Source organism: Notothenia rossii, assembly GCF_949606895.1.
Source record: "Notothenia rossii genome assembly, chromosome: 1".
NCBI lineage: Eukaryota > Metazoa > Chordata > Actinopteri > Perciformes > Nototheniidae > Notothenia > Notothenia rossii.
In genome coordinates, this window is record NC_136912.1 from 29,822,585 (window position 1) to 29,882,424 (window position 59,840).

At 41.0% G+C, this 59,840-nt stretch overlaps 4 protein-coding genes across 6 annotated transcripts in view; 2 read left to right on the forward strand and 2 right to left on the reverse strand.

The window, feature by feature from the left end:
* The window catches only part of LOC307018931 (transcription factor 7-like 1-A), a gene marked incomplete at its 3' end in the record, with an annotated part of 3,108 nt that extends 69 nt beyond the window's left edge, over nt 1-3,039 (forward strand). The window contains exons 1-8 of the mRNA XM_079649440.1: nt 1-646; nt 874-951; nt 1,395-1,456; nt 1,575-1,673; nt 1,909-2,071; nt 2,330-2,437; nt 2,529-2,574; nt 2,915-3,039. The exon at nt 1-646 is cut by the window's left edge and continues 69 nt beyond it. Of these exons, the coding sequence (XP_079505566.1) occupies nt 497-646; nt 874-951; nt 1,395-1,456; nt 1,575-1,673; nt 1,909-2,071; nt 2,330-2,437; nt 2,529-2,574; nt 2,915-3,039 (831 nt within the window). The 5' untranslated portion in view covers nt 1-496. The remainder of the gene's footprint in view (nt 647-873; nt 952-1,394; nt 1,457-1,574; nt 1,674-1,908; nt 2,072-2,329; nt 2,438-2,528; nt 2,575-2,914) is intronic.
* A 1,994-nt stretch (nt 3,040-5,033) lies between these two features.
* aspscr1 (ASPSCR1 tether for SLC2A4, UBX domain containing) lies at nt 5,034-23,995 on the reverse strand. 2 transcript variants are annotated; one of them, XM_079670900.1, is made up of 17 exons: nt 23,822-23,992; nt 23,547-23,602; nt 22,897-23,011; nt 21,309-21,409; nt 19,666-19,714; nt 19,017-19,090; nt 18,365-18,923; nt 17,559-17,615; nt 17,166-17,302; nt 16,309-16,390; nt 16,145-16,211; nt 15,785-15,847; nt 14,834-14,886; nt 10,276-10,327; nt 10,085-10,154; nt 7,927-8,111; nt 5,034-5,327 (listed from the first exon to the last, which is right to left on the reverse strand). In XM_079670900.1, exons 1-17 carry the CDS (start codon nt 23,909-23,911, stop codon nt 5,317-5,319), a joined length of 1,821 nt encoding a protein of 606 aa, XP_079527026.1. In that variant the 5' UTR covers nt 23,912-23,992; the 3' UTR covers nt 5,034-5,316. The 2 variants fall into 2 exon arrangements, with proteins under 2 accessions (XP_079527026.1, XP_079527027.1); XM_079670901.1 differs by lacking the exon at nt 10,085-10,154 and having other exon boundaries at nt 23,822-23,995.
* Nucleotides 23,996-27,056: 3,061 nt separating this feature from the next.
* On the forward strand, nt 27,057-36,358 carry notum1b (notum, palmitoleoyl-protein carboxylesterase b). Its single transcript, XM_079670970.1, has 11 exons — nt 27,057-27,778; nt 29,493-29,545; nt 29,628-29,723; nt 30,451-30,511; nt 31,096-31,154; nt 31,834-31,936; nt 32,260-32,451; nt 33,098-33,195; nt 33,295-33,442; nt 33,624-33,671; nt 35,377-36,358. The coding sequence occupies exons 1-11, from the start codon at nt 27,456-27,458 to the stop codon at nt 35,708-35,710; spliced, it is 1,515 nt and encodes a 504-aa protein (XP_079527096.1). The 5' UTR covers nt 27,057-27,455; the 3' UTR covers nt 35,711-36,358.
* A 417-nt stretch (nt 36,359-36,775) lies between these two features.
* Nucleotides 36,776-58,310, reverse strand: tmc6b (transmembrane channel-like 6b). Of its 2 annotated transcripts, none has more exons than XM_079670841.1 (21): nt 58,234-58,310; nt 52,778-52,958; nt 51,893-52,029; nt 51,398-51,568; nt 47,268-47,423; nt 47,069-47,177; nt 46,900-46,981; nt 45,340-45,597; nt 44,288-44,502; nt 43,908-44,052; nt 43,637-43,792; nt 41,586-41,770; nt 41,408-41,498; nt 41,224-41,321; nt 41,044-41,139; nt 40,877-40,952; nt 40,324-40,457; nt 38,346-38,522; nt 38,148-38,226; nt 37,956-38,042; nt 36,776-37,338 (listed from the first exon to the last, which is right to left on the reverse strand). In XM_079670841.1, exons 2-21 carry the CDS (start codon nt 52,831-52,833, stop codon nt 37,324-37,326), a joined length of 2,523 nt encoding a protein of 840 aa, XP_079526967.1. In that variant the 5' UTR covers nt 52,834-52,958; nt 58,234-58,310; the 3' UTR covers nt 36,776-37,323. The 2 variants fall into 2 exon arrangements, with proteins under 2 accessions (XP_079526967.1, XP_079526968.1); XM_079670842.1 differs by lacking the exon at nt 58,234-58,310 and adding an exon at nt 57,108-57,133.
* Between the last annotated feature and the right edge of the window lie 1,530 nt (nt 58,311-59,840).

A 59,840-nucleotide genomic window follows, 5' to 3' on the forward strand; every position in this document is an offset into this window, starting at 1 on the left:
AGCTGTGATGATTAGCTTACATTCACACGGCTAGCGTTAGCTAAATATTTCTCTAAAGCCTGTTTGCTGTTTACACAACAATGTAGATCAATTTGAAAGTAGTTAAAGTTAAAAAAACACAAATCCGAAAAGTGCTTTTAAATGTAGGAGGTTTATCAGTAAAACTTGCCAAAAGTACACAAAGTAGAAGTAATCACAGTGCTGCTTGTTGTCCCAGTCATATGATATTTGGTACTGGTGCATAAAGTTGACAGCAGCATATAAATGTTGGAGCTGGTCATATTATAGTTAATATTACTCACTTCCTTTTCAAATTCAACTGTTTAAGTTGTGTGTGTAGAATTTTAATCTGCAACATAAATAGTTACAGAGCTTTTGTTGTAGAAATCCATATCTGCAAAGTAACTCAAACTGTAACACAAATGTGGTGAAGAAAACACTAAAACCCCAAAAGAGTTAGTATAATATAACGTGTTTCTTTGACAGTGTCTCCATCATGGAACATTTGACCAAGCTGGAGGAACTAGTAGCAGGGATGAGTCCAGATGAGTTCCTCTCTACTCTCCTCGGGGCACTGCAAGCCTGTGTTGGCGAGGTCCTGAACCCCCTGCCTCCTCCTGCCCCTGCTCCTGCTGCTCCACAGCTGGTAAGACCCTGCTTACCACGCTTTAAATGAAATTGGAAAAATTCCAATTAGTCAGAAAGGTTCATTCGAATATTTATCACTGTCAGTCAATCTATTCAGACTGGCAGATTAATAGACAGGCAGATAAATAGATAATACAAATCTTTAATTTTAGTTGCAGCTTTGTCAATACAGACTAAAATAGAGAAAGTATTATGGCTGCGTAACCTCCCTCTCTGTCTCCACAGAACATTCAGTATATGTGGCCTGCTAACAATGCTCAGGTCCTGACGGCTGTCAGAGAACCTGCTGCTGCTCCACAGCAAGTAAGACCCTGTAACACACTCTGAACATATTCACTGTTTGGTTTCAGCACACAGCACATTTAGTAGCATGGATGTAGGAGAAGGAAATGCTGAAACAGTAACAGCTGGACAGGACAAACACAAGTGCATTTTCTTCCAATTAAAACTTCACTAGAACTTTTTTGAATCAAAGAAGAATTAGATCAGTAAAACTACAAAATGAAGGAGAATATGTCATAGTGGAGTGACTGGATATGAAACTATTCTGATAGAAGTGTTTGAAGGGTTTATCCTTCCACTTAGTGGGCTGACAACACCATTGAAGCTTGTCTCATCTTTCTTGTGTGTGTGTGTGTGTGTGTGTGTGTGTGTGTGTGTGTGTGTCTGTGTGTCTGTGTGTGTGTGTGTGTGTGTGTGTGTGTGTGTGTGTGTGTGTGTGTGTGTATGTGTGTCTATGACCCCAGATCCTTGATGTGCCGATGGTGAACCTCCCTGAAGGCCAGCACTTGTGCTATGTCGGGATGATGCAAGTAACACACACAATAATACTAACAACAACAGTGCCAATGACAGTCTGCTTGTATCATCATCAAACACTCTTTCTATTATCTAATGTGTGTGTCCATCCTCCTTTATTTGTGTAGTAATGGACAGGAGTTGTACCAGGTGCTATATACAGAGGTCCCTCCTCCCTACTTCCAGTTTCCCGTCCCTGCTGCTCCTTCACTGAACTACAACTCAAAGTAAGTTTACTCTCTTTTTAAACTGTTGTGATCTGTAGCCATACATGAGCCATACTCGTTATCAACCAGAATCCTCTATCTGTTTGATTTAAGGAGTCATTTATCTAGGAAATGCCTAAATCAACATAATTATAATACATGTATTTTGAAGGGGTTTAATGTAACAACACAGTACCCATATGTTCTATATTTATACTAACATTTCTTTCTTATTTTTCTATTTTTTTCCCCGTAGAAAGAGATGGCATAACAAACAGCAGGACAACAACCGCCCGTACGTCCGGAAGCCCCTGAATGCTTTCATGCTGTACATGAAGGAGCAGCGAGCCTTCGTGAAGGCGGAGGTTGTCTCTGAGAGGCGAGGCACAGCGGCTGAGAATGAAATCCTGGGCCAGAGGGTAAGTGTGTTTGGTCCGGATGTTTAAGTCGGATAAATATAAATATTTTTAACAGGCCAGCGTTTCAAAAGTCTTCTAACTGTAACTCACACATTTTTACAGAGACTTTCATTTGTTGTCTCATCACCAAAAATGTAGAGCTTTGTGTGTGCTGATGTTTTTATGCTTGTGTTTGTGCCTGTACACTATCTGTAGAAGTGTCAGTGTGTGTGTGTGTGTGTTAGTGTGTCCTAACAGTGAGTTTTTATGTGTCCACAGTGGAAGGCAATGACTGAGGAGGACAAGGAAAAGTACTTCAGTCAGTCACAAGAGGAGAAACGGCTCCACACCCAGCAGAATCCTCACTGGTCCAATAGGGACAATTATGTAAGTACACACCTCCAACATGTTTCTGTCAATAACAAAAGCTTATGAAACACTGCAAATACTTCATTTTTATTTATTTTGTTGTGTGTAGGGCCGAAAGATCAGGAAGAGAAGACATGCTCGCTCCAGTGAGAAAGGTAAGACGATATTTTCATGAGATAAAAACAAGATGACATGGTACCACACCGGACCATGTGACTAGATTAGATCACTGATTCCTAAATCACTTTGCTTTTCTACACATACACAGATTTATTCATTTATCAAGTTGAATTAAATATGCACTTCTGAATTGGACATTTCCATGAGTACACAATATTCTGGCGCGAGGGTTTAACTAAAGACTGAATTGTGTTATGTTACAAAATAAATCCCAGAAAACTCTTTGGATTGACTGTATTTACTAAAGTGCTGTTTAATGCAGGTTTAAGAACTTGTTTTCAAAGTGTTTTAGAAGACTGTGTTTTTTGGTTACAGCGTATACACCTGCAAAGAAGCAGTGTGTGACAGCACTTTCCTGCTCAGAGGCAGCCAGTGCCCCACTCACCCACTCACAGGGGACGGTGACCATGTCTCTCATCACCATGGAGCGGCTGATCTAAACTGCCTCCTCCAGCCATAATCAGGATGCTGCGTTTACTAGTCAATAAAATTGCTAACAGCACTTTTAATGTGTAAGAAAATAATTGTGGAAGATTTAAAAGCAGTCATGATGTTGGTTAAATTCAGGGAACCAGAATCAACATCAGACAGGTTTAGTGAAGCTAATGAACTGGCAGCTGAGTGAATAACAAATTAATAATAATTACTGTGAGTCCTCCTAGCTCAGATATTGGGGGTGATTTTGTGTTGCCTCATTACCGTGTGAAAGTGTTTATACTGTGTACAGTATCTTCTCAATTTAATATCATTAAGTATTATTGATGTATTTATTACCATGTGTATATCCTTTAATATTTTTAAGACAATTCTGTGACACTCCAGGGGTTGGTGAAACTATTTTAATTTAAATGATCATGATATTTAGATTTTTGTATGAAATACTTTCTAGTTTATTATTTCTGAAGTGGCTTTTTCTTTCCATGTGCCTTTGGTATTTTGATATGACAGTGTTACTCTCACATTGATTTATGGGAATTCTGTGATGAGATGGTTCAAAATAAAAAAGGTCTGATGTATTTAAGACATTTGTCTGGTCTTGTTCTTTTACATAAACTATAGCAGTGTTCAAGAATAAGCATGTCAGGTTGTTCCAGTAAAGGAATGTTTGAATAGGTTCAAGTTCAAGGCTTTTATTAGTCATACGTACATAGCTACAGTGTAGTTATGACGATGAAAATCTTAGGTCACAGGCTTTATGATTTATTTTGTGATTGATATCACAAGTGATATAAATAAAGTTTGATTTGGTAAGGGTCCTTGGCTATGGCCCTGCTGTGACCCTCTTCTAATGTCAGCTGGAGGGGCTCCAGCACCCTGTGAAGCAGCGCTCACAGAGAATGGATGATGCTCACATATCTTCATCTCTCTTCTCAACAAGGCAGCTGTGCTCTTGACCTGCTACAGCTGCCACTAGGGGGCGCTACTGCAGCACCTAGAGGCTCCGTGTGCTGACCCCTCAGCCCTTCATTACAACCTTGAGATATCTTTGTCGGTTTAATAAGCAACGTTACATTTTTCAAGGGTATTTATATAGGCCAAAGTTGAGTTTTTAAGGAGAATTGGAGAATGTTGTGTTCAAACTGTGACACACACAAAACACACATTCCATTATGAGCCTCTGTTAGTGTCACTTATTTGGCATCAAAGTCTCCAGGGGACAGTTGGAAGTAATTCATCTGTACCAGGGAGACAGAGTGTACGTCTGTGTGTGTGAGACAAGTGGAGGAAATGTACTCCTCTCACTCTCCAACAAACTCAAACAAAAACACACAGTCATGTGTTTAGCCTCTTGCGTGCATGTGTGCGTGTGTGTGTGTGTGTGTTGCTGACTAAATGTAAAATGATGGTTGCATGCTGGTTGTTTACCATTAGCTGTGAACGGGGGTCAGAGGCTGCGTTCATCATGATGTCTGTACTGTTGGATCAAAGGTGTGGTCTCCATGGGCACAGGGAGGAATCTGAAAGTGATTGATCTGCTCTTTAAAGAGGCCATTTTAACAAATTTCTAGTTTTGTACATCTACATCTTTAAGCGGTTGACTAATCACAACAGAGCCGGCCAGCTAACCAATATAAGCAGACTGGGTTCTGGTCAGAAAAACCTTTCTGAACATTTAAGCATGTTTAAATATCAACCCAAAAATGAGCATGATTGGCCCTTTTAACACCATTCCCTTACTTACAAACTCAAACCAATACAGACAGTGCCTCTGTGACAAAGACACACATCTCAGTCCACTTGTACCAGTTCATCTCATCACATCTTCTTATTCCCTAATTGAAACAGATTAAAACAGATTCAGCAGATCTGATGTAGGTCATTAAAAAGACGAGGTAAAACCTTCATGTAGGGCTTTGTGTACAATACATTTAATAAATTGACCCTGTTTTACTGGGAGCAACTGTCATTTGAACTTCAAGACAATGCAAGACAGTGTAAGTACAACAATCTTTATTCACTTTGCACAACACCTTCGGCACTCTGCTCAGAGATCAACTGGAATGAAACACAACAATCCTCTGCAATGAAAAACACCTTTCACTAATTGATCTCATTATTTGACTGCTTAAAAACCTAGGCATGTGCAGGCTTCTTCCACAAGGGATGTGTGGATACAAAGTCGAGCCTTTATCAAAGCGCAGCAAAAAGGTTTTAAGTGCTCTCTTCAGTCTGCACGCAGCTCCAGAGACGTCCTCCTTCAACACACAGCAGCCGTCTCATTTCTTACCTGTGCAGGGAACAAGGAGACCCTGATCAAGAGCTCTGCAAGTCAAAAAAACAAAACATGCCAACACAGCACAGTACCTTGCTGTCATTTTCATAATCGGATTAGATTCTACAACAAAATGTGTAGAAATGGTCATTTAAAAAAAAAAGTGACAAGGTGTCTTTAAAATAAAGATGTCTTAAATGTTTTGTCAATCCTAAACCCAGAGATGTTCATTTTAATATGAAATACACTTGACGAACAGAGAAGGAATCCATATTTTAGAGGCTGAAAATTACTCTCATGATGAATGGATAATCAGGTGGTGATTATTTAACCATTGATCAATCATTTATTCAATTAGTTAGTAGACTACACTATAGCTCTACAGTACAGTTGAACAAAAGCACTGGAAAAGCTTTTAAATTCTCAACCAAAACATTTCATTATTTTCAACAAAGAAGAATTGAATTGTACAATACAACATTTAGTTGTTCTAGGTGAGATTGAATTGGTTTAAACGATATTAAAACATGATATAGTGTTATTAGCATCTTTCCATGAAACTCAGCATGAAAGCAATTTTTCCAAATGTTCAACTATTGAAAAGTGATTTGATGACTTGGATAACCACTTCTGAATTTGGAATGCTGCCACTGGATGTGCATTGAAATTGTAATAAAAACAAGTACCGTATCATACAGATTTCCAAATACCCAATACGACATGTGAAGTGTGATGAACTAAATATGAATTGCATGATGCAGGAAGTCTCGAGACGGCTGAAGATTGGATGTGTCAGGTTTAATCTCAATGTGTGCCAATACTCTGTAAATGTAGTAATCTGAATTAACTACCAAACATTTTGAATGATGGACAAACAGTTTGAGGAGAGTCTGTGTGTGTTTAAGTGTCCTTTAAACCGTGGGGTTCCACATATGGAGCCCATCATTCCCGATCCAGATCCCCTCCCCTTTTTCTTTTAACTTTCCTCATGAAAGAGAAAGCAGCCACAACTGTCTTTAAAGACGCACATGGAAACACACAGAGATCAGCCTGAAACGAAATGTGCACATAAGAGAGCAAATAAAGGGCAGCATTATTCTTAACCAAAACATCAAAACACCACAACAGAACAACAGAAGAGCTCCGTGCTGGGACGCACAACAGGGGCTCCCGCTGTGTGATGTGGCCCAGCAGCAGGCTCTCTCTCTGGGCATCGAGTGTCTGAAGTGGTCTGAAGGGGGGGTGGGGAGGGACCATCCCGAACAAATTGGTTCACCCTCAAATGCATCCTTATCTTCTGAGTCATGAGGAATTCTGCTTAGAAAAAGGCTGCTTCCTATTGACTGTGGTTTTGGGGTTTGTGTGTGTTCCCTTCTGTTCTTTCGTGACAGATAAAAAAGGATGTGATCTCTCAGGAGAAGAATGGCTGGAGGGGCTGTTTTGGGGGTGTAAAGAGACTTTGTTTGGGATGCGTGAAGGCTTTCAACAGAACTTTGTTGCAGAGAAATTAACCAGACCGAGACCACCTGGAGCGTTGCGCCTCCAAGATGGACTCTGGAACAAGATTATGCACTCTGAACTACAATTAAAGCAACTTTTTGATAATTTCCTGGAAAATATGTTTTAAAAAAGGGGGTTCTTATTATATGTAAGGACAAAACATTTATATACAAACAACAAAAGCAATATGGGATGTTTGAGGACTAAAGTGTTGTCCGGCTAGCAAGTGTTTATAAGTCTGTACATTGACTTGTGGTTAAGTCATATCAGTGTTTATGACTGAGTAGTTCTCGATGGATTGTGTAACATGTTCTGCTGCTACGGTGGAAATAAATTCCTGAAGAGCAAAAAACATTTCCCACGTATTCTGCACAACGGGACCCTTCCAAAGAGCCACATTTGACACAGCATGTCATGATGAGATGTTCAAAAAGAAAGCCTGAGAATATTACTCAAACCCTCCCAAAGAAGAGGATATTCATAGGTAACAGAATCTAAGCTCACTCACATGAGAGCTGACATGACTGCATAAAAAACGATTGGTTATTGCCATTATTATTTATTCTCTTTGACCTATTACTGTATTGAAATTACAATTGCATTTTTATCCTTATTTTACAAATAATTACTTTAATGTTTTAGCATGAACCGGACTGTACTTCAACACTACGAGTTCAATACCGCTAAGACAGCAGCTCGCTTGGCGTTCACTTTCGGACAAAGTAACTTCGCTTCAGAACTATTTAAGTAATCTTTTAATCTTTTGAAGTCCTGTGCTTCACACTTTTTGTTTATGCATTTTTCTACTTTATTTTCCCAACTTTTCAGCCCTCAGCCCTGCAGTCTCATGCCCTTTCATGTGGAGTTGCGAGGCTATAACCTGCTATTTCTGTACAAGGGTACAAACAATAGTGTGGTTTAAGAACACGCCAAGAATGTGACATTTCTTAGGACCTTTATGGTGAACAGATTTTTTTAAAAAGGTGGAAAAAATATTGGTGAATGAGACCCATTGTATTGATGTCTTCTTTGGGACTGACCAAACAAACCAAACTGCAGATGTGAAGGAAATGATTGTGAGAGTGACCTAGTGCGTGTGCTGTACATCTCTCACCTGGAAGCTTGAGCCACTTAGGCATTGTTCCCGGGTCAGACCTGGCAGGTTTAGCAGGCGGGGGGTTTTCAGACGAGGCTCCAGTGTTCCGAGTGTCTCCGCTGGGGTCGGCCCTCGGCTCCGGAGCAGGCGGCTCCTCCGGGCCCTCAGAGCTGCCGGAGGCTGTCGGGGACCGCAGCATACAGCTGGGGGGGGGGGGGGAGGTCGGATAAGAAGAAGAACATTTTTATTGTACCATGATATCGTCAGATCAAGTCAGGTATTATTCTAGCATCCCAGCAGCTCCATTTTCAACATCAATGAGGACAAATGTGTAGGACAATAAAATATCATCCCAATCACTGACGACAATATTTCAAGGCCTACTGTAGACTAGAGAAATATTTGAACGTATATTTGACCTGGGATTAAACCCTGTATTTAATTATAGGTTTGACTGGAGCCTTAAAGAGTGCTTCAGTCTTAATACTTAGGGGACCCCACATGTCCTATGGATGTTTAAAGAGAACTATTGTCTACCAGTTTCGATTTAACCACGACCACTTCCGAATGAACGTAGTACTGCGTCGTGGACGTATAAAGGGAAAGTCGGCGTCCCCATGTTAACAACGCTATAGTAATATCATGTTGTAGATAAAAATAGCGCTTTCTTAAAGGTTGGGTAGGTAATTTTGGAGAAACCAGCTCGAGTGTGCTAGAATTTGAAAATACACAGCCGGAAAAAATCTGCCACTCCCTTACAGAGCCCCTCCTCCAACACACACGAACGCACACATGACCAATGAGGGCACGAGATAAGTTTGTGCACAGATGGAAGGCTGACAGGCAGGTAGGCCATCTAGTTATTTTAGCCGGGCCAGCTCAGATGATTGGTCGTGCTTTTTACAGCGCTACGGCTTCCACAGATGACGTCTTTTTATGGATTTTTTGTCAAAGCACTTCAGGTATTCATTGCTATCGGGATGTTAAGAGCATTCCATGGAATATAACAAAAAGTGTATCTCCAGCCGGTTTCTCAAACTTACCTCACCTTTGATATGAAAGAACATCAAAGTTATGCATAGTTGAGTTAATGTGTTTTATTTTGAATTTTAATTCACCAAGGATATCAAAATAATAAACTGGAAACCAAAGCCGGCATGTAGCTTAATAGCTAATTTTTTGTTTTGTCACGTTTTTGAACACGAGTACAGTATTTGAGTAAATGTACTTTATTTAGGATAACAAATATTCCTCTCGCTGCAGACCGCTGTAACGTTTTTCACTTGAACTGACTGATAAACAGCCCTTATAGTTTTTTTACCAAGCTAGAGAAGACGTGATATTACCTCAGCGTTACCATGGGGATGATGACGTTCTCTCTGCAGTCACGCAGAGCTACGTTAATGCAGAAGTGGCCGTGGTTAAATCTAAACTAAGTTGGAAAACGATAAGAGGCGCTCAGGACATGGTCGGGTCAGAGATTATGTTGTTGGCAAGCCTCGATGTGTTATTATATGTCTAAAGTACTTGTAAAAGGTCTCCTCAGAAAAGAGGCTCTGAAGAAGACTTGTTGTTCCTGTATTTATTTAGGAAGCATTGTTTTGCATGTGGAGAGAAGTTATGGAACTGTGAGATCAAGGAGAGAAGTGACAACCTTGTAAAAGGACAACAGGTGGGGGTCACATTTGGGAGCGGGCAGTATCTTTAGAAGGACTGGAAAGTGGTTTATGTGTGTGTGTTTATGTGTGTGTGGAGGAAATGAGGGTGCACCTGCTGTTTAGGCTGAACCTCAAAGGGATTCCTATGATCACAGCTTTGTTAAAAAAGGCTGGTTGCCGCGGGATATAAGTGCGTACACATGCCCTAATGCATGCACGTCCAGACACACACACACACACACACACACACGGACACACGGACACACACACACACACACACACACACACACACACACACACACACACACACACACACACACACACACACACACACACACACACACACACACACACACACACACACACACACACACACACACACACACACACACACACACACACACACACACACACACACACACACACACACACACACACACACACACACACACACACACACACACACACACACACACACACACACGGACACACGGACACACGGACACACGGACACATACCTTGCAATGGACTCGTTTGCTTGCAAAGCCGACACAGAGGAGTCAACCAGTTCCTTTTTCATGTAAATGTCTGTGGAAAACATACACAGTCAAACAATGTAAATTATTGTTTTGTTATGTTACATTCCTCAGTAATGCACCAGTATCCAAATCCAAATCAGCATGAGAAAGGGAAAAAAGAAGAAAAAAACCTCTGTTATCATCTGAGCCGAAGTACACCAGCGCACCAGGAAACAGGTCGGCCTGCAGACAGAGAGACAGAGGAGGAGAAGTAAACAGAAGCAATCAAAAGTGTTTTTTACACCATTCAATCTGCAAAACCATGGACAAATATAAACAAAACCGCCTCCTTTCTACATGCAAAATGATCGCTCCCACCACATTAGCGGCCAGAGTTGAGTTCATTTCTGAAGATGATTCATAGCTCGGGGATCTGAACCAGTCACTCTTTGAAGCAGACCTCAAAATGAGCAATAATCAAAACACTTTCACCCCCGAAGCACAACACACCTCTCCGGTGAACGTCTTAATGGTTATGATGGACCATTCGCAGACAGATATTACCAAGCGTACAATTACAGAGTTAGAAACGCAGACAGGCAGACAGACAGGGCACGCGTCTGTGACTCTAATGGAGAGTAGACAAACAAGAAAGTAGTTTAAAATAAACAGTCTTCTGCTTCTGGTCTCATGAACAAACACTATGGGGAGCATCTGAGCAGAAGTACACAGTTGAGTTGTTTTAATAATTAGTGATGTGCTGTTAAAATTGTAATTGGTTAACACAAAGAGTACAGTTAGTAGATCCCAGTAAATTTGTCTTCAGACTCAAATTTGAAAATGTGTATTTTAGGGCTCTAACGAATGACAGTTTGACATTCAGTCTTAATGAAGTACTGCTTAGCAGGTCTCTTCTGAAGAGATAAAGAAATTAGGCTAAGCCAGTGGCGAACCGTCAGGGCCTTCAAGGTATTCAGAGAATACCCTTGAACACTCAGATAAAACAAACAAAAAATCGATTTAATTATATAAATAAAATGTATATAAAATGAATAAATGAGAATCGTATCTGTGTTGTTGATCTGTAATATTACAGTGTTACGTTGATTTGTTTGTCCTTCTCGGACCATGCACTACGCATTTCAGTGGTTTAGTGTTAGAAAAGAAAGCAAACCAATCAGATCTTGTTCTGGGTCTCTTCTAGAATATCCTTCAACCAAGGTATTCTACATCCTTGATCGAATGACCTGGCCGTTGCACTGAATGTGAGCGTACGTTTGGACTGACAGTTTCATCAACCAAACATATATTGATTTGTAGCCAATGGGCATATTCTTTCAGAGTTTCCCTTGGTTCCAGGGTACTCTAGAAGGCCCGCTAGTTAACTGGCTCGAGACAGAGGATCTAGATGAATGCGGCGAAGCAATTCATGCCGTTTTATTGTTTTTAACGTTGAAATGGCAAGTGCAACAGGTGAAGATTAAGTTTTTGCGGAATTTTTTGCGAGTACCCTTTTCAAGACGACAATTCAGTGAAAAGACGGACATTATAACGCCGGGGGGGGGGGGGGGGGGGGGGGTGGGGGTGTGTCTACAGAAGGTCCAGTTGTGATAGACACAGTTCGCCACTGGGCTAAACTAATATTATCCAGTTGTGTCTGCATTACATTTCTTGACTCTTGTGATCAAAACATTAACTATTTTAGAGTCCAAAAGTCCGAATTTATGGAAAGAAAGAGAGAAATCCTGGGTGGAGCGGGTTAGTGAGTTTGGGCCAATAATGATTATTTCCGATCTGTCACAGTTTAGTTTCAGAAAGTTATTTTGCATCAATGTTTTGATTTCAGTGAGGCAGTTGATAAGTTGGGAGTGGGTGGCTGCAGAAATAGTTTTTGTAGAGAGGTAGAGTTGGGTGTCGTCGGCGTAACCGGAGTTGGTGTTGACAGAGGATCTGTCCAAGTGGGAGGATGTAAATGATGAAAAGCAGGGGACCAAGTACAGAGCCCTGGGGGACGCCACGAGTGACTGAAGCGGTGAGGGATTTGCAGTTGTTGTTGGAAATTAATTGTTTTCTTCCAGAGAGATATGATTTCAGCGAGGCCACTGCGCCACAGCCACCCCAAGAACAAAGTGTTCAGCTTCAATCCTATAATGTTGGGGTTTCAGAAATATCATTTTTAAATGATATCTACCTGCTTTAAAAAATATCTTTCTGGATGTCCATAGACACTCCACAGAAAAGGCTTATTCCCGTGTCAGCTTGAAACAATAAAACGTTAGCCTTTGGTTTTCAACTCCTGCCTAATAACATAATAACATTAACATTAAAGAGCTACAGGTAATACATTCTGCTGGCATCCTTTTTTTTTAAATGAGAAGCAGCTTTTGTTGCTCTGAGATCTAAATAAAACAGAAAACACTTTGAACTTAATGGTAGATCTGCTACTTTCATCATTGATAGCTGCATGTGAGCATCGTGTGCCACGCAAGAACAACATTTTTGACAGCTGTGGCAACAATAATTAAGGGAGGCTTTCCAAAGACAGACTGCTCGTCATCTGCAGGGAAACCGTTTCCATGTAGCTCAGCCCGTAACTGTTTCACATAAAAAGAGAAGAAAGCATGTCTGTTGCTGGGATTAGTTGGGTTGACCCTCTACTACAACCTGTCTCACACACGCTGTTTGTCTCTCTCTGCCCCCCCCCCATCACTATCTGGTGGCTAAATTGGGACGCTCTGGCCTAATTGCTATTATGGCAGCGCTGTGAGCAGGAAACAATGTGTTACAGTGAAACAACACACATTCCAGCCATCCTGCTCCCCTGGCAGCATCACTGGGACAGGGCGACGGGACAAGACGTGTGTGTGTGTGTGTGTGTGTGTGTGTGTGTGTGTGTGTGTGTGTGTGTGTGTGTGTGTGTGTGTGTGTGTGTGTGTGTGTGAGTGTGTGTGTGTGTAAAAACATATAAGAGAGACAGCGAGGAATGGAGGCAGGCAGACCGGACCCTGATGGAAGACAGAGGGAGAGACGGATGAGGGAGGGGACGCCTGGTATCAAAGGGTTTCTGGGTTGGGAAACATTCCTTTCCTGACATGACACAAAGTGATTAAAGTATTTGTGTGTGTGTGTGTGTGTGTGTGTGTGTGTGTGTGTGTGTGTGTGTGTGTGTGTGTGTGTGTGTGTGTGTGTGTGTGTGTGTGTGTGTGTGAGAGAGAGAGATATGCGCTCATGCCTATGCTATACAACAACGAAAAGGATTAAAGATCCAGTGTGTGTAAGTCAAAGACTGATGTATAGAAACGGAGACAGACTGTGTGTGTATGTGAGTGTGTGTGTGTGTGTGTGTGTGTGTGTGTGTGTGAGAGAGACATATGTGCTCATGTCTTTGCGACATGACAAAAAAAGATGAAAGATTTCTCGTGTGTGTGTACCAATGATTGATGTATAGACACTGAAACGGAGAGAGACTGTGTGTGTGTGTGTGTGTGTGTGTGTGTGTGTGTGTGTGTGTGTGTGTGTGATGACAACAAGGGGAATAAAGATTTTGTTTTTGAGCACTGTAACGCTTTTAAGTCCCTAATGGATAGAGACACGAGAAGGAGGGGGGGGATGGTTAGGGTTAGGAGAGCGGGACAACAGTGTTGGTGGATAAGGGGGGAGAAAAGAGACACATTTGGGGTTGGGGTACAGCAGAGGGACGTGTGGTGATGATCAGACAGGGTGAGTTCAGGAAGGGAAGCAAAGAGGAGAAAACAAAGAGAGACGGGCCACTTCAATCAGAGGGATCAAAAAGGACACACACACACACACACACACACACACACACACACACACACACACACACACACACACACACACACACACACACACACACACACACACACACACACACACACACACACACACACACACACACACACACACACACACACACACACACACACACACACACACACACACACACACACACACACACACACACACACACACACACACACACACACACACACACACACACACACACACACACGCTTTTGAGGATCTTTATCTGTTGTAGCAGTCCCTCTGAAGTGCTACTACTTGCTCACCATCCCAAAACAATTTCTCAAATCTCTCTTCCTCCCCTTCGGCCCTTCACTGCCTCTATTTAAGATTGAGTGAAAGTGTCAGAGGAAAATAAAAAAACAGGAGGCACTGATGATGAAAATGTTCTAAAATAATACATAAAAAAATAAATAAAAATGAGAGTTTGTGAGGGCATCGGAATATAAACTGATGAACTGTGCAAGAGGACATCTTTCTGACTTGTATTTCGCTCTCTTTTAGTGTGGAAATAGCTCTGAGTGAAGCTTCAGGGCTGCCCATTTCTGTGTGTGTGTGTGTCAAGATCAAAGCGAGGCCTGTATTAACCCCATGTGCCAGTCTGGGAAAAATCAAGCCCAGCTGGGGTCAAGGACAGTGGAGGGGGAGAACAAGTGTGAGAGAGTGTGGGGGGGGAGAACGGGAATGTGGTGAGGCTTTGAGGAGGAGAGAGGGACCAGCCGATACATTTTACAGTGTGTGTGTGTGTGTGTGTGTGTGTGTGTGTGTGTGTGTGTGTGTGTGTGTGTGTGTGTGTGTGAGTTTTGTAGTTGTTGTTTTCTGCAGTTTGACTGTGATGTGGTTTGTTTGAGTCTAATTGCACTGTTTATTGCTTTGGTTTAAAGAAAGTGTTGCGTAAAGACAAACTGTGTGTTTGAGGCATCTTACCTGAAACAGAGTCGCTGAGGGGTCGTCCAGGATGGTTTTTGGGGGGGTTATGACTGACAGAAAGCAAAAGACAAAAAGGCACTTAGAGGTAAGTACGAACAGCTATTGTGTGAAAACATGTCAACGTAGTCATTCACCAAAATAAATCCAGTGTCAATGTGACCTTTCCTGGCCACTGTTTGTACTCTGCCTTTGTGTTATTGTAACATGTAGAAAAAAATGGTGTTGTATATTTTACAACTTGAATCTCAATCATTTCTGAGGGTTTTTCTCAGGATATCTTTTGATTTGATTATGTTGTGATAAATTAGTGGGAACTATAATGCATTTAGGGGTCAGTCTTAATTTAGGGGTACATATTCCAGCCCTTAACTTTCACATTTCTGTAACATTTGTTAGTTCACTTTTAAAAGTTTGCAGACCAATACTACCGATTCAGGGTATGAACATCCTCACAAAAATATCCATTGTGAAAGGGGCCGTGTTATGCTTTTGATGTTTTCCCTTTCCTCTCGACGTCATCTAGGTTTTTGTGCATGTAAATGGTCTGCAAAGGCTAAAATCCCAAAGTTCCCTCCAGAGAGTTTCTCCCTCTCTGCCTGAAACGCCTCCATTGGACTCCTTTGTTTACTTCCACCACATAATGACATCACTATGTAACACTCGCGCTCCTATAGGCTAGCGTTCCAACATATTGTATGTGATAGGATAAGAGGTGGGAAATCTCTAAGCAGTTGACCAATCACAACAGAGCCGGCCAGCTAACCAATCAGAGCACACTGGGCTCTGGTTTCAGACAGAGGGTGAAAAGAGTTGCTGCAGCACAGGCAGTATGAGAACAATAAAGAGCTTTTTGAACATTAAAGCATGAAGACATGTCACAGCAGAGACACAACATACAAATATGAACCTGAAAAAGAGCATAATATGTGCTCTTTAAATGACACTTACACAGGTAGAAGCTGAGCTCAGGATCTTCCAGGTGACTGCTCACAAACTGCCTCACAGCACCAACTGGGCAAAAACACAAACACAGAAACAAATCAACGAGCTGATCCATCAGCACCTCGTTCAGGTAATGTGTGTTTTTCACATGGAATTCCCCTTGGATTTATTGTTCTGCTGCTTGTCGTGTTGCTGTTGGGGATGAGGTGCATCTAATCCCTGGAATTACAGACCTGTCTCATTATTTCTGTCTCTGTCACTCTGGTGTGGCTACAGTAATACATGTGGTGAGAGAGCTTTAACATTGCAGCCATACCTGTGGCTAGCCAGCTGAAATGAACACTGCAAACACACACGCACACACACCTGTTTCCAGTGGCCTGAAGAAACCTTGTAGAACATGTCTGTCTGGAAACTGGACCCTCAGGACCACCTGGAGACAAACAGAGGTATTCAAATGTTGTATATTTCATGCAAACGCGCACATTTAAAAGCAGGATTGTTATTCTGTGTCTGTCACTCGTGCTCACTTTGGGATATCGTTCCATCTTCTCTCTCATCTGTGATTCTCTCAGAGCTTTAGTCATCAGCGGAGCCTCCTCCAGGTGTCTCCTGTAGGAAGGATGGAGAAAGAGTTGTAATGAAACAAGCTTGGAAATAAAAATGGCCCACTGTGGAATCAACAAGATGGGTAGAAAAATGGTTCATCTTCCACCCTTATTCTTGTGTGGCCGTGTATGTGTGTGTGCGTGACAGGCAGAGACGAATTGCTGTGGTGGGTTTAATTCCCCCTTTGGTAATTGCAGTCATTGACACGGTGGTAGCGCAGCCATGAGGCAGCCAGCTAAGTCAATGTAGACAGAGATGAAAGGACGTGCGCGCTGAGGTCTCAATCTGACGGTGTTTGGTCGAGGGCTGAAGGATAAACACAAAACAGCCTTCCTAATTGCTCCCTGTGTGCCATATTTAGAAGCTGTTGTAGAGTGCGTGGTGTCTTATAAATGAGAAAATGTTTGCAAAACACACACGGTGTCTCAGCAGCTGTGGTGTGCTGCGGCCACATCCAGAGAGTAAACGTGTCTGCATCTGTTTCGAAGAAGCGCTCATAAATAAATAAAAACTTCAAACTCATAATATAAAAAAATTAAAACTTCAAAAACGCACGCAGCGATGCCCTGCATTCTCCCTGCCTGTGGCCTCTCCTCATTGCCATGGTATTTTGCAATTATACATCGACAAAACACCACAGGACCAAATGCCAAACTGACTAATTATGCGTTACAAACACATCTGATCCAGACGCGTTTCTGCAGCAACAAGGTATTTATACCAAATATCACACACCATCCTCTGACCCAAAGCCACCCAAACGACTTCCTCCTCCCACCTCTGGCTCTTCAGCTGGGCGAAGCGCTTGCGCACATCATCCATCGTCACCTCGAAGAACTCGTCGGGCAGATCCCTGTGGTCGGAGTGACGGGACACGGCGTCCAGGTGGTAGATGAGGAGCTCCCTCTCTGCGGGCTGCAGAAAGGGAGGGAGCGAGTGAAAGGATGAAGACATGATAACACTGATGTTCAACTAAAGAAAGGGTTTTCAAACTGTGAGGCAATTGTTGTATGAAGGGTTAGGGCTCGAAACATAATAGAAAGAAATGTTTCTGTTAATAAACCCTTTCACAGTTACATAATTATATTGTGTGGAAAGCCTTTTTTTTAAGTAAACGGCTTTAAAAAGGCAAGACATCATGAAGTTCTGACCGGAAATCATTGTGTCTTACCGCCGAGAACTCCCCTAGATCCATGTCCTCGTCTGGCTGATTCGCAGTGGATTGACCCTGTTAAAGGAAGGAAAATGGCTCATAGTTATACTCAAATACTTGTGGAAAGATTGTTTGTCCTGTTTTGCTTACAGGTTAAAAACATACATTTATTCTCAATTACAATGTTGTGCTTTTTGCTTGTCCATCCACTTTGAATGGAGATATATAATCCCTCCACCTGGTCTGACCCTCAGTCTACTATGGCCCTAACTCCCACCTGGTCGTGCCTGGACCACCAAGGGGCCAGGTGGCCTCCTAACTAGGGGCCTGTACCACCTCAACTGGCTGAAGGAGCAGCGGCTCTACTCCCAAGTGTCTCCTGGATGACTGAACTTCTCACCTTATCCCTAAGGGAGATTCCAGCGACCGTACGGAGGAAAGCCATTTCAGCCGTTTGTATTCTTATTTACTTGTACCAAAACAGAAAGTATATACCAATGCATTGGGAGGCATGAATCCTGCTGCTACTTAACTAGAAGGCTGTATGGCAGACAGACAGAGGTTCAAACCAACTAGATACATTGGATCAACTTAACATTTTTGCAAAGTTCTGTAGTTCTTTTTGGAGCTTTCAGTCACTTTCATGCTAACATGGAAAAGAAGTCCAGAGTACTCATAATATTTAAACAATTCCGTTATAAGGTGTAACTGCGGTAAATATTTTTAAATTGTTCCCTAAAAAAAAAAATCATTATCTCAAAATGCAAACCTAAACTATATATTGAATACACCTTCATTAAGATATCAGTACTCATATGGCTCACCTTGATGCTCGAACCGTGGCTGCTTTTTAGTTTCTTGGCTTTAGGTGAATCAACGGCTACAGTCAGAGCTGAGGATGATGATGATGAAGATAACGGGCGTCCCACTGCGCCCCCCTGAGGACCCCCGAGGCGCTGCCCGCCTCCAGTGAAGGGAATGAAAGGAGACGAGGGAGCAGCAAACGAGGAGGAGGAAGAAGAAGAAAATGGGTGAGAGTTCAGTCCTGAAGGCCCCGCTTCCTCGCCGTCCTCCTCTGGCGTTACTCTCTCCACAGGAGGGACCTTTGGCCAAACTGCATCCTGGGAGATTAGAATTTCCTCCTTCTGAACAGGAAGTGACCTGCTTGGGGCAGAGGCGGGAGTTGGAGCAACAACTGGCTGTTGGGGGGTTACATGTTTAATTGGCATCTCTGTTTTGGACATCTCTGGAGGTGACGGAGCAGGGTCTGGCAGAGATGATGGGCTAGGTGTGGTTTTCTTGGCAACAAGCATGGTTGGCATAGCAGCCGCTTCAGTGGCTTCCCCAGTATCTCCCTCTGCTTTGTTCTTCTTGAGTAAAAACCTGAAGCAGAAAGAGGGAAAAAATGGCTTTATTGTAACGTGTCACATTAATGTTGTTTCTGCACAGCATGCCGTTTCTTCATCACCAGCGTACCTGACAATGGCATTTCCTCCCGTCAGACCCAGAGACCTGAGAGTGGTCTTCTTCAGCGCTTCTTCCCCATTCACCTACACACAGACACAACAGCAGCTTTGTTACCATAAAAGCCCCTTTCCTTTGAAATAGGGATACTTAAAGGTCCCCTATTATACTCTTTTTCATCAACATATTATAGGTCTCAGATATATATATAAAAACATGTCTCTGAAGTGTTTGGCTCGATATACCAAACAGATCATGCATCGTAGCATCCCATAATCCCCTCTGTTTCAGCCCTGTTTCTAAAGTCTTTTACTTTAGATGAAAATAAGGAGCCACTCCCCTCAGAGATATTTGGTTAAAAGGAGATAAGGTGATAAGGTGGGGGGGGGGGGGGGGGGGTGCGGGGGGGGGTTTACCCTGGTTGGTGATTGGCTAATGGTTACACAGCGTTATGACATCATAAAGTGGCCAAAATCTGATCAGCTCATTTTTTTTTATATAAATGGATCAGGACAAAAAGAGTGAGAATATTTTTTCCTGAAACTTTCAGAATCTCTTAACACAGAGGAGACACATGTTTATGTATAAAAGACATGAAAAAGTGGATATATAATAATATACATGTTGCATAATAGGTGACCTTTAAAATAACATTGCTTACCTCGTCTCTCATGTAGACGCACACAGGGGTGGATTCTGTCTCCGAAACACTGGATTTGGAAAGTGATGATACAGTAGGAGAAAACAGAGATTGAAATGATGGCCGACTGATTTTTATTAGCTTCAACAGTGACAAAACAAAACACAGAAGTGACTTCCCCTTGTTCAGGGAAATCAGCCCTGTGATTTTACAATAAAGCCTCACGCGATGCGGGGAACTCTGTCTGCAGCATGTGTAAACCATGTGTGCACAATCCCGTGTAGAAACTAATTGAACCATAAATGTTTTACTATTGTTCTCCTCAGTTCTGAAAAGCATTCCCCTCTGCTTCGCAACAGTCACAGAGCTTTTTATGCTGATGTGGAGCTAATATGCATTTCATGGAAGCGTAAATTCCCTGGAAAAGGATCAAGATACGGAGTGATGTAATTTAATAGAGATGAGATGAGGGCTGGACGGATGCGTGAGCACCTGGGACCGCACAGCTGGAACTACTGAACAACAGCTGTGTGTGCATGTTGCGTGTGTGTGTGCGTGTGGTAATGTGTGGGAAAGTTTAAACTTCAGTCGAGGAATGGTGAAAGATGTTATCTAACACCGTGCTGCTGGCCTCCGTTCATTCCAACACAATGATCACCTTTACTTTCGCCTTGAGAAAAGTCAAACACATACTGTATACATGTTGTCCATACTTGCGAGGACCAACCCAAGCACCTTATTATAGCTGTGCCGATATGACAATATATATAACTTAAGTTATCTAACCAACTTCCATAAAATGAACTGTTCCTTGGTTATGCATTACCAGTGTCATGACTAATGTTGTTAGTTGTAGTTTTGAATTACAGCATCTTTCATTTGGACAAATTCATTTTTTAATTGGTATGGACAGAACGATTACATACTATCATCTCTTTACACATATATTGAATAGAGTTGCAGAAAAGGAGGAAATATAACAGGTGCCATACACACATAGGCCTAAAATACAAACACACACACACACACACACACACACACGCACAAACAGAACCTAACATGCACTAATGAAGAGGTGTCAGAGCGAAGGGGCTGCGAGTGCTCCGGCACCCGAGAGCAGCTGGGGACTCGATGCCTTGCTCAAGGACACCTTAGCTCTTTAGCTACTCTGTATTTTGGTCCAGTCGGGTCTTGAACCAGCAAGCCTTTAGTTCCTTTTAGACTAAGCTAATGTTGACACTTTTAAGTGATTGTTTAAAGAAACCTTTCAAACTGTCATTAAAACATCTGGAAAATGCTTGAGACAACCATGAGGCCCTCCAACTTTAACCTCTGTGTTTAACCTAAACCCTACATTCTCAACCATGTGTAGAAGTTAGAAATGGGAGGGAGAAACACACACACACACACACACACACACACACACACACACACACACACACACACACACACACACACACACACACACACACACACACACACACACACACACACACACACACACACACACACACACACACACACACACACACACACACACACACACACACACACACACACACACACACACACACACACACACACACACACACACACACACACACACACACACACACACACACACACACACACACACACACACACACACACACACACACACACACCTGATCTGGGGGAAAAGTGTGAGCAGTTCCCACAGAGTCTGTCCGCAGGAGAAGGAACCCTGGTGTCGAGAGCCGTCCTCCATCTGGAACGCTATCCGCACCTGAAGGCACACACAATTGTAGTTTAAACATATTTCAGAAACCAATAACACTGAACACACGAACCGGTGTCCTCGATCTGTCACAACAGGTGAAACTGATCAACAACCATGAGCACTTGTGTCTCTATGTTTGGCAGCCTTCATTATGATAAGAGATCATGATTAAAGACCCTTACTGAACTTGCTTGGAAGAAAAATGACAGATAAAACTTATTTTTTTCCTAATGAAATACTAGTTAAATTTAAATCAAGAACACTTTTAAATTAAACCATTTAAAAATAGAAAGAATTGTAATAAAAAAAGGGAATGGTGGTACTAAAACTAAAGATGCATATTAAACACTTTCAAGCGTCCGTACACTTTTATTTGACTTTAGACAATGAAATACAATTTATATACAATATAGAATATATTAAAGTGACAACATGTTACCTTAATTGCAGGATGGAAATTCATTATATTACATATAAAAATCCTCCTATGTGGTCATGTGCAGGTTGTTGGCTCTTCAGTCTCGAGCTATTTTGTAGGAAGTGGATTCTTTGATAATAGAACTTGATTAAGCTGCACATGTGGGCCGACCTCAGTGTGGAAATGAGTAACACCAGGCACGAGTGTGAGTCTCTTGTTTTTTTCTCTCTCTCTGAGTCACTCTACAAGTTATTTATGTTTACACAACAACCATGTTGTCCGGCACAAGACACACGCTGCACATCGGCACACCGGGAGAGATGAAAGAGTTCTTTGGCTGTCAGCCTCAGCCAACAGCAAGCTCTCTCACACACAACCAGTCTGGCTTAGGGTGGGAGAGCCTGTGTGTGTGCACGTGTGGTATGAGTATATAAAATCTGTGAGGTATCAACAGTCAACCATCCATCAAATGAACAAGAACAACAGATCAAACCCAGCCGTGATTTTACTGCTTAGATTACGATGTCATAGGAAACTACAGCTCAGCTACAACAAAGTGTTTTTTGTGTTGTTTTTGGACATAGATCAGAGTGAAAGCAGGAACTCAGGCAGGGATTAAAAAAAATGTCTAGTAACTGCGAACAAAAACCAACAGCTGACGTCAATACCAAATAAAAAAAACGGAATATTGCAAGGCTTAACTTTAAATATGTATGGGTGGACAAATTAATCAATGTGATACAAATACTAATACTCTGGTAATAGCATCATACTTTTCATCCTTATTTCTCATTCTGTGATATGCAAAGGACATTCAAATAAAAATAAATAAATGAGTGGAAAAATCAACTAAAAATGTGTTTCCATACAGGAAAAAGGGGTCGCTGAAAGACTTGATAAAATGATGTGAATGTAATGCTATGGCATTCACAGTCATGAGATATTCATGTAAGCGAACACCTATAGCGGTTATTGGCTAACATGTTGTGACGGACAGTGTTCTGTTGATATTATGCGTCATAAAAAATTGTATATCTAATTATTAGCATAATGTCAAGAATATCATAAAACTAACCTGGCTGTCGGCTACCGCCTGTTTCCGTGTATCTGTTACCATTTCCAGCTTTGCATTGTTAGGCAGGTTGGCAAACCTCCATGGCAGCGTGAGGTCAACAGCAGTCCTCTGAAACCTGTCAAAAGTTGATGACAAGGCAACATTACATTTGAGAAAAATATCTCTCCTCCTGTCATTCAAAATTGAGAAAAAATAGTATGACCCTTTAATGAATTGAAATGATTTACATCAACTGGAGACAGCTTTGTAGGTTACATATTTTTACCTGCCCTGAGGAAATTAAATAAAAGAGTTGATACGGTAGCCACACAACTATGGAAGTTATTGTAATTTATTTTTTCTTCTCTATGGGTCACAGTCATTGATTGAATTTAACGGCTCAAAAACTCAGCTAAATAAATTGGGAGGTACCACTCCTGCTTCGAATGTAATAACTGGTTGTCCATCAGCCATTACTGTTCACTACTGTTCACTGTTCATCTCACACTAAACATAGTAAAACCAATGCTGTACACACATAGGATTTCATTACGTATCAAAGTATAATTCGATGCTCAGGGAAAAAAGGGAAATACCAGGATATTAGAGCTAACATTAATTTAGCCTTATTATCAGTACTGACAGCTAGCATCATCAAAACTGATACTCACTTTAAACCATGATCGTCGGGGTTAAATCCGTGCTTTTTGCAGACATCCTCCAGCACCTGGGGCGGACAAATATAAAGTTAGTAAAATAGTTACCACTTAATAATCAAAATAGTTTGATTTCATCCGCACGAACACAGAAACTGATCAGTCACTGGCTAACTGCTGTTAGCCAAACGAGCTAACAGGAGGAGAATAGTTCGCTCTCTGGAACCAAAGGATGAGACAAAGCGTCCACGTCAGAAAACATAAACCGAGTTAAAAAAAAAACAAGTAACCTGTAATAACGGCGTGTTTGGAGACACTTTGACTGCTTGTCTTCTCCCATTAGGAGTCAGAACCGTCACAGCTGAACTGCTGGCTGCCATTGTTGTGTCGTGACGTCGTAATGTTTATTTGAATAAACTTTATTGACACATAACCGGCAGGGATTCAAGGGTCCATTCACCCACACAAAGACATTTTCGTATTACGGAGCCCCTAAAGGGACATGGAAAAAAAAAAATGGAGAGAGAAAAAAAATAAAGTCAGGAAAACGGATTCGTTTCTCGTGCGCACGAGAAAGTATCTCGTGCGCACGAGATACTAACCCGTTATCCTGACTTTTTTTTTTCTCTCTCTGTTTTTTTTTTTTTTTTTTCATGTCCCTTTAGGGGCTCCGTACATTTTATATGGGAGTGAATGTTTTTTTTTTGTGGTGCTCACAACATTGAAAGTTCATATGTTAAAAAAAAGTAAATATGTTTATCTCTTTATATGAAGCATTGTATTTATTTATTTTTAAATGTGTTTTTCATAGAAACCATGTTTTACTAAAAATAATCCCATATAAACCACTATTGTAGATTATGCTAATTTCCAAAGCATTTTTAAATCAAGACAATAAATTACACTTCTTGTATCATTGTTATTTGTAATATAGAACACAATAGACACAAACAGAAATGTGGGTAAATGTTAAATGTAGTCTAATGTTTGCAAGTGCAGGTGTACTGCATGATACAATGTGCATTCATATTCCCATGAAGACATTCTGACGGATCAGATTAGAAAAAAAAAAGTTTAAATAATTAAATTAATACGGTAAATTACATGCAACCAGGTCCAGGGCTTTATGGTTGTGCATGGCTCACTCTTTGGGACATTTCAATCTCATTGCCATACTTAATTATATTTATTAAACATGTGCCTTTCCTTCTGCAACAATTCAAAGAATCTGCTTTAAAAAATGTCCATGCTTCCATCTGCCGGGCACAAGGAAAGATGAAAGTGATGTGAATCATATGCTTCAAAACACATGGGAGATTTTTTAACAATTCTTTTAGCAAATTGTTAGTAGTATTCTCCACATATTTCGTTGGTATGGTACGCATACACCATATCAACAGAATGTGGAAGGCAGAGAAAGGCCCCTTTGTAAAGGGAATCACTTGTTATGTTTACTTTTGTATTAGTCACATCCTGGGTCAACATGTACATCTACAATATCCACATTAAAAAAATATATTCAAGCTGATAAACCCATAATTTCTTTATTTTATTCATTCATTCATTCATTCATTTAGGACAAGCAAAGTTAGTCTCATAGATATGAACACAATTCAAATTTATTTTGATTGTGAACAAACATGTATTTTGAGTCTGAAATGGGAAAATAGAAGGTTCCGTGTCCATATAACAAATGGATGCTGCCACAACAAGAATAACTAAAGAACCCCCAACAAAAGGGAATTGTAAAAAATAAATATATAACTTGGAAAAGCTAACTTTCTCCCTGAATCTATGTATGTACAAATGTACTAATAATTGGAGTAAATGGAAAATTCATTTTGATATGTGTAAGAAGACGAGGATGTATGTGTAAGCGCATGTGTATTTGTCTAAGTAAATATGTGTCTGTGCATGTATACATAAGCACAACGGCCCTCTCCAACGAGCATCGAGGATACCAACAAACTGGATATTGAACAGTTTCAGACTTTTGACTGATATGCACTCTCAATGCTCACTGTACAAGAGGAACTAATATATAGACACAATATATTGACAGAAACTGATCTGACAGGACGATACAAAATAGAAATAGAAACAGACTGGAATGAAACAACTCTAAAGCTTGACTCCTTCTCTTCAACTAAACAAACAATACCAAAGTGACTCATTGACCCAATATTTTATTTCTTTTTTCAATGCTTGTCTGTTCTTTTTTTATTTCCTCTTTGTTTTCTATATTATGTAATCTAACCTTTTCAAAGCACAATAACCAAAAACAACCACCTAGCTATAGATCAAGCTGTCTGAGAGAAGGATATAGATCCTGCCTGTATAATTGGTTCCCCATGGACAACTACATACTGTATAGGCAACCATATGCAGTAACGGAAGACCTGCACCAACATGTGGAGTATCAAGGCCATTGTCTCTCAGCAATTATCAATTTGGATCAAAGCTGCATGGAATCAGACTGGTCAGACAAGACCACATGTGCTGACAACAGATGGAGAGGTGAGGCGGGGCTTCAGAGGGAATACAACTGACCAACCACTGCAGCAACATCCACAAAGTTCACCTGGGAAAGAGATGGGAGAGAGGGAGAGGTGAATACAGTTCTCCGTTCAGGGGGGAAATTGCCCCCTACTGAATAAACAAACAAACAATCAGTTTCCTTCCTCACTCAGCAGGCACCAAACATTGAAACTGCCTGTGGATGGTGTACAAAATCACAAAAGGGCATCTGTGTCTTTCACAACATTGTCCCACTAAGAAGTATTGAATCACTAATTAATCAATGGCAAACAAATGGACTTGTTAAAAGCAGGATTTCCTTTCTTGTAAACTGAAAACATATCAAAGACAGAAATAATTTAATATCAGTTTGTTTCTGAACATCACTTCAAGATGGATCCTTGGTTTGGTGACCAGATTAGTTGAAGGGTTGTTGTGACATGAATCACATGACACGCTGGTTTATGGATTTCAGAGAGATGATCTCAAAGTGTTTCAAATGAAGATGAGGCAAAACAATTCCAAAACTAAAAGTACTTTTTACACAGAATACACATTTTTGGAATAATATACAGCATGTCATATAATAAATACATCAACCTGTTACTGGTAAAGTTATATCCATTATAGCACATCACAAACAAGTTGTTCTCAAATTCAAGGAAGAACTTTAATTAATTTAAAACGGGGAATTTTCATTTTAATCAATAACTGTTGTGATTAATTAAAATGAAGGTTTGAACATGTGAAGAACTGGAAACGTGTTTGTGTAGACTGTATATTTAAAGTAGTCTACCCTGTTGGTGTGGTGTGACCAGGGTGTGACCCTCCGCAGTTCTCTCCATATTCTATCACCTCAGAGGCCGCGTAGTTATACGGTGACACAACATCAGAGAGACCGACCGAAAGGACTACGGGGACGTGCCAGGCATCCGCGCGCTCTTGGTGTGAGGCCGACGCCCCGAGAGGAGCGTCAGCCAACGATAATACCGATTGGCCCTCGAGATGAGGAGGAAGGAGGGGGCGAGACTTCAAATACATTTCCACTCAGTCTGCAGCTCCCCAGGACCTGAACCAAGAGTCAACAGGTCGGCAGTGTAAAGCGGCTGAATTCATTGACTTCGACGAGGGTTAAGCTGTTTTTGCCGTCTCCATGTGTTTTTAGGATTTTAAAAATGTGGGGACAGCACTTGCATTTGAGGTTAATGTTAAAACCAGCTCTCCATCTGTGAAGGCACCATGGATAACCTGCGTTCACTCTGCTCACCTTTCAATATTGACAACTTTCAACATGTCTACGTGTGCTTTCAAAGAACTTTCAACTCATCAAACGACTCTTAGGATATGCTGTGTTGTGCAGAAGTCTCTTGCTCACCTTTGAGAGGGATTTTCCAGTAACAGTTAGACATGCGGAGCCAAGGTGTGTCCTGCCTGCTGCTGCTCTTCATCCATGTGAGCGCACCGGCGGAGGCGAGGAAAGTACCCGGGGGTAGGGCGCAACACCGGCGGGTGCAGCAGCAGCCCCCAGTGCAGAGGGAGCGTGTGGAGGGGACAGAGAGCTTCCCGTTAGACTTCACCGCCGTGGAGGGCAACATGGACAACTTCATGGTGCAGATAAAGAACTTAGCGCAGTCACTGTACCCGTGCTCTGCGCAGAAGCTGGACCAAGACATGAAGTTGAACTTTTTGAAGAATGATTCTGTGACTTGCAATGACGGGTCAGCAGCAGGGTAAGTGAGTGGAAAATGCGTGTAATCTTTGTCAATAACTAACATGGCACTGAAAGACCTGTTGGATATGTTGAAACTTTTCACCAAACGCACTTTGTGGCAGTTTAGTCCCCCACTGCCCTTCAGTCCCTCGTCTCTCAGGATGTGACCAAATTGGATCAAAGCACCAGATTTGAGGGGTGGGGGATGAGGGGGGAGAGAACAAACGCCAGAGATTATTTAAATGTAGTCAGAGGTATAAAGGATAATGAGTCCTAATGTTACAATGTTATGTATAAATAAAGATGAAACTATAGGCTGATAAGACAGCAACTTACAATAACAGGTGTCTGTTTTTCAACAGTTGTATACAACCACTCTCTTGGTTGCAGAGTAAACCACAGACAGATCTCAAAGATTGACCGCAGCTTTGACTAATTTGTCCCTTAAATTAAGATGAATAGGTTTATCTTCAGAAGGCTCACATGCCTCCACATCTGTATCACCACTAGATCACAGCAAGATCTCAGTTTAAGATCAAGACCAAGAGTCGTGCCAAGCATCCCACAATCCTGCATTATTGTGATTAAGGGATTTTGTGTGACATGAAAGATCTTCAAATAATAGAAAGATGTATTGCTTCTATGCTCATATAAACCTCAGTCCTTTTGACGGTATGAACTAAAGGGATCACGTGCATTTTGCAGGAGTAGGCTAACTACTCAATGACTCCTGTATCACAGCACCTTACAGGATTTGAGAGTAAATATTACAGTTTGTTCAGTACAGAAGCTATGGAAGCAAATGTGGGAAAAGGATATGGTGATACAGTTAATAAGTTATACATTGTTTTTTTTTATCCTGTGCAATTACAAAACAAAAGAAGGAAAAGTTCAACTGGGAAACAGTTGGTAAAAGATGTCTGTCAGTTGATGTATGTAAGTACCATCTTGTGGCCAAAATTTGTATTACAACAACAAAGAAACCTGTTTTCAAAGTTGAAAGATTAAGGAATTTAGAAAGATTATCCTAACAAAATCTGTTTTTTTTAATAGTAGAAAAAAAATGTCAGATCACAATTTGTTCCTCAATTGCTTCTCAGACAGTATTTTAAGTACTTTCCTGTATTGTTATATAGGTATTTGTGCGTGTGAATGTTTGCCCAATCACAACAGAGCCGGCCAGCTAACCAATCAGAGTAGACTGGGCTCTGGTTTCAGACAGAGGGTGAAAAGAGGTGCTGCAGCACAGGCAGTATGAGGAAAATAAAGAGCTTTTTGAACATTAAAGCATGAAGAAGTGTCACATCAGAGTAGGTATTATACCTTTAGAAAAAGCTAGGCATTATTGGTACGTTTTAGTTAATTAACAAGTCCAATCTTCTATTGCTGAATTAAATAGTGTTGGGTATGAGGAATAGGATAAAGTCACCAATAAATTAAAACACTGAATAACGCAGACCTTTCCATACGCCACCCAAGCTGACAGGCCTGTGAGTGTGCGAGCTGCCAACAGCTTGACATGTTCTTTTTTTTTAATAAATAACGATTTGAGCATTTAAAGCTGCTAAACAGACTCCTACTGAGATTTTAAGCAGTGCGATGGGAGCCAAATCTTTCATGTCAGCATCAAAGGCAGTATCCCTGCCGGGGAGGTTGTGTTGTGCCTGTGTGCATCTGTGTGTATCTGCACACGTATCACACTCATATTGATCTGTTTTACTGTTCTCGCGCAGGTATTACATCAAGGAGTCTAAAGGCAGCAAGAGGTGGCTGCTCTTCTTAGAAGGTGAGGACGAAACTGTCATGAACGTAGAGCTTAATGTGAAACACAACTAACCTGTTAACAAGTGTGTTTGTGTGTGTTTTAGGTGGATGGTACTGTTACAACAGGCAGACCTGTGACAGTAGGTATGAAACCATGAGGAGACTGATGAGCTCCACCAAGTGGCCACAAACCAGAACAGGTAAAAAGACACAATAAAACACTATATCACACACACACACACACACACACACACACACACACACACACACACACACACACACACACACACACACACACACACACACACACACACACACACACACACACACACACACACACACACACACACACACACACACACACACACACACACACACACACACACACACACACACACACACACACACACACACACACACACACGCATTAAAGCTTTGCCTGGTACGTGCAGCTTTTGCAAACTCTCCGCACAGAGCTTAAGCTTTCCCCAGTTTGAAAAAACGACCCCTGAATGAAGGAGATTCATAGACATGTTTGTGTTTCCTCTTTGGCTGAGTTTGCATTAATCTTAAGGAGTCAGACTCTGGTTCTTTCCCTCCGGCCTTCAGGGGACTCCTTGTTTGTTCATGGCTCCCTCTCCCCCCACGCTCTCTGTGTGCACTGGTGGCCACAGAGCTCTTCAATGCCTGCATGTAATTGCTGACCAAAGCAGGGAAAGTTAATGAGTTTTTGACCGCAAGGGAAACACACATACAGACACACACGTCAGCTTATTAACACTCACAACTGTACATCAAGGTTTGTAACTTCCTACTAGAAGTATTTAACCTTTAAGTAGCTTTTAACCCCTCTTAGCTTAACTAATGTTTTTAATGTGATCCAGAAGGTTAAGTAAATATGGCATCTATACCTTCTTTACTCTACAGGAACAGGAATAATGTCTCCACAGCCAGAGGAAAACCCTCACTGGTGGAACGCCAACATGGTGTAAGAACTCCTTTCTCTCCTTCTCTTTATAATATGTGTCTGTGTCAATCAATGATTTCATATCCTTGGCATACTGGTGCTTTCTGGGACTATTCCCACATTGTGAAACTCTGTTCTGTTCCACGCAAATGTCATCATGATACGATACATCCATTCTTTGGACAAAAGTTCTATATTTGCTGATATAAATAAGTTTGCCACAATATGATTTTTATCAGCTGCCTGCGATCGATTTGAGACCATATCACATGCCAATTTAAAACAATTTGTTACGTATCAACTCATAAAAAGTAACTTAAATACAATTTTACAAGTTCATATTATGAGCTCTGTTGGAAGGAGTTTTTTAAGGATGATGTGTATAGATGTGATCTTTGTCCGTCACACAGTCAGCTTGGCTTTTATTTGTACAACTGTTGACTCTGTCATCAGTATACCTTTGATAAAAGATTTGAACTTGTGTCGGCCACAGCAGGGAGCCCCCAAAGACATAGACCACCAGCTTTAACCACTGATATATAAGGCATCTCTGATTTATCTTAATTTGATTGGAAATAATTGTAGGTGCTTCCTCTCTCCTTTAGCTTCATCCCGTACTGCTCCAGCGATGTGTGGAGTGGAGCCACACCGAAGACAAATCAGAGTAAGACTCAATAAATCAGTCGAATCACAGCTTGAAGATCTGGCTGAGGGTTTATACAGAACGATATATCGATGTCCCTGGAGAGTGGACATCAGAGGCTGTAGATGTTATACCGTTCAGCCTATTGTTTAGTTCTGGGCTTTTGTCGTGGGAAAGATGATTTATTTTTTCTCTGAAATCAGCTTTGACCATTTTTGAAAACCTTTAATAATAACCTGTTATAATTAGAAACGCTACAAACAATTGTGCAAGTGTCCCAATCTTTGATTTATAATCCCAGACTCTGACCATTCAATATCATAATATTTTCAGTTTGATCTAGATCAATTTAATAATAAAAAAATGCAATAATGAAATAAAAAAATCATCGAAGTATTGCTAATATTCAAGTTGAGTGTGATTCATCAGTCAGGAGGACTTTTGATTAAATAAGAGCCTTTTGTGTTTTGCACCTGTAAACTGAGCACAGTTTGTTTTAAATAAAGAGCAAACAAATGTATCTACCTTATACCTGTTTAAAATCTCCTGTTTTTTGTATTAATACATCTTTAACATGATAGGTGTAAACTACATCTCTCTTGTGCAAACTTCTCTGCAGCTGTGTAACATTGATGTAGTCAGAATGAGAAGTGTGCCATGTGGCTGTATGCTAAACAACGTACAACATGTATGTTCTCAGGTGATTATGCGTTCATGGGCTCTCTGATCATAAAGGAGGTTGTGAACGAGCTGCTGACATTAGGTCTTGACAACGCCAAGGTGCTGCTACTGGCAGGAAGCAGGTCAGTGCTGTGTGTGTGTGTGTGTGTGTGTGTGTGTGTGTGTGTGTGTGTGTGTGTGTGTGTGTGTGTGTGTGTGTGTGTGTGTGTGTGTGTGTGTGTGTGTGTGTGTGTGTGTGTGTGTGTGTGTGTGTGTGTGTGTGTGTGTGTGTGTGTGTGTGTGTGTGTGTGTGTGTGTGTGTGTGTGTGTGTGTGTGTGTGTGTGTGTGTGTGTGTGTGTGTGTGTGTGTGTGTGTGTGTGTGTGTGTGTGTGTGTGTGTGTGTGTGTGTGTGTGTGTGTGTGTGTGATAAAAGCTCACCCTCTGACCCCTCTCTTCCTGTCTCAGTGCGGGCGGTACAGGCGTGCTACTGAACGTGGACCGAGTGGCGGAGCAGCTGGAGTCTCTGGGCCACGGGGGGGTGCAGGTCCGGGGCCTAGCTGACTCCGGGTGGTTCCTGGACAACAAACAGTACAAAATCACGGCCTGCCTGGACACCATCAGCTGTGCCCCCACCGAGGCCATAAAGAGAGGCATCAGGTAGGAGGGCACAAAGAGTTCAAAGACTGGTGGATGGATTAAGGGGGGTTAAGAAGTTTGAAAGAAACCCACAAAATGATACTCACCCTGTTTTACCTTACACTTTTGAAGAGCGCATTCCTCACATGCTTCCACGCTGATCAAAAAACTAAACAAGGATAACATTCTTGATGAATTGAAGTGAATGGGGTCTGCGTTTAAAAACAGCAAAACCATATGAAAACATCAGTTTATAAACTCGCACACACCTCTTGCAGGATAATCCAAGTCTCTTTTATCAAGTCTTTATGCTTCCTACACCGACACATGCATTCTAACCAAAATGTTATTATTCAAACACTCAGGCTTGAACAGGGGTGCAACTTGTCAGTGTCAATCTAAAGTCAAATGAAATTTCCTAGTTGTAGTTTACGACTGGATAAATGAGACTTGGATTATTTGTGTACCAGTTTTCACAGCAGCCCCCATTCACTTCCATTCATCAAGACATTTCTGATTTCTTCATTCACCATATATACAGATACCATTGTCGGGAGACGATAGCAATGTTTTCTTCAAGATTCCAAGGAAACACGGATGGAGAAATTGATAAACAAATGGACATTTAAGTGGGAAGGAATCATTGTAAAGTGTTGATACTTTGCAGGTACTGGGGCGGCTTGGTGCCAGAGAGCTGCAGACAGGCTCATGTGGGACAGGAGTGGAACTGTTTCTTTGGATATAAAGTCTTCCCCACGTTAAAAAGTAAGTGACAAAAACATCCAAGCCCCTCCACAGGTCTGATGTATTTGATAAAGATGGCAGGACGTGTTTCTCTTGAAGTCTGACCCTCTCTACTCTCAGGCCCGGTGTTCGTGGTGCAGTGGCTGTTTGACGAGGCCCAGCTGACGGTGGACAACATCCACCTGACCGGGCAGCCTGTCCACGAGGGCCAGTGGAGGTACATCCAGAACCTGGGACAGGAGCTGAGGAGCACGCTGCGGGACGTCCCGTAAGACTGACCGACCCACACACACACACACACACACACACACACACACACACACACACACACACACACACACACACACACACACACACACACACACACACACACACACACACACACACACACACACACACACACACACACACACTTGGTTGACTGTGTGATTCTGTGTTTTGGATGGCAGGGCGATGTTTGCTCCGGCCTGTCTGTCACATGAACTCATCACAAGAACGTAAGTAAACTTTCTGATATGAGAACAATAGGATCGTAAAAGGATTTTTCTTTTTATTATGAAGGGATTCTGAGGGCACTCCACTCCTCTACTTCATCATCGGTGTACTCAGTTAGTTACTTCCAGTTTACAATCCATAACACAATATAACAGATAGAAAAGTCTGCTTTTGTAAAAATGTAATAACCCAAAAAGGATAGTTGAATTTCAGTAAATAATCCTGTTAATTCCATATTACACATCAAGCCCTACTGCCCATTACTCAGTCAACTTTGGTCTACAACAACTAAATATAAATGATAAATAACAAATGTTTTGAATGACTTTAGAAACAGTTACATTTTGTCCATAAGAGGGCACTGAAGATTTTATTTTTTTAAATTGTAAAATATCCCACTTAAACTTGGTTAAACTTCCTACAAACAAATATATAATTATAAAGGATCAATATCAAACGCATTCATTTAAATAAATAGAAGCCGATTTAAGTTTTTGCAATCTCTAAACACAACCCAGAGAATGAAAGGGGAGGTATACCATAATAGTCTTCTATATCAGGGGTTCCCAACCTTTTCTCCCAAGAGCCCCCCCAAATGACTCCTGTTGGAAGTTGCGCCCCCCCCCCCCCCACACACACACACACACACACACACACACACGGGGGGTGGGGCGCACAGCGGTAATTAAAGTTTAAAAGTCTAAAAAATGCTACAACTACTGTCACAACTGGATGAATGTAGGTGTAGTGGTGGTCTAATGGATAGTGAGGTGGGCTGAAGATCAGAAGGTTGTGAGTTCAAATCCCCCCAGGAACACCACCACTAGTGTGCCCTTGAGTAAGGCACTTAGTCCTTAGTTACTCCAGGGAGAATGTCCCTGTAATTGTAAGTCGCTTTGGATAAAAGCGTCAGCTAAATGTAAAAGTAAAGTATTTTGTTAAAGGAGGATGAAAGCGTAATTAAGGAGCACTATTGGAGTGACTTTGATGGTTATTGGACTCAGGATTAATTCATTTGGATGCCCGCTGTATGAAAAAAATAAAGGACGGCGCGGAAGTGGAAACAATTCACAAAGGGATTAAACTGTTTAAAACACATGCTCAAAGTAGCCGGATTTTGCCGATGTGTTTATGGGGATTCAAAAATCGTAAATAATCTACAAAATGAAGGAGATTGATCTGATCGGAGCAACTGTGACAAAAAATCCAACTGAAACCGGCATGGACAATGACTGTTATAAAAATGCGCTTATCCAGAAAAGCCTGGTTTGGACACTTTACGGGCAGAAGAAACATTTCTATTAAAGAAAGAATTATACATTTCTGTCTTTTTATTCCTATAATAGCTTCTAACTTGAATTGTTATTCAAATTAATTAATCAATTCTTTTTTATATTTTATTGTAATGTAGAGACAAGGCTTTTAGTGACAATCATGTATTGCGTTACAATTATATGTAAATTATTATATATATTATTATAATAATAATAAAAAAGTCTAAATATGATATTTGGCCTCAAATCATCTGAGGCCTGCCCCCCCCCCCCCCCCCCCAGGTTGGGAACCACTGTTCTATATGGCATTACATTTGATATGAATGAATTGAATCATGACAATGCACAAATTCAATCTGTACTGTATGCAAGTAAACATACATATACAATCCTGCATATTGTATCTATTCACTATGTCTCTCTGTCCCTGCAGCTACTGGATGGACATTCATGTGAAGGGCACCTCCCTGCCCAGAGCGCTGCACTGCTGGGACCGCAGCCTCCAGCCCAACAACCACACCAACAGCACCAACCACAACCAGAAACCTAAGACCCCACATACCAGGGGCTGCCCTCTCCACTTGATTGACAGCTGCCCGTGGCCTCACTGTAATCCCACCTGCCCGACTGTACGAGACCAGCTGACGGGACAGGAGATGAGCGTGATCCAGTTCCTGAAGCACATGGGCTTCGACGTGCAGAAGATGGCGCAGCAGCAGGGCATGGACGCCAGGAAGCTGCTGGGCATGCTCAATAACGGGAGCTGAGGCAGGAATGAGATGGTGCCGAACATCAGGGGAAGACAACGGATATAAAACTCTAATGAGAAAACTGTCAATACTTTCAAACTTTGTCTTCCACAAACAACACCCAACATTTGAAAAACCGACTCAAGTGCGCACATGCGCTGTTTAAACAAACCATATGGGGTCACTTGTTTAGCAGATATATACTGTAGACATGCTATAATTGTGAGGTGTATACAGAGGTGGGTACAGTGTGCGTGTGTTAATGTATATACAGTAAATATGTATATGTATAGACTGTCATGGCAGAGGTCTACAATAGCTTTGACAGGAAGTATTGAAAACACCTCCAGGGTTTTTCTGTGAAGACTTCTCTTCTGTCACATTCTATGGTGCTGCTGAACTCTCTACCCTCCACCAATTATGCTGCTTTTTCTAATTTTTGAGAAATAATGAGTTAATGGGTAATATTTACTAATAAAGTTACAAAGATAAAGGTTATTAGTTTGTTTTTAAGGGTACTCGAGTGGAAAAAAAACATATTTTTATACTGAAAATATATTTTACATGTCTTGAGTAACAGTTCTACTGTAACAATGTCTCTCTGCATTCTACTATTAACTGTAAGTACTAAATATGCTAAAATAGTAAAAATGTATCTGTATTATTTGTAAGACTGTTGAGTTTTTTCTGCTTTGCTGTAGTAGTGCTGAACATTATGGTGGCGGAGAGGTGCAAATGCATAATAATAAGCAAACAAACTTCCAGTGTTTAAGCCCTGCAGTTTCAGAAACGATGCAAATATAAAAACACAAATGTGCCAAAACACGTGCGAATAAAGAAATATCTTCACCAACATCAAGAAACTTGCCCAGCGTTTAAAAAAAAGTGCTACATAAACGAAACGCTGCAAGAAGCAAACACAACCGAACCCAGAGGACACTTAAAAGGGATGCACACAGCTGGGACCAGGACCCGGGGAGTACAGCGTTTGTTCTCTACGTTTTGTGGTTGTAGTGTGTTTGCACCCGTCAGCCACCATAGCCCATGCCTTATGTGAGCACTAATAAAAACAAAACATCTGGGTAGGTTAAAACATAATTTAATTAACACAGAATTACAGAACAAGGGCATTTGCAGCTAAGTCATTTCCGGTATTATCATACTCACACCCACAACATCCAAAGTTTACCTACTGTACAAAATACACACTGTTAAACATTTAAAAAAATAAAAGCATAAAAAAAATATATATACCAAGTTTGTACAAGATATAATAATAAAAACGATTTGTTCACAGTTGATATGAAAGTGCTTTTAAAGGAGATGATTTAAAATCTGTGTAAACTGATTAACATCAGCTTCAGAGTTTTGCTGTGTGTCTGACGACTTCCTAACGTTGGAGTATGGGTATCATTTATACATGGCGCTGCATAAAGCACACGGCTCTGTTTCACCCCATATTTCCACTTGGTTTGTTTTGCATCTTTACAAAAACTCCAGCCATAAATGACTGGCCAGATTTTAAATGTACTATACATTTAAATGTCCCTGTTATTATTCCAGTTCAATCCATTTCTGCAGACCTCAGTGCTCAGAGAATTGAGGAGGCTTGTCTGCTGGAGGATGGGCTCTCAACAGTTTGAGTTCTAGAGGGAAAAAATATAGAAAAACAATTAGGAGATACGCGGAGGCCAAGTTGCATAGATTGTTTTAAAGGTCCCCTATTATACTTTAAAATACATTTTTTAACAATGTATTACAGGCCTCAGATATATACAGAACATGTCTCTGAAGTGTTTGGCTGAAACACCAAACAGATCATTGTAGCAATAATCCCCTCTCTTTCAGCCCTGTTCCAAAAGTACTGATTCTGTGTCTGTAGCTTTAAATGCTAATGAGCTGCTGCTGCTGGCCACGCCCCTCTGAGAGATGATTAGTGCTCTAGGAGGAGATTCAGGTGATAAGGTGGGGGGGGGGGGGGGTTACCTTGGTTGGTTATTGGCTAATGGTTGCACAACCCAAAAAAACATTGTGACATCACAAAGTGGCCAAAATCTGATCAGCTCATTTTCAGACAGGTTTTTATATAAATAGATCAGGACAAAAAGAGAGGGGTCTTTGTTCCTGAAACTTTCAGAATCTCTTTACACAGAGGGGATACATGTTGATGTATAAAAGACATGAAGAAGCGGATGTTGCACAATAGGTGACCTTTAAATTCATACAAAACAGCTGTTGTAAAGCACCAGAGCAGCAAACAGACCTGACTGACGAGTCGTCGAGCGGGGGTTCGTTTTTGCTCGTGGATTGTCTGGAGGCGAGTGATCAGAAACTTCTTATCATCTCCTTCCTGAAAAACAAGCAAATAAAATCAGGAAAACATTTAACTTAAATAAATGTTTCTTTATAATGAGAAATAGAGAACACATCTGTATATGTGCAGCGGATGTCTCACATTTTCTATCTGCTCCTGCAGTAGGCCGATGATCTTCCTCTGACCGTCCACCACCTGACTGTGGAAGTAGATCACGATCCTGATGGAGGGAAACCACAGAATGCATTGGATCAATACAACACTGATCAATAATAAAGCAACAACCAATACACAACAGGCTGACTCCTGTTGACTGCAGCAGTGTCTGTTTGTACTCACAAGAAGATGCCTGCTCCCACAAACAGGAAGAAAGGGTTTTCCACCAGGTAGGAGTGAGCTCGGGCCAGCACCGACAGGTTGGGATTATCTTTTTCCAATTCCTCCACCCACCGCTTCCCCGCCTGGAACATCGTTTTGAGCTCTCGGAAGGGGCCGCACGATGAGGAAGGGGTGATGCTGGGGACAGAAGTTTAGACTACGTGTCACACGGAACTCTTTATTCTTCCCTTAAGTGATTTTTAATAATTACAAATACAATATATTACTTAGTAGTAGTTTACCAGTTAAAGATACAGTTCGAACCAAAATCAAAATACATATTTGTTATCCAACTAAATTGTTTTGGTGCAAGTTTTGGAGCGTTGGACGTATCTGCTGTAAAGACTTGACGGAACCTTGCTCGTGATGATCAGAAGGCCAGAAAATATATTTGAAAAACTCAACAACAATGTCCCTTTCCAGAAATCATGACCTAGTTACTCAGGACATTATTTTAACAGTTTAATCAAGGAACCATTTTCTTTCTCTGGAACTACACCAGCCAACCGTATCACCGAGCAGAGGAATGCATATCATCATGGAAGAGAGGCTTATGTTCAGCTCACGGTGTAAACATAATGGGCGTCCTCTTCTGCTTAGCTGTAACACAGGGATGCTAGGAGAGCTAGCACAAGCCTTTTATATTGGTGTTTAGGGCTGCAACAAACGAGTAATTTGATAATCGATTAATCTATCAATTAATGAAACGATTAATCGACTATTCTGACTATTATGCCTTGCACAATTTCTCAAACGCTCTTATTTAGCCATCAACTTTTAGATTTAGCTTGAGGTTGTTTAGGCATGTGGAAACTAACAATGAAGACAAAAAAAGATGAATACTTGATTCAAAAATACATGTATTATTAAATTAACTAAACAAATTGTGAACAAAATTAACAAATCTTTTTTTGTTCACATCAAAAGAAACAAAAATATTTTAACAAATCGTATTAAATAATGTGATAACAGAATTGTAAACAGAATGACTGAAAATGTAACAAAATAAATAACTCAGTTAACTCTAATCATTAACCCATGTTTGTATAATTTTGTTAACTGCGTGTGTTGCTGACGTGGAAACGTTATTCGTGGACGGGGCTACAGAGCTAGTAGAAAGACATGTCGAACCCGGTGCATTCCTCCATCTGAATGTGGTGCACTTTTGTTTAGACAAATTGCTCGTGTTACCGCCCTTACATGCTAAATACTATTGGCAACGAGCATTGTCCACCTCAAGACGGGTAACATGTAACCACACCTTGGAGCGCTTCTCTCCGCCATCCCCGCCGTGTGTTGCTGCATGTAGCAGCTGCGTGTGTGTAAACTGCCCCGCCCCCTCGCACACAGACGGGGGAGAGAGATCTCGTCTAGATTGGAAAGATCGAAAATACATCATAGACGCATTTTTGTTTGTCTTTTTGCATATTAGAAACGAGTTGGCGAAACTAAGACTGCGATATAATGTTTATGTAGCAATAATACATATGACATATTTTTTAAATGTCTCCAGTACCGATAAAAAGACTGATAATGTTGGAGCTTAACGGCGCGTAAAACACACGTGATGACGTCACCAACGAATCGACGACTGAATTAGTTGGCAACTAATTTGGTCATCGATTTTAATCGATTAAGTCGATTAGTTGTTGCACCCCTATTGGTGTTAGGTGGCCATGGTAACAGTGTAGCTATACACTCTGAGGTGTCCTTAAACAAAACAATACACTCTCCCTTGTCCATTTCTTTAGAGTATATTTCTATTTTGATTGTGCTATTATTTCCTGAAACTTCAAAAGGGAAATTATTAGGTTTTGTTAGTATATGTAAGCACCGTGTGTGTGTGTGTGTGTGTGTGTGTGTGTGTGTGTGTGTGTGTGTGTGTGTGTGTGTGTGTGTGTGTGTGTGTGTGTGTGTGTGTGTGTGTGTGTGTGTGTACCTCCACATGGTGTAAGTGACGCACACGGAGGCGCCGAGGAAGGAGGGGAAGCAGAGGAGCGTGATGAAGACGGTGGTCATCTGGCTCACTCTGTACGGCTTCCTGGGAGCCTGACAGTTCATCATCACACTGCTCTGTCGGGAGAGAAAACACAGGCTGGGGTCGAAGGTCACCGCATCTGTCATCAGAAATCTGACCAACTACTCTGATAGCGGTTTTGTTGTAAAAGTCACAGATTAACTTTCATACTGAAATCAAATATCAAAATAAGATCGCTGAATTAACATTAGAGCTTTAACAATTGTCACATAAAAAAATACTATGGTATTCCACTACAATACACATCTTTTTTGTACACAATTTATAGACAGTCTGCAAGGATGCAAACAGTTCCAAGGCCAAAACAAATCTAAAGCTGTTTTATAAGCTGGGAATTTATACCAGAAGATTAAAAAGAAACAGGGGAAATAAAAGGGTTTGTCATTATAAAAAAATAAATATATTTTTGGCTTTTATTTGGAGAATTTGAATTGAACTTTTTCTAAATATTTACCATTTTAATGTAGAAGAGCAGCAACAGTTTGAGGATCTGCACTGCAGGCAGGACAGGAGTGAAGAGAACGCCTAACCTGAGAAACACAATGTTTAATGTTAGCACACAGAGGCTATTTGAATAAACTGAACATGGCTGTGTGTAAATCTGAACAGTGCGTCTGTTACCAGGCCAACGTCTGTCCGTAGATCAGTTCGAGGACGTTCCTGGCGATGTCAAACACCGGTTTCCTCCTCCTCTTCAGCACCTTCTCAGAGAACAACCTGCAGACGACACGAGGAGTTGAGTTTACGTGAGACTGAACTTCAAACAAAATGCTCTGCTATAAAATAAAAAACAAATATAACCTCCAAAGGAACTCTCCAAACAAGGTGTCCAATATCGTGAAGATGAGGTCCATGAGCAGGAAACGATAAAGCTCCTGGCCGACAAAAGTCTCCCAGCACTGAAGACACAGTCAGCCATTAAACAAAAACCACACAGAGCAACATAAGCACAGATGAAATAAAACGGTCACTATCATCATGTTACCTTCAGGCCAATAGTCTCGGGGTCAGCAGCCACACGACCCAGCCAGTGATAGCACAGGACTCCCAGCACGCTCACTTTCAACATCAAGTTTCTAGAATCCGACAGCAAACCACAGGTTACCAACCAAAGTCCACCAGATCTGCACTTTAACGTGTAAACTGGCAGCATGTGCTCGTACCTGCCAATGGAGACATATGTGCGTACAGACGGGGACTCGTAGTCCTCCATCCATGCAGCCAGGTTGAAGAGGCCGGGCAGCAGAAGGTTGATGAGCGACACCAGGACGGGGAGGGCCAGCAGAATGGCCTCGTTCAGCAGCGGGTTGTTGACGGGGACGCCACTGCGCAGAAGTAACTGGAGGTTCTGTTGGGGGGAAACAATTAGGTTAATTACTTTCTTAGCTTTTTCCACCGATATTTGTTGTTCTACTCAACTACTGCATCTGTAAGCCAGCATGTGTTTCTTTCATACTACCATATGAGTCACCAGTGATCTTATTTGGAATTCACATTTATGACGTAAAAACTGAGCTGTTTTATGCTGATTTTTTAAAGTAGTTATTATCATGTTGGGCCTGTTAGCACTCTCTAGTGGGCACCAAAGGTTTTAATTTCCAATTTGTTAGATTACATTTGAACAAATTGTTGTCTACATTTCCAAAAAATGTCTTCCATAAAAAATGTCAAATAAAAAACTATATTATCATCAACCATTTAAATGTTAATATAATGACAATAAATCAGGTAGAGACATGTTTTGGCATTGTTAGATGTCTGTTTGTTCCCTGGGGTGCAGTGATACAAAATGGATTGTTTTTAGAAAGCAAGAAAGTGATGTGTTGGGAAAACCCTAAGCTTGTGGTGAGGGTATCAGACCCTAAATACAATACATCTGGATTCATAATGCAGTGATGGTTAAGGGTGAGCAGTATATTGATTTAGCTAATTACAGCTGGCAGTGGCAGCCAGGTTAATTTGGTTCTCCTGTTGATGTTAAGTTTTTTGATTGTTTTATTTAGAAATTGGTCCTTGGGATTTCTTCAATCAGAAGTGTAATTTAAAGGTCCTGTGTCATGCTTTTCCGGTTATTACCCATCCCCTTGTGTGTTATGAAGGTTTTTATGCATGTAAACGGTGTGCAGAGTCAAAACCTTCAAAGTACACCCTGTAGCGAGTAAAACTCTAACACAGAAAATACCTCCCCAAAACGCCTCGTTGGAGATACGTCACTGTCCATTGATTCTTCCGGGTAACTCATGATGTCATGCGTTACCCGGAACCAAATGGACCAATCCGTGGAGCCGTTACGTTACGTCCGCGGAGCCGTTACGTTAAGCCCCCGCTGATTGGTCCAAATTGACCAATTCACGGACTTCCTCACACACACACTAGTGCAGGCAGCTCTGCTGATCTCTCCTCCCTGGCTGCAGGCTGATGACAGACAGTTGGGATTGCGGCGAAATTCTCTCTGCAGACCCATTCTCACAGCGTTTATCAACCTTTTTCTTACTCAATATCAAGCCACACTTATTGTTTTTACTTCGGCTGTGACTTTTTGTGTGCTCAGGGTGAGTTTGGCTGTGTTTGGCTGTCGCTAAACAAGGAAACCACACCTCCAAGGAGCTCAGCGCGATTCACAACGTCCCAACCAATCAGAGCATACTGTGCTCACAGGGAGGGTGGGGGCTGGAGCTATTGGAGCTACAACGAGCCGTTAAAGGCAGAGAGTGAAATTCAGTGAATACACGTAGTTTACAGAAATGCTGTATGAGAAACCAAAGTGATTTTGGAAATACATACAGCCTGAAGTCTGAGTGTGGCGGCTCAATCCCCAATTACGTTTGAGTCGCCGAGAGGCTAAACTTGGCTATGAACTGTGACGCGTTTACGAAGAGAAAGTCCATAGTGAAGCAAGATAGTTTTTGGGATATTTAATAAACAAAATCATAACATAGTAACTATGGAAAAAACGGTCAACAGAAAAAATGACAGCACAAGCGAACCCTCTGTCCTCCGCACTCGACATCAAACAGGTGACTTACATAACCAAACCACACCCATGTGACAATAACCAGAAGTGCTCAACAAACAAATAAAAGTGATTTAAACAAATAATAATAATACAAATGATGAACTTGAGCTAAGCAGCGTTATGGCACTTACACTGAGTATTCACCAATAAAAGTGTAGATTCTTGGACACGTGGACTTTGTACCAAAACACGCCTCACCTGATGCATGTGATCAGAGCAGTAGTAGATGGCCAGCACACAGGCCGTGGTGCTGGCCACGCAGATAGCCCAGGCCAGGCCGTGGACCATCAGCCTCCACAGCCTCTGGCACCGAGTGTTCTTCACCTGTTTGTGACTCACCTCTGCCAGCAGCTCCTGGAGAGAGGGGGGACGGGACGTTAGAGCACAATGGCACTCCTGCATGCCATTTATATGACAGACAAGGAGAGGGAGGAAGTGTTTTTGTAAATTAAAGTGTGTGTGTGTTTACCTTGAACTGGGTGCAGATATTCTCAGACATGAGTTTGACGGAAGATTTCTTAATGACCTTGAAGTCCCAGGAGCAGAAGGTCTTTATTGCCAGGATGCTGTGAGATTTGTCGATTCGGAAGCTCTGCCCAAACGACTTTGACATGCTGCGGGAAAATTGCACATGAACATGATTTGAACTTCTTATGTATAAATAAATATCTTTGTTTTTAAAAAAATGTCACACTTACTTTAACTATATGTTTATATAAATATTTGTATTTTTGATTTCATTCTAAAAGGGAGCATCTGTCACAAAACCCAATGTCGCTTGGTGAAAATCAATTTTCAGAAATGTAAACCGACCCGAGGCATGTTAGCACATGTTTGAAAACACTGTACCTGTACACAAGAATGATGCAGGTGAGGAAGGAAGACACTCCTATGGTGAAAAAGTAGGCCAGCGGCATGTTGTAGGGCAGGTGCTTGGAGACACAGTCCGGCATGGTCCCATTGGACAGAGAGACATCGTGCACCCACCCATCATCCCTGCAGCTCTTACCCAGTGTGTAGTTACAGTAGTAGCCATAGTACATCACAGTATCTGAGAAATAGCCCTGAGACAAAAGGAGATAGAAAACTATTTACACTTTGCTTCAAACATAACATTTTTATACTTAGTATTGGTCAAAATCTAGAATATGATTATTCACCTCGTAAGCATATTTTTGACTTTAAAGATTCCCTCCAGACATGTTCAAATACAATTCATACAATTCAAAAAACACTTCTGCCGTAAGTGGAGGTTTACATTTTCAACATCACCATTGTGTAAGCTGAATATTGAACCATATTTGTTTTCCAAACTTGTACAAACAAGCCTTAAACAGAGACCAGAGAAACCTTGCCTCCTCAGCAGATGTAAAAACCTCCTTACAGCGGAGCTCAACTTAAAGTGAAGATTCAATAAGCACATTTCTTTAGTGGAGGGGGGCTTTGATTCCTGAAGTTTAAAGGGGCCCTATCAGGCTCATTTTCAGGGTTCATATTAGTGTTTTGTGCGTCTAATGTGATAACAGAACAGCATGTTTACATGCTTTAATGTTCAAAAAGGGCTTTATTTTTCTCCTACAGTGCTGCAACACCTCACATACAATGTGTTGAAGTGCTAGCCAATAGAAGAGTGAGTGTTACATAGTGATGTGACTATAACTAAACAAAGGAATCCAATGTTGGCGTTTCAGGCAGATTGTGTGGGAGAGAAACTCCCTCTGGAGGGAACACAGGGAAAGGGAAAACCTCACAAAACTAATACGGCCCTTTTAAAGATGGCTGAGGGAATGGACTCATCATTCAGGTCTGTAGCTTCTAAACACCAATCAAGGATGTGGCGAGTGATTTCTAATAAGTGAGGCCTCAAAGGGTGTGATAGGTGTTGCAATAACAAAGCTTACGGCGCCGGTGAGGAGCTCCAGTCCAGTGAAGGGGAGTCTCCCTGCAGACGTGTCTGGACGGTGCAGCGCCTGAGGCAGCACCATGAAGGCCCCCGTCACCAGGAACAGGAAGACGTTGAAGAATAGTAGGGTCTTTAGGAACAGGAAGTAGGAGAGGACGCCGCTGCCGAAACGTCCGCTCACTCTCTTGAGCGGCACTTGCCACAGATGGAGGGAGTGCAGGAAGGAGAGCCAGCTGTACCAACCCTGCCTCGCCCCCTGGGGAGGAGAGAGAGGGAGAACAGGGAGAGAACAAAACTTTAATCCCAACAACAATCATTTATTTGTGTACTACATTATTTATAGTAATTTAATTGACCACCATATCCAATTTTTTCTTTCTACCCTTTTTCTTGTGGTTCACTTTTGGGCTGACAGGCTGAAAGACGCTAGTTTGATGAAAATGGGAATGTTCAGATTTGATTTGAAATATCTATCTATATACAGTATATATTTTGTTGTATTTATTAGTGATGCACACATAAAATAAACATTACTAACTGAATGGTTTCATTACGAAGTATACATCTTAAAAAATAAGCAAAAAAAGGAGTCACGCTATGTTTTAAGCAGCAAACAAAACAAGGTGTAAAGACGTGTTTAGATTTATTAATAAACACGCACCACGTCATGTTACATTTGGCAAATGAATAGAAACTAAAGGAATAGCTCCTAGAATTATTACTCAAAAAATGACTCTCAAAGCAGCGTCACAACTCCAGACAAAGTGTACACACATGTGGTTTAGTTTGAGAGTTTCTGTGACTCACGCCCTCAGAGCACTGCTTGGGCAACAGAGCGATTACACTGCCTGATAACAACATCTACAGTACAGGAAGTACCCACTGACACCCAGTTACAGCCTCTGAGGAAGAATCTCTTGCGCTGCCTTTTTAAGTGCAGTGTCTATTTGCCAGTTACCATTCGATAGATATTCATTTACACGTCTGTAGGAACTCACAGGACATGTTACATTTAAAGGTTATTTACAAAGGGTTGAAACAGAGATAATCATAACAAAGTCTAGACATGCAATCCCTTCATTGAAATGGAGCTCAGATCACAAGTAGCAGGGTGACTGATGTGAGTAACACTGACTACACTATTGCTATGATACTGTAAAGAGCAACAAGACTTCTCCACACACGAATTACATTCATTCATTATTGCATTAGGATTTCATGAATTTTGGTTGTGTTTTCTGTTATTAGGAGTATGTCATAATAAGTTAATCAATCCTGTAAAAACATGTATGAGAGTTGGTACTGAGAGCATAGAATATATTGAGAAAAATTGAAAAAAGTAGCAAGAAAGAAATGTAAAATGGACTTCAACTACATATGCCAAATACTTCGAAGTGTACCAGTACAAGTTAGAGTCCACGCAAACTCCAACTGATAAAGAACGCATGATCCAATCACAAAGCTCTACGAGACATCCCAATTGGAGATTGGGGTGAGATTAATGTACTGGCAAAAAAAGGAAGTAGAACATAGAAAGACGTTTCTGTAGGAGACTTACATTGATGATGTAATATTTGAGTTGACTGCAGCAGGGAATGCGACGAGAAAGCGTGCGTTTCTCCTTTTGTAAAGCTAAGCTCCTGCAGACAGAACGACAGAGGGAGTCATTTAGACTGACACATAGCAAACACCTTCAACAAAGAAGAATAATAACTCACTGCATCTACCTGAGTTCACTCTTTTCGGAAACATTGAGAGGCATCGCTCGGAGCATCCGGATTCTGTCGCTGACTGACAGGTTCTGCAGGTTGTTCACCAAACGGTCCCTCTTATTCACTGTTACACACAGGTGGGAGAAGAGCGGATGTTATAATCTTGACAAACAGCACAGTTTTTATTCTGGTCATTTGATGTCCTTCTGCTCACCCTCTGCGTCCGCGCTGTCGGTCTCGATGCCGTAGCCCCGTATGCTGGGTCTGGCAGAGCGGGAGAAGTCTCGGATGGCGGGTCGGCTCTGTCTGCGTCTCCGGAGCTGCATGGTGCGGTTGTAGTACTGCGAGATGATGGCGCCCCTGTTGCGACCTGACAGAGGACCAGACTGATCAGAGTGGGCCGGACCAGTAAAATCATAGCATAATAACTCAAAATGTTTGCCTTTGTTTTAGTGCAAAAAAGTTCATTCTGAAAATGTTCACATTAAATTAACTTTCTTTTTACAAAACAGTATGAACAACCTTACATTTATTGCAATTTCAACAATTCTATGCAGAAGTTTATCATTGACACAGATCACAGTGTCTCTACAAAGTCACCGGTATCTGGAATTGAACAATATAGTATTTTACTTTATGATCAGAACAACTTGTCGAGATCTAGAAATTATTTTACATTCATTTTCAAATCTGTGTAGCAATCCTGACCACCTGAACTGACACACCACCATACAAAATAAAGTGGGAAGTATTAATAAGAAGGTTACATTCCCCCTGCCTTGTTAATGTTTACATAAAAAAAACATAAAAGTTGTAAAGAATTGCAGGTAATGTGTCCTCTGTCGTCCCGTGTATGTTTGACACCCCTGCTCTAACATCTTCTTGCATCCAGGTCGGGATTGGTCATCTCCATCTCTTTTCGTACCAACGTTTTTTTAATCGAATAACAATCCCATGACAATAAAAGAAAGCTCCTTGGCGTCTCTTAAAACAGTGTTGTTGCATTTCCAGGCCAACCATAATTGACTTTTCTACGGCATAAGACCTGCCAGTATGCCAAACATCAAAAATAGATGTTTAAAATGCTCATTAAAACAGGAAAACGACAGGGTTTTGTCATTTACTGTAACAAGTATAAGGTTTAATGAGATGATGGAATCAAAGCCGAACTGTATAACATAAAAAGGCACACATGCTGAAAAACCTAACCCCATAAGGGGGGTCTGGGGGGATTTTCCCCCAGGAGATTTTTAGAAATACTAACATATAAACTACGCATTCTGGTACACTCTAAGAAGAAAATAAATAAATCTATCACTACCCGACATATTAATAATATTTGATGCCATTGTTTGTGTTTCACTTTGTTCTGACAGCTTGCTGCTCCTCACAGAGAGAAGAGCAAAGAGGAGATAGTCTGTGTGACTTACTTTAAATTGTGGGTAAGGGTACATAGCTCCCATTGTTCTGTGACCTGTCAATCATCAAACCGGGGGTCATATTTCAGTATGTGTTCATTTTTATCTGAAGTTGTACCCATGGATGTATAAAGAATAGTTCTACCGCAAAGTTATTCTCCGTGGGGACTTCCGGCAACAATCTTGACTCTGATTGGCCAGAAGACTCGAAAACAACAACAGCAAAGATGTTTTATTGAGAAGATGATCACTACTTGACAGAGGTTTTTAAAACCGTTTATGGTCTCCGGTACTTCCAGTCCAACACCTACTGCATGCACAGCGTTAGAAAATCGGGCCTTCAAAATAAAAGTTTGACTTTAAAAAAAAAAAATGTTTTTCTTCTTTTCATCTCGAAACACTCGAAAAAGGGTCCGCGATCCACCATTGGGTCACAACCCACCAGTTGAGAACCCCTGCTCTAAATGACTTTATGTGGCCGTTATTGACGGCTCAATTTATGATGAGGCAGAGCTAAAGAAAACACACAACAGCTATCGAGTGAGCACCTGACAGGAAGATGACAGACCAACTGCTAGGGCTGGGCGATATGGTCTCTAAATGATATCGCGATATTTACGGACTATATCGCGATATACGATATATATCGCGATATTCTGAAATGTCCTCTAAAACAAATACATTTTTTTCATTTAACCCCTTGATGTTTACAGTCACGCCAGTATGATGATTCTAGTATTCCCTGCAACATATGTCTGCATTAAAAAAATCGACTAATAATGAAGAAAATTAACACATTTGTTGCAATAGTAATTTATGCACTAACTACATTCCTACTTGTACTACAACATTTGAATCATCAGTTCTTCCTCATTTTCCTCAATTGTTCATATTTGGTTTATTAAAATAATGATATTGTGGTCATTGTTCAAAAATGTCTGCTATTATTATGAGTAGTATTATTATTATTAGTATAATGCGCTTTCTGTCTTCCTGTCATTATCAGGAGTTAGACATGTAATGGCTATGTATTAGATTAGATTAGAACCTTCATTCTCCTAAACTGCTGGGACATTTCCCTATAGCCAATACCTTTTATATTTTCTACTCTTCACTTACTTGTCAGCATAGGTCGGCATTGATGTACAGAGCCGACAGAAGACCTTGTTTATATTGCCCATCATATTGAGAGGTGCAGTGAAGCGTCCTAAAACCAGGAAGTAAGCTGCTGGTTCCCTCGACAAGAAAGCAATGGGATTTCTCCATAGGGTTTTGGAAAATAGCTGGAAATAAGGTCTGTGGAAAACAAACCTGTTTGATAAATGCACGTTTTGTTCAGCCGGATAATCTCCACATGTCTACCCTACTTTTATAATTTTCGAATCATAAATCTAATCGATAGATTATAAAGGGTTTTAGGACGCTTCACTGCACCACTAGAAAACAACTCCATCGATCAAGCTGGCTGAAACTTTCTCTCCCTCTTCTTCTCATGCTACCTGTCACTCTCCTTTAACTCCTCCGGTGACTTTCTTTTATTCGAAGATAGTTTTTTGCCCGGCGCTCAAGGGAGCCTGCTCGCGCTGGCTCCGCAGTAAACAGCTGTTTGCTTTTCACCCAACAACGACAACCGCCTCACGAAACGCTATGTTGTAGCGTTAATAAACGAAACAATTTAACAACATTGCTTGTCAAAATACTTATACCACAGGACAATTTTATTTTTTTTAAGCAATATTTTTAGTGGCCCGAGCGGGCAAGTGGAAAGTACGTTATGCTGGCCCGGGGTGTCTAAATAGTGCTTCCGAGCCAGCGGGCCATTTATAATGTCGAGCCCTGCTCTCTGTCACTGTGCATGTGTGTAATGTTTGTGTGCAGTGTGTGCCTGCGTGTGTGACTGTGTCTATGAGGGAGAAAGGAAAGCTCATTTTGGCCGCGGCGGGAAATTGATTTGACAACATAATACTCGATGTTCACGATGTGGTCATTTACGACATCGCATGTAGTGCAATCCACGATGTATCGTGTAAACTCGATATATCGCCCAGCCCCATGAAACTCAGCAGTCTGTTTTTATCTGCAGCTCAACATGGGCACCTTCCACAGAAATGACTACGGTCTGATCTTTGATGGATAAGTAACGTTTGCCACTTCCAACAAGAGCAACTTTGATGTACATGAAGTGTTTCCTGTCTTAAGAGACTTTATAACCCATACATTTCATTTTTTAAGGGAACTATGATTAGTGATGTTCTCAGCAATTTCACAATCTTTGCTGCACTATAAATGGGTTTTAACGGACAATGGCTGGTACAAGTTCTCATAACTGGAAGACGGGCTTGAGATCTTGAAGTGATTTTAAAGTGGACTTATGCTAATTTCTATATCTTGGGTTTCTACCAGTAAATGCTTTGAAAAACTCATTATTTTTCTCACATTGACTTTATTGGCCCATTATTACATCCAAAAAGCCAACACTCTTGAATCCTTCAAAAAAAAAATCTATCAAAACGCAATTATTCACTTCAAACTCTGATCAACAGTTTTAGCTCCGGCCTTTTTAAGCCTTTTTCATTAAAAGAAACTCAGGATGCTCTGACGCTGTGATGGCACTAAGCTGCACTTCCTACTTACATATTTATCTAGTTGTGAGATCACATTCACAACCTTTACATAATCCCTGACGGCTCATTCAAGAACACTTAGTTTCTGAATATTGGCCTTGTGCATCTCTAAGTGGATTGAGCACTTTGATACTTAAACAGCACCTAACGGAAAAAAAGACATGGATATCCCACTTTTTATAAAAGGGGACCTATACAATTGTAAGTACAACACTTGTACAAATTGAGACTCAGTTATATGAAGCATCAATTCATTTGTCAGTTAAGCATCAGTATTTCCCTCCGTATTTTGCAAGACTTACCGATCGTTCGGCTGGGCATGGAGGAGAGGATCTTCATGGTTGCAGAGGACCATCGTTCCCCTATGAGGGGGTCCGCCTGGGTTTCAGCTTCCTCCCATTCTGCGTCCCTCTGCCTCCTTCCCTGAAACTCACGTAACTCACGTCCAGGGCCTGACAGGAAGGCAACATTGTCTGTGGAGTTGAAGGACATTTCAAATGAAACTTATTGCTACTGCTAGGAAAGAAAGACAACGTTTGATGTATTGACTTTTTTCAACCCTGAATTCTAAAATGTGAGTATATAGTGCAAAGACAGTCATGTGATGTTACGAATATACACATGATGACCCAAAAGTTTATTTTACTCAAAAGACTTAAGCAAGTTTAAAAGATGTAGCAATCAATGCTTTATTAGCTTTCAAGAAGCGCTTAAGCTTCATCAAATAGATTCAGATATCTTTTTATCAATGCCACATATTTCTTAGTGTATAAATTGTGTTCTCAAACCAAGAGTACCTCGCTCCTCCTCGTCCAGTTGTCTCTGCAGCTCCTGCAGCTCGAAGGCGTCAGAGTCAGACGCTCCTCCATTCTGACTCTGCTCCGCTATCAGCTGGCTGAACGAGTCATGAACACCTTCCTCGTCTATTGGGCTCCTGACAGAGGGACACATGGATATGAGTACAGATACAAAGACAGAAAAGAGAGGGACACAGGCTCAGAAACAGAGACTAGATTAAAACACTCTTTGTATCAGATCCAGAGAGCCACATACAACCCTACAGATAAACACAATGACAATGTGACTTAGTCACCATTAGTCTCGTGGGGGGGGAACTTAAACCAGAAAGCCCAGGAAGAGTATTTAAAGTCCTTGTGATTCATATGTGGGCAGTACAGCCTAAATTGCCTGTGTGACCCTCTTCCTGCGCTATCTAGACATTTTGTCAAAACCTGCTTCTTTTTGTTTTAGTCTTACAGCGAGAAATCAAACAAGAAATAACTGCAAGTACAGTTCCCTGTGAGTCAGTACTTTTACACAGATAGCATAAGAACGGGCCCCGCAGGCAAAACAGACCTGTGCTGTGAGATATAGTGCAAACAAACAAACAAACATGTAGACTTATTCTTTGAACAGAGTAAATACAAGCCTTTCAATGCAGCGCAGGTTAGAAGCTAGTTACATGGTTTAAAAGAGCGTACATGAAAGCCCTGGGAACCTGCGCACTCTAATCTGCCTGTGAGTTTAGTGTCTAACAAGACTTCAAAGAGCACATCTAATCCTGTCATCTCGGTTCCTTATTTTCTTCCCACCCTTACGGCATTCAACAGCCTGCTTGAAACCAAACCCAGACACAAACAGGAGGAACGTGAAGAGATAGAGAGGACGACTTAGTTACTTACTCCAGTCCAGCTTCCATGAGAGGGTGGTTCAGGTCAAAGGCAACATTTCGAGCCATTTTCCTTATCTAACAGTCTGGAGCTGTCGGGCCGTCGGTCTCTTTGTCGACCAATCGTAGAGGGATCACACCCTCGCCTGCTCAGACCTGCACTCCACTCCCACCATGGTGTTTTCTTAGTCTACCTGAGAGAGGAGGGGAAAAGAGGGGGAGGCGGAGCGATGAGACTTACAGGTATGGGTAAGGAGCCAGCAGATTTCTGTGGAATCTGAATGCTCCTGCCGTGTTACTGCTTGCCTTCTCACATTCTTAACTGCATAGTGAGGGCTAAAACCTTGGGGGTGTTCATGACATTGACAACGTCACTTCCAGCTCCGGGTCTCATTCACACGTTGCCTGTGATCCAGACACATAAAAAGAACCTTCAAACATTGCCCTGCATAAAGGGGCCCTATCATGCTCTTTAGGGTTCTCCCGTTCCTGTAGTGTGTTATATAGATTTGTGTGCATGTAAATGGTCGGCAAAGACTACAATCCCAGTGTTCCCTCCAGAGGGAGTTTCTCTCCCACACACTTCCCCCCCCCCCCCCCCGATTGCCTGAAACGCCTCCATTGGACTCCTTTGTTTACTTCCATAAAGAAATGACATCACTATGTAACACTCTCGCTTTTATTGACCAGCGCTCTGACACATTGTACGTGATAAGCTAAGAGGCAGGACATCTCCAAGCTGTTGACCAATCACAACAGAGCCTAGGGCTGCTCGATTATGGCAAAAATCATAATCTCTATTATTTGGGTCAATAATTGTAATTGCGATTATTAAATGTGATTATTCATTGACTTTGAAAACATCCATTTATTGTACTTTAAAACAAATACAAATAATAATTTGAACTTTTTAACTCTTGAATTATACGTTCAAGGTAATCAACTGAAAAACCAATATAAAATAAAATAAATTATACATTCATGTCTACATTTAAATAAATAATATCAAAATAATAAATACCAATAAGCAAGATCAACAAACATGTTGCAGTGCACTGTCACAACCTGAAAACTCCTTAACATATAGCCAACATTTTGGTAAAACATAATCAACATATTCCGCTCACTCCACTGGGTCAATAATTGATATCATGATTATTAAAAACGATTATCCATTTACTTTGAAAACATCAATTTATTGGAGAAAAAACATTTGAACAGTATGTTTTTAACAGTTGATTACCCTGAACTTTAAGTATAATAAACATTTTTTTTTTTTAAATCGTTTTATTTCGATTACGTTGTTTTCGTAATCGTTGCAAGCCATAATCGTAATCGCGATTAAAATATGATTATTTGAGCAGCCCCAAGAGAGCCGGCCAGCTAACCAATCAGAGCAGACTGGCCTCTGGTTTCAGACAGAGGGTGAAAAGAGGTGCTGCAGCACAGGCAGTATGAGAACAATAAAGAGCTTTTTGAACATTCAGGATGTTAACGTGTCACAGTGGAGGCCCAAAATACAATTATGAACCTGAAAATAAGTATTATATGTCCTCTTTAAGATCTTGCACAGAGATGTTTGCATGCAGTCATCAAGTGGGAGGTGACGTTGACTCATGGAGTCATTTTGTCCCAGTTCATGAGAGCTCCATTGTTACCCTGCTTGTGATAAAGACTGCGGTCAGAGTCAGATGTATGAAATGAATATTCATGGCCTCAGACAGAATGATGTATTGTCAGTGTTTGCAGAGTGTGTCATATGGGAGGTTTAGAGGAAGCATGCTGGTTCCTCTGTTGCAAGTCCAAAAATCGTTCATGATAACCTTTATCAAAGACTCAGAGGGGACATGTGCTGGTGTTTTAAAACAAGGATTCAAGAAAATTGGATCCAGATATTCATTAAAAACTAATAAAACCTCTTTACCAGATTCATCCAAGTTAATAAACCCCCCCCCCCCCCAAAAAAAAAAACAGCTATATATTCTGCTAAACGACGGACCTTTGGACATCAGAGAGGGCCATGAAAAACAGCTGATCAAATCAATTAGCAGGATTTTTACGAAAAACAAAAGAAAAAAGCATAACAATGCCAAAACAAAGGGACTTTCCAGGCATTAAAGTCACTGATTTAGCCTTACATCTTCAAATAGGGAATCCATCAACAATGTATCAATTGATTTACAAAAAATGTAATTACAAAAAACATGATTCAATGTTGTTCCATACTTTTATGTTGATGGTATCAACACAGTTGATGTGCATTTAGATAATGTTACAAGTTAATTTGAGAACATTGTTCCTTCAAAAAAACGCATATCTGAAACTATAAAGAAAGGCATCCCTGTCCATCACTGCCAAACATCACAGAAAAGCGTAGGTACAAATGACTCGTGAAGTTTTGAATAAATGTATAATAAATCAATTATTTGAAGACAAAAGTAAATGATGTCCCAGCAGCAGCAGCTCTGTTTGAGAGGATGCTGAAAAGGGAGTTTAGTCTGGCTTTAAGGAGGGGCAATTTATATCGATATAAAGAAGAATTGATATGGTCTTAGATTAAGGATATCGTATTATCACAAGTATCTTTCCCTGGTGTTAAAGGCTACATTTAAGTGATGATTAAGTGATGTAATTTACCTAAATATGTAATTTACTTAACACTTTGTCAAAGCACCATACAATTTACTTACACAATTGATAATGAGATATCTTATCTCCTTATTAGATAGCCCTATCTAGTTCATTTCAGTAAATGGATGTCTATGGAATTGGGAAACCAGCTTTTCCCCAAAGATAAATATCTAGGCCAACTACTTATTTCAGTTCAAAGTTCACTGTAAAAACCACTTCCTGTTGACATGCACCCAGTGGTTTAAAATAGTGCCTCTTAGGATTTTGTACGTTCATGAGAAAGATCTGAGGGTTCAGGGTTTGCAGAGGGTTATGCTCTGCAGTACAAAGGAGTATTTACCCTGCAAACAGAGTATTACTTGAGCTCTACATTCAACAAAAACTCCCACAGACATGAAGTATACTTGAGTTTGGCTCATTCAGAACAAAAGCTAAGTTCCCCTTAAACTCATGTATTGCTTGCTTAAGCACAAGTTGTTCCCAGCAAAAGGCTCCTACGTCATAAACATAGACTGTGCACTCATACTCACTGCAAAGAGTTTAGGATTGAAGCATTAAACACGTCACTGTTGGTTGTGTTTGTTTAATGCAGGGCATTGTGTAAAATGTAATGGCCGAATGAAAACAAACAATGTGTGAGTATGAAACCAAACGTTTGCTTGGAGTGGAGAATTTTTGGTTCTGGTCTGGAGGGAATATGATATCAGCTGCATGCATAAAGCAGGGCGCAGCTCTGAATGTCATCACAACACACTGACTCCATGACTGAACGGCTCAAATATGTCCCTGTACCACCTTCAATCTAAAGCCCGCTTTTGTGCTGGTTCGTTTTTGGCAATCGATTGCACACATATGCTTTTGTTCCTCTCAAACACACTTTTTAAATTACCTAAAGTTTTCAGGATCATGTTACATTCGCCTAACTGAACTTTTTTTCTATTCCACATATCTGTTGTAGTCGATCCCTTTTTGTGTGATTTAAAATGCTGTGTCACCTCTTTAGGGCACAGAAACAAACACAAAGGCTTTTAGCAACGATGCTGAAGTAGCTGTTTTTTTCTCTAAAATGTGTTCATTTGACTCTTTGATACTTTGATACACTGATGTTGAAGAAGTCCTGTGAGAAAATACAATCTGTACAGCAGGAGCAGGATATTGTGGGGGTGGGACGAACATCCAACACAACCAACAGGGGGTCAGAGAGTTGAGCTGCACTAAAGCCAAGTAAAATAAACTTCAAAAACTAATTAGAATACAGATGCAGTCGACGTGCTTTAACATAACAAGTTAATTTGAGAACATTGTTCCTTAAAAAAAACGCATATCTGAAACTACTGCACAAGAAAGGCATCCCTGTCCTCAAATGAAAACACTGCCAAACATCACAGAAAAGAGTAGACAGTTTCCAGTGGGTAACAGACAAAACAGAGGGTGAGATATGAGGGTGAGAGATATGAGGGTGAGAAAAAAGGGTAAATGGAAGGAAGGGGTGTGAAGGAGTGTGTCTACGCTGACAGCTTGCAACAACTGCATGGAAACCAGTTCACAGGGTGCTATGAAAAAACACAATGGAGGGAGCAGAGAGGCACATAGCTACAGTAAACATGGCAGCAGGGATTCTTGTATTTCAATACCCTCATGTTATCTGTTAAGCCTCAGGAAAGGGAGGTTACAGTGTGAGAATGGTTACGATTATAAAAAACTAAACTTACATTTCTGTGGTTTTAGTTATGATCTCCTTTTGGTGTAAGACATAAGAAAAAGGAAAAGGCATGGAAAGCAGAGGAGACAGGGAAGAGTAACAGGGGAGATGCAGGCAGGCAAAGAGAAAATGTGCATTCAATTAACTCTACTGTCTCTAACACGGTCAGGCATGCATGTACGTAGAATATCAGTCTGTTATTGCAACCTGAGGCATGTCGGTCCGCCTTCATTCAGAAAATAGGACATACAATTATGGGTTTAATGTTGGCTGGATGACAGGCCCTGGAAACAGTGCAGAAACACATGTGGCAAACATATTGCTTACGTTTCTGACATTAAAAAGCACAAATAAAATAGTTCTGCCACAACAAACTACCCTGCTTCTGCACAATGGACAGTCATGTTAAGTAACCAAGTAGATTTACTCTAGTACTGTACTTAACTTAAGTACAATTGTGAGGTACTTTGTACTTCTACAAAGTACTCCACTACATATATTCAATACCAGATTTATGTCAATGATGTGAAATAAAATCAATAGCTAAAAGACTTTAGTTACACCTGGAGTAAGTTCACAAGCTACCCTGCAGTAACTACCTGCACCTTTACCAGCTTTGATAACACTTTAATGCATCAATAATTATGATCAAACATGTTATATATATATATTCTAAAATAGGCCAATATGCATACTTTTTTGTACTTTAAATGTAATCTGATGCTCATACTTTAGTAACATGTTGATTGCAGGACTTTTACTTGTAACAGAGTATTCCTACACTCTATTACCTCAACTTTTAATACAAGATCTCAGTAGTTCTTCCACCTCTGACAATGAGTCAGTGCAGCTGTAATAGCTTATGTAGGCTTTTTCAGTTGAACAGGCACACATCTCAGAACGAAACAGGGCAAAGTCCCACCGTTTTAAAAACACTGGCTTCTTCTGTGTATGGTGTCTCCCAGTCTACATGTTAACTAGTCAGTGACGGCCAGCGGCGAGTAAGAGCTTGTCAACCTGTCGACAAGCTTAACAAAGTTCACAAACTCTTACATTGGAGGTCACGTCAAATATGGCTTTTTACGTCGCGAATAAAGCCTTAAAACCTGGATATAGACTAAAGATAGTTCACTCACCTCTCCGCAACTTGCCAAACCAGTCTACTCTGTGCTCGAGTATCAGTCAAAAATACTAGTCTCCACGCGCAACCGGCCAGTTTGGGAGAAACCATTTTACTTGGAGGGGAGTTTTTATTTTGTACATCTTCAATACGAGACTATGCATACCAGTAGCTTGAATTTTAGTTGCGTATGACAATTTCCAGTTATTGGGTTAAAACGTTCGTGCGCTCCAATTCATTCATGAGCTGAAATAATTATCGGAATAACCGTCTACTGATAACGATGTACCTTAAATGCGCCCTTTGCAGAGTTTCCTCTCTTGGGTGAGTCCTATTCAAGCTTGAAATCCCTCTACTGGTCCCAAACATAGGGTCCCAAACAATGAAAAAGTACACAAAAGACCACTTTGTGTGACAGTCATTGTTGTAATTATTGACATATGAGTTATTGCATTACCTACAAATGTTGAGTCTGCATTGAATTATTTATCTATTATAAAAGTAGGGAGACATGTGGATATTATCCGACTGAACAAAACGTGATCCGTCTCTTAAATGTGTGTCAACCTGGTGTCAACCCCAGCTGGAGAGGGTGTTTTTGGGGTGGTTTTGGTGGTTTTGAGCAACATCAAGTTCATAGTGTCTCCTCTGTTCATATCTTCATTAATAATGGGAATAATTGTGTAGCTGACACCAACATTGTTTTTGGTTTACATGCACTATGCCCATCATTTTGGTTTTATTTTGAATGTGATTAATACTGTCAGTCAGTGCATCTATACTGGCTCTGTCTCTGCAGCCATTACACAGTGGCAAGACAGCTCTGTGTATTTCAAGTGCAACCAGTAGTTTAAGAAGTGTGTTTTAAAGTTAGAGCCCAACTAACCAATCAGATGGGCCAATCAATCAGGCATTCTTAGCTTGATTAGATTACATTCCACTATATTGTCATTGCCTATAGTACAACGACACACAGGCCCAATCCCAAACCAAGCCCTTGACCCACACCTACACACTCCCCCTCCGTGACGACGGAGTGTACTGCGACACTCGCAGCTCAACTGGTCCACTGTGGCACTCTAACGTAACATAGGTACAGACAGTAAACAACAAAGTAGTGAGGTTGTTTAAAGTGACCTGCCTTATTCATTTTACTTCACTTTCAAGTAACAGAATAATTTAGGGTTAACATGTGAAAGTATATACATAAACAATGGCTGGATTACATTTAACTGATTTAGTTTCAGGGTCCTTGTATTGCTTTCACGCTGATGTTGTTCCTGGGGAAAAGGCCTATACCCATTCATAACTGATGTGTTAATATGTTCACAATCATTTTACCCATATGAGAGGACATTCATTTTGTTGTAGAATCTGATGTGACCATATTTTCTTGGTCGTGACAATGTAAGAAGTTTGTCTGATCCAAACAGAGAGCAGTAGATTTGGAAGTCTGAGAATAATTGAAACTAGAATGTCTAAAAGGCTCATAAGAAATGACACCCATGCTCATATTTCTTAGTAAATGGTACTGACTGGAAGCATGTTTGTGGTGTAGTAGAGAGTGGGTGGAAAGAGCCTACTGGCAACATCAGCTCTTACAAACATCCTCAGATAATTTCA

Bases quoted from the DNA above. Each gene is read 5' to 3' on its own strand.
- aspscr1 (XM_079670900.1), bottom strand. From the start codon at position 23,911: ATGGCAGCCAGCAGTTCAGCTGTGACGGTTCTGACTCCTAATGGGAGA. The intron at 23,603-23,821 runs GTTACTTGTTTT...TGTCCGCCCCAG, and splicing joins CAAACACGCCGTTATTACAG to GTGCTGGAGGATGTCTGCAA. The intron at 17,616-18,364 runs GTGAGCCATATG...TTCCTTTAACAG, and splicing joins GCCACGGTTCGAGCATCAAG to GGTCAATCCACTGCGAATCA.
- notum1b (XM_079670970.1), top strand. From the start codon at position 27,456: ATGCGGAGCCAAGGTGTGTCCTGCCTGCTGCTGCTCTTCATCCATGTG. The intron at 27,779-29,492 runs GTAAGTGAGTGG...GTTCTCGCGCAG, and splicing joins AATGACGGGTCAGCAGCAGG to GTATTACATCAAGGAGTCTA. The intron at 33,672-35,376 runs GTAAGTAAACTT...CTGTCCCTGCAG, and splicing joins CATGAACTCATCACAAGAAC to CTACTGGATGGACATTCATG.
- tmc6b (XM_079670841.1), bottom strand. From the start codon at position 52,833: ATGGCTCGAAATGTTGCCTTTGACCTGAACCACCCTCTCATGGAAGCT. The intron at 41,771-43,636 runs GTGAGGCGTGTT...TCCCCCCAACAG, and splicing joins GCTCTGATCACATGCATCAG to AACCTCCAGTTACTTCTGCG. The intron at 38,523-40,323 runs GTACACACACAC...TTCTGTCCCCAG, and splicing joins GTCACTTACACCATGTGGAG to CATCACCCCTTCCTCATCGT.